The sequence below is a fragment of the Watersipora subatra genome, chromosome 9 (assembly GCF_963576615.1).
Source record: "Watersipora subatra chromosome 9, tzWatSuba1.1, whole genome shotgun sequence".
In the NCBI taxonomy this organism is placed as follows: Eukaryota; Metazoa; Bryozoa; class Gymnolaemata; order Cheilostomatida; family Watersiporidae; genus Watersipora; species Watersipora subatra.
Window position 1 is genome coordinate 39,777,117 of NC_088716.1, and position 60,948 is coordinate 39,838,064.

Below are 60,948 nucleotides of genomic sequence, written 5' to 3' on the forward strand. Positions count from 1 at the left end.
AATGATAAATATATGCTATATAATATATAATAATATAATATATAATTATGCTAAATATACATATATGCTTGCACAGAGTTTAGGAGAAAACAATGAAAAAGTTTCTAACCAACATTTTTGAACTTTGAAACATATATCGTCATGCATTTGAGGCTATATTTAAAGTTTTATTCCAACAATCATGAGCAAATACAAAATAAAATACATGTAAACAAAGAAGAGCAACACTGCAACTTGAATGTAAAAGCCGATGGTATATCAGGAAGAACAAACAGGAAGTGTGACTAAGAATTTTCATCTGAGAGTTTAAACAGCGTTTTGCGGTTAATTCAAGTTTTGGGAATGAAATCTTGAAACAAAAAATAAAATCTCAAAGGATAGAAAAATAACTACGTTTCTGAAATTTTTTTTAAAAATTAGATGAGAGTGACCCTTCATGACTGCAAGTATTTGTAGAAAAGCAGCGATAGTACACTCTATTTGCAGATGAATTCATTGCCGCAGACCTCAACTTATACTCAAACCCCTTGACAAGAGCTCTACGACTCAAGGCAGCTGAAGGATCCCAAGTAGAACAGGATAAGAAAAAGGGCTCTGATGGAAAAGCAACAAAGATGGCACCCAAAACGGATGAAGTTGAACACAAAACAGATGAGATGATAGCGGTAGACCTCAACAAGTATGACTCACCGATGAAGGAAGTAGAAGCAAAGCATGAATAGATGTTTCAAATAAGACATAGTTAAATTATGTTGTTTAGTTTTTGCCCTGTGGATGCGGTGAGAAGATAACTTCAATTTTACATAATTCTAGAGCCCTGAGATTTATTTTTGTAATTGTATTCAAATTGACAGTATCTTCTTCCTATCTACTACTTATAGATTTAAATTACGTTCCTCAATTAGAAATTCTTCAAGCTTTCTTCCCGAGAATGTTGTTTGCCTAAATTTTTAAATACATCTGTTGGTATTGTCATAATTTTGTTGCAACTGATCTAACAGTCCAAATTATGGATGCTCATTTGAATGTTCCTGAGCAGGAAACTGATATTAGTTTTCTCAAAAGGCTTCAGGTGCGTTTACGCTAGGACGATTAATTAAAGTTGCTTTCACGTCAAAAAAAATGGTTTGGTGTAAAAAAATTACTTGTAAGAATGGCTTTGCCCCGGAAACCAACACACGACTAGTAAAATATTGGACACAATGTTTGTTTGATTTTGTCGGCCTTCATTCACAAAATACAACAAGGATTTGTCCAATCATATGTCGCAATAGTTTTGGGAATACGATGTCGATATATTCTGTTCTCCCAAAGGATCAGTTAAAACAGCATTAATAGCAGCATTAATAGCACTAAGTGCATTTGCATCAGGTCAGTTTGAAATCAATACTAATAAGTAGTTACCAGTTACTAGCTTCTATAACTACTACACATACATGTACATAGTATGTAGCAACTGAGTGACTCTCTTTTGTGTTTTTGCTGATAAGCGGTCAAAACGCATTAAATATCGATGCTGCGGTTCATTGCTTAAAATGGTGACAAGTATTGTATAGTTGGAGTTTGAACTGCTTTGATGTAAAGTTTCTCTAAAACTTATTTCAAATCATAAACGGACTGGAAGCCTTTCCAACTTTCTCAGCGGAAACACAACTCCAAAAATTAGTCGTGATGTAAATGCATCTCTCATAGAAAAAGAGCAGATATTTACTATAGCTACATGTATATAGCGCAAGATACTGACCCTCGATACTAGAACCATTGTGGTTAATGTATCAGAGCTGTCAAAAGTTAGTGTTAAATAACTCATTTAAAAAACATTTGTGTGGGTTTGAAAATGTAGTCACACCATGATGTCACCATCCCAACAAGTACAAACAATATCTGCCAATGAACCAATATAAAAATCATTAGCCTTGAAACCTTGGTCAAGTATGAATGCAGCTACTCAGAACTCCGGATATAGTCTTGAACATGCGCTGCCAATCAATATGATTCCATAAAGCAGTTAATCCGCCAGTTTACATAATCCGCAAGATAAAAACAGCGAAGACCCACAAGTCAAGAGATTTTTGTTACTCACAAATTTTTACCGAATGTTTCCAGCTTGCAAAAAATAAACACGACACTTGCATATGGTATACTATTCAATTTTCAACATTACGCACAGTCAGTCGTTCTCATTTCGATTTGAGGAGTTCCGATTGAGCTGCTCATTCACAAAACACTAGCCTTCATCCACAACATGCAAATATCCATTGAAACACGTATCACACGGTAACTTAATGGGAGCACAACTCCGATCTGCACCATCCGCATCATAAAAATAGTGATTATTCTACAAAACTGCATCTGTTCCCCCCTGCACAGTTCCTCCACTGTTGTGTAGGCGAGGGACAGATGAACAAAACACATCACATTAATTGGTGCTCCTCACTCTCCAGCATCTAACAATGTTATGCTCCACCAATAACCGTCTCATCATAAAGAATTTAGTTTATGATCCGGCGGCTGCCTCTGTAGCCTGCTGGTGTTTCACATGCTGCGACTCTAAAGCTACAACACAAACGTCACATCTTGCAACTACATTTATTTACCACCTCTGGATTAGTCAGCATTCATCGCTCATGTGGTCCCCCTTCCCTATCCTCTGCCTCCTTTTACATCCACCACTTTTAACAACAACTTTTCGTTTATTTAATTACCCTTCCCATCCGCTTTTGCATCCTCTTCCTACACAATGTATCCTTTAACATCAACCACTCCGCTCCTATCCAACAACCCCTTCCTACACAATGTATCCTTTAACATCCACCACTCCTCTCCTACCCATCAACCCCTTCCTACATGATGTATCCTCTAACATCACCACTCTTCTCCAATTTAACAACCACTTCCTACAAAATGTATCCTTCAACATCCACCACCAGCAAGTTCAAAGTATAACGCTGCATTTAGCATGACCCTGTGCAATATGAGTACCTGAAACGCACACCTACCAACAAGTATGTTTTATAATGAAATCCAAAATGAAACTATAAAATGTTATTTTATTTATAAAACTCATTTTAAATAAATTGTGGTTTAGAATGAACTTTATTTTTCAAATGAAGCTATTAAAGCTGCTTTTGAAAATATGCATTTTCCATTATATTATTTAGTACCCTGGTAGTCTAGTATGCTGTCAGACATCCTCAGGTGGGCTGATAAAGCACAGTGGATAACCATCTGCACAATTATTCTGAAATAGCAGGCGGCGGTCAATTAGTGCAGATGTTGGTGTCTGTCCACCGAGCCAGATGTCACCAGTTCGAATCTGATCAAAATCAATGTTTTATTGCTAACTGTAACTGCGGCTTGAGGCAGACGAACATGGTTATTATAGTGAAGGCTAGTACACTGGCATTCTAGCGTGCAGTAAGTGATAGTCAACTGCAATAACTACGTGTATATTGTATGTACAATTATTTTAAAATGCTGGAAGGTGACTGACGAGCATTGTTGGAAGAGCGATGGGCTGCCTAGCAGAATGTCGTGAGTTTGAATCCTGCACAACACCACATTTTTTCCCAACCGCTAATCGTGATTTCTGATTTCACTATGGTAAAGACTAGCGGAATGCCCGGCCTTGCACGGGTATTAAAAACAGCTTATAAACAGTGGCAGATAATGTAGTTGCTATTGGCTAATTTGAGTGAGCTAGTATCTGTATTGCTAAACTTACTAATAAGAGCAAGCTTTAGTGACGTTGCGCGTAAACGCCGCTGACAGCATTAATGCCCAAAATGAAAACCCAAGTTTGCTTTTCAGAACATTTGTTGGAATGCTGACGCCAGTACAAGCATTTCGCAATGCCATTATTTTACCTGCAGTGTCCTTCATTTTTAACAAACATTGTTAACCTTCTCGACTAAGAAGGTTAGTACATTTATAATTAACATTAATCAACATACTGTAGCCCATTTGTACAAAACACTGTCCCTGCGAAACGTATAAGCATTGTGACATTAAGAGAAATATATTAGTAAAAACAATAAATAAATACAAAAGGAATGACAATGTTGGACGGAAAGATAATAGCTTTTAGATTTAATTTATACACACAAAGATTGACTATCGGTGAATGAATGCAAAATCATCGACCCTAGCAAGGTCAATAGTTCATTATAACTCGACAAGAAATGTTGTTTTGTAAAATATCACTTTTCCAATATTAGAAGCAAGACTAAGCTCACATAAACGAAGCAAGCGCAAAAATTCATATGTAAACATTTCTCTGAATACACGAGTGATTTGCATTAATAAGATACAGTCTCAGTTCACCAGTGTACAAATTATACATGTAAATGTATCCAGAAACATTAGCACCCTGGAAAAAGGCAGCCAAGAGTAACTCGATGAACTCATGGAGAACTATAGACAGCACAAAATTCCTTCACTCTAATGATATAGCTGTCTCATCGACAGGCTGCTTGCATTTCGGTTTCGTTTCAAGCTGCTTCTCAAACCTCTCAATGTCATCAAATGCTTCAAAAGCCTCTCGAAGCTCCTCTTCTGCAGGGTCGAGGTCATCATTATACTCTGAAGGTATTGGCGGAAGTACCTGCAGTGGCTCAGCTGCTATGATCGTCTGTTGCTTTGCGACGGACTGGACCTGAAAGAATAACAAACACAGCCGTCTTGAAGGGGAACCTTTTTAAACTAAAGTGACTGCTGTTTTAAAAAAAATAAAGTACATTACTGTAAATGGTGATACACCAGAAACCTTACTCAATGCCAAAAACAATAAGAATGCATCGCTGACTAGCTTATTCAACAAAATAGTTTGTAGTAGCCAATCAGTGTCCTTTCTCAATATAAAAAGCCTGTTGTAGCCAATCAGTAATCAGCCTGAATAAAGATTTAGCCTGTAATACTACAATAGCTAACCAGTGTCAACTATAGATAAGAAAATAGATCGTAGCAACAAATCAGTGTCCAGTTTAAATAACAAACTAGCCCGAGATAGCCAATCAATGTGCAGCATAAACAATAGCGAGTGTGAGCACTTTTGGGTATAGTAGAAACTCATCTAACGTAAATTCCAGATAACGTAAAAAAATTATCTGAAGTTATTGCTCCCTTCTACGTAAAAATTCCATATAACGTAAAGTGTTAAGTTGGGCGAGTTTTCAAGATCGATTTGAATGTTAGTTTATTTCGCCACATTTGCGGAAGAAAAGATGCCGTGCATGTAGCGGCATTTTTATATATACAGTGGTAGAACAGGTAGAACCGCTTTTTATAAAGATTTTGTTGTTTTACCTTATTGTAGACATACAAAATATTTGTTAATAGTTTGACTTTGCAGAATAGACTCCTGTTTAGAAAAATAAGCAAATCGTTGTAAATGAACGTTGAAAATGTGCAGTTCCTATCAACTTGTTGTAAATTTACTGCAATCATGGTCTATAAAACCAGTGATGATGATAATAAAGAGAAAAGTTGTTGATGCAAACCAATAATTCTGCAGTTACGATACAGCCCAAAAATTAAAAGAGTTGAGTTAAGTTTTTCCTTTTTGCATGGCCGAGGTGGTGAATTTGGAAAGATCATGGAACAGATTAGGCAATTTCCATGTATTTTACTGTTCTTATAATGTAAATTCCCTATAATGTAAACGTTCCTGGACCGGAATATTTACGTTATAAGAGCGTCTACTGAGCGCATAATATGTTAGCATACATGTATAACTTGTTTACTGTATATCACAACAGTAAAACTAATAGTTGCAAAGCATTTCATTCAAGTAACAAAAACAAAACGAGTTCTAAAATCTATTTCATTTTCATTTAATTTTAAATTTATTTCAAAATTAATTTTTCAAATGCTAAATGTAAAAGTTTAGTGAGAATAACTTGGCAATTTTTGTGAAGCAGTACAAATCAGTAGCAAGCCAAAAACTATTGCTAGCACGAACAGGTGTCTAGAATCCGAGCTCTACATTCACCATAGTGCCAGATGAGTGCCTGCTAGTATATAAGGTCTGGTCACTCATGTACCAGAGATGATTTTAAACATTTGAATGTCTACAGTGTTGCCTCTCTTATGTATCATAAATGTAACACGTCAACATTCCTACAAACTATTAAAATCATTAAATAATCAAAAAATTGTTGTTAATTGTTTGGTTTGTATCTATGAAACACGACAAACAGTAATCGACCAAGAATGATTTTTAGCAAGCATAGATAGCAGTTCAGTGAACGGGTCAAAATATATTGAGAACAACGGTAGATGATATGAAATGTCATTAAATAAAGAGGAAACCATGCCATGTGTTACCAGACTTCATCAAGCATATTTAAATGCTCGTTAAAAGAAATATTCTTTAAACAGATTACTAAGTTGCATATCATCAGTTGAGTCCATTAGGAAAATATGTTTGTGTGTATGCCAACCCAGATTCATTTCCAATGATCCATCTGAGATCATTGGAAATGCGAAGCATTTTGGAGTAAAGCGCTAACCACTACATCACACTGCCATATTATGGAATGATTGTGGACATGCTTATTACACATGCCAATCGTTGATGGCGGCGGACTGCCTGTACAAAAGAAGAAAAATCAGCGCTAAGACTTCCCAACAATGCTATAAATATACAGTGCGTCTTTGGCTTCAATGACCCTGTTATACGATTTTTTTCACTCTGCGACGTAGAACACGCAGATTTGTCGCCCTCTTTATACAACATATTTTTTGCCATGTAAAAGCAGCAAAAACTTTTCTCAATATTAAAATTTGGCAGTCGGTGTGCTGATTACATTGGAATAACCAATATGCATATGCATAACATATGCTGCGATATGTTATGCATATACATCTACATATTATGTATATACATACATACGCACATGCATATGTATACCTGTACATGTATGTATACATACATATAGCCTACATGTGTACATACATACATATATATATATATATATATATATATATATATATACACATGCAAACAGTATTTTGCAGTTTATGGAGTCGAGCAATTGCAATTTAGAGTTTGTGTAACCTAGACAGAGTTGAGTGAGCTATAAGAAGAATAAACAGACACCATTTCAGGGATTTCTACAGCTGGTCCATTCAAATCATAAAACAGACAGTTAGCCATTAAACAACATTAAAAACCTATGTTAGCAAGATTAGGGTGGCAGCTTGGTGAGTTGCTCACAAACATACTAGAGCAGTATTGGTAATGATACATAAAATCGAGAATCGTGTCCTCTTTTCTACAAGCTGATTAGAAAGAGAGCAGACAACTCCTTATACCAGTCTCTAGTAACTGATTAACATATGCCAGTACTTGTCTAAACAATATGTGACCCAGGCAGTCAGAATGTACAATTGTGCTGAAACCACATTTTTGAGTTATTTAAAGATTTAAAATCAGCAAATTCTGAGGACTTTAATAAATTTTAAATTTTTTAAATCGGATTATTTATGCCCAGGTTATGCAAGGTTTAGTAGAGAAAGTCTCGTGATGAACTAAAACTGTTGTTTTGAGTTTAAGCAAGATAAAGTTGGTGATTCATGAACTGTAAATCATGGTATTTGTTTACAAATCAAAATGCCATAGCAACCGACCACTTAATCTCGACCTATATTGATGAAACCTGGCATTCTCCACAATAAAACCTTGAAAAAGATGATCGTTGAATTTTTATTCCAATTCGATTGACGGTTGACCTCCGAAAGGTCATGGTAAGGCTAACAATATATGTGGCTAAAAGCTCACTGTCCTGAAGATTTCCATTAAAAGGGTATGCTTCAAACTGGGCACTTCTCATCAAGCTACATTGCTATGACTGCATATAATGACAGTCCAACAACTTAACAAAGTGTTGGAAGTGTATTCAGAATTGTCCACCTATACAGAAGGCCATGGTGAGGTCAACGAAAAGTGACAACAGAGGGCATCAGGATGCGGAAATATCAACCCAACTCATCAAGTGACCATTCAATCTAGAGCTCTTTTTATGTAGTTTAACACTCACACAGTGTAGCACGAGTACACTGCAGGGATTTATGGTAGCGCATTGGAGGGATTTGTTTGTTATGCTAGTGGCAATTTGTCCTAACACAACCATATCCAATGTTTCCTTCCGTAATCCTTGATACACAGTTGTAATGAGGCTCAATTGTTCAGATGACATAAAACTAGCATAATTCCATACATTTGCACCCACTTATTAGTTTCATGTCAACAGCTAGAATGGGAATGTTATCAGCAGTGATAGGCTGATCGTTATTCTCTGTAATTTGATTTAATTCATTAGGATGATCGTTATTACTTGCATTATCGTTAGCAGCCACATATTGCGTAAGCAGCTGTATTTCTAAGGTTGCCCTATTATCACAATCCTCATCATCACTTTCACTATGATCTGAGGCAGCTGACTCAGATTCTAAGTAGAAATACTCATCTAAATTAATAGCATCAACTAGCTAGCGGTCATTTTGTTCTAGCCTGAAACATTAAAACAGGAAATAGCCACATACATGCGTGCACCCGTAGTTAGAGCCTATATTTATGATTTTGGGTTATGAAAAATCCCATAGCAACCACCGATATGGGCAGGCCTGTATTCACAGGTTGCAAGTTGGGGCGGCTAATGTTAGGCGACTAGTTATGAACACCTGAGGATATTGAGGGGGCGGTGTAAGCCCCCAACAGGTTTCTCTTATGTAGGGCCTTAGCCGGGCCTCTCATGTGAAGTTTTAAAAAAATTTATCGGAAAGTATCAACATTTTTCTATTTTTTGAGATTTGTTTCGTTCTAGGTGATGTGACTGACAATACATTTTTAAATTAAAATTGGCAAAACTTGACCGCAGTTAAAACGCTCAGAAAAAAGACATCTTTTTCTTTTGAGCGTTTTAACAAAGATGAATTTTGCCGATTTTATTTTAAGTTCATACGGAGGTTTCCACGCTTTCGATGGGACATGGCCAAGCGGATGTTTGGTAAAACTTGATATTTTGCAAACCTTTTTAAAGGTAATTAACAAGAATATTTTGCCACTTATGATAATAATGACGCCTAAGAACTACTAAAAGTTGATGTTTGTCTCTATGGCTTCGAATAAAGTGATTTCTACAGTGATAAAAACCGTCTCCATGGCTGTTAGGCAAATAAGTTTTTGAATAAATGATGTTGAGGTCGAGTTATCTGAAGCAATTTATCATTGCGTGGGAACGGACCAAACAAATCCGTTCGAGTTAACTTTGTGTTTGAGATGAAATGTTACATTTTATCCGAGGATGAGTTATCCGAGTTTGAATGTACTTAGCCGCGGAAAGTTCCTAAAAAGTTGGGGCGGCTCAGCCGTTCAGCCGCCCCAGGGAATACGGGCCTGGATATGGGTATAGCTAAATGGCAATTCTGGCTTTATGATTGGTCAGACACAAAAATAAACAAGACCATGTGAAAGAGCAGGTTTGAATGCACTATAAACCACTGTTTACTGTGAACAATGCATTTACCGCATGATTGTACATTCTGACGCCGGGGTCACATATTTTAAGAACTACAGGTTCATCTCGGGTACTTTTGGATTCTGTTCCTGTACCACATGCCTTTTCATTGAAAGAAATGCATTGAGCCATACTCGTAATACAAAATTTGCATCGTTGGGTGAGGGTGCTATCCGAACGCTCATCATATAGATACTATTGTGGAGCCTGTAAGTTTTCCAAGCTTTGACATGATTATAATATTCACAATTCAATGCAAAAATATTCAATATATGTGGACCCTTGCCATATGATTTTAATTGGTCCCATTGTTGGCATCGTAGAGCGAAAACGTCGTAGAAAGGGTGATGGAAACCTGCAGTAATTATCTAATGCAAACAACCCCGAGTAGAAAGCATCAACATTTTATATACTTACCGTACACATTAAAAATTAGTAACGAAATAATATGTTAACCTTAGCAACTGTATAGTTACCTAAAGTAACTTTAGTGAACTTCGAGGTTATGTTTTGCAATAAAATGTAGTATTACAATGTACTGTGCGCAGTATGTACTGTAATGGGTAATGTTATAATGATTAATGTAATGTTATATCTAAGCATATAACATAGACGTTGAATTTAATTAAATAAATTTGACTAAAGACCTACTGAAAGCTAAGTTTTAGAACGTATTTTGCAACACTAAACTTCAAATTCTTTATCGGCTAAAATTTTATCCCCTGTCTGTTTCTGGTTTCATTTTCACAATAACTAATAACGAATAACCCCGAACTTAGAGCAAGCGAGTATCGTTTATCTGCCATGCGTTGTGGGAGGGATTTCGACAAATAGCATATTAGCGTTTTCAGATATATTCAGGCGTATTTGTATAGGTAGTTATTCCGACGAATTCAACACTGACTGCCAAACTTGAATTTCGAAAAAAATTTCTGTTAATGTCGTATGGCAAAACAAGTTGTATGGTGAGGTCAAAAAAACAACATTCCACATAGTGAGGCAGAAAAATCGTATAACAGGGTCATCATAACCCAAGAGAGGCCTATACTTGGAATTTCTTTCACCTCATGAAAAATTTAATATTTTAGAGAAGTTGTTTGTGATAATAATAAAACACGCAGCAGAGTTTGTGAACATTTGCAGGTAAACGGAAACTACATGTGATAAAATAGACATAATAAAATCATACCTGGCACAAGAGATGAATCTGTTAACATTTTGTTCATGTTTTTGTAGCATTTGACAAAACTACAATATTTGTAGCTGATCAGGGATTTCCTGTCTGTTGACATAATTCAAGAAATGATCAACCATGACAGTTTCCCTTGCATCCTTTTTCAGATTATTAAAATATTTGTAAATAAATAGTGTCTTTAATTTTTCAACAACGCAACATCAAAACAATATCGTTGACACTTATTTTTGAGATCATTTTTGGGGTATAGAATCCGAAAACACCTTAATAACAAGATAGCACATAATATTTCCTGAGCTGTTATATAACCAGTGAGTACCTTCTCTCTTTTATCCTTCCTCATCTTATGTCGACACATATCCTGTTCTCGCTTGTCCAGCTGCGCCATTCTCTTCTTGTGTTGGTCTTCCGACTCCAATTTAAACACATTCTTTGTAAAATCTGTCAGCTCTGACAAAGATAGATAATAATAATTAAGCGGAACAATTCATTTTGCATTCTTGCAAGCTGGCACACAGGAGTGTTTTAGAGTAGAAATAGTGAATAAAGATTTTGCCAACCCTTCCCATCACCATAATTAGGCTATATTTTTTATTAACATATGAATGTTTTTCTATGCTGAGTACATAATAGACAAAAACAGTCTTTATCATAGTACTGTGGTTTTACATAAATAAATCAATCAACGATACTTCATCAGGATGAATATGACACATTACTTATATTCTACAGGAAAGAAAATCACAACAATTTATGCAAAACTTAAGTGCAACATCTTACATTTATGCAACAGAATCACAAATCCGGGTGAACCTTGTCGTAAATTGCTTCATGTTGTTTATTTAACGAAATAAAAGTATCATCCCATTTTTTTTAAAAAACTTTACTCACACATACTTAAGGAGAAATGTGACGCGTCCTCGCTAGAATTTTAATCAGCCAATAGGAGCAAGGGTTCGCCACGAAATTTTGAGCAGGACCGAAATGGTTCGTTTCGGCCAGAAATGTCTTTGGCTGAACAGTGTACAACTGACAGCGACGTATTTTTGCGTCGTCTAGTTCGTTTCGGCGCTCGTGTGACCATGCCTTTAGAGTGCAAACTGCAGCTCTATCCTAGTAAGCAATTACAGCATAGTATACTTTATCCAGTGATATGATCTCAGTCTATAAAGGTCTTGTACTAGGACATACTGAAATGTGTATAAATGTATATTGGACCAATATGGTTGGATATGGTTGGACCATATGGTTGAATATATGGAATATGGTGATATGATCTCAGTCTATAAAGGTCTTGTACTAAGACATACTGAAATGTGTATTTATGAAAAAGCCAATCTAACTTGAATACAGGAATGTAACCAATTATCTGCAGTTTAATTCTGCAATTGATTTTGTGTTTCTCTCCAATTACAAACAACGCTATTGTTGATTGGATAGCATAAAGTTCTACTAGATACATTTGGTTGGCTAGAAAGCTATTTCCATAATGGCTAACATGTGCAGAACTCACAGATATGTTTCCGCACCGAAATTGGCTTACAGACTTTTTAACAGACTTTTGTATGATCTCTATTTATATTAGTATATTTTGCTATTTTTAAATATTTAATAGTTAAATAAGTCAATTGCAAATAGCTGACATAGGTATTTATTGAAAAATAATGACGTTTTTGGTTGTTTTCTGATCCCTATCTCACTCATGCGAAACTGCGCACCTCATTCGGAGATCATATAGCATTCACGAAAAGGATTCCCAGGGTTTTCCATGGCGTTACGGTGGTTTTGACTGAGTGAGATAGTGATCAGAAAACAACCAAAAACGTCATTGTTTTTTAATAAATACCTATCTCAGCTATTCACAATTGACTTATCTAATCATTAAATATTTAAAAAGAGCAAAATATACAAATATAAATTGAGATCATACAAAAGTCTGTTAAAAAGTCTGTTAACCATATTTGGTGCGTAAAAATACCTCGAACTCAAGAGGTTTACAATAGTCATTTAAGATGAACTCACACAAAATTTTAGTGCAATTTCTGTGCATTAAAAAGCATCAGTAATTTTCTAATATTATCGATTGTTTTTGTTGTTTGAGGTGCTTTGAATACAAGGTTGTATCAAAATTAAAATCAACAAAACTTAATCGTGGTTCAATCACTCAAAAGCAAAATTTTCGCCGAAATGACTGCCTATCTCTCTTGTTATTGATACCAGCTATTACATTCAAATTGCAGTGTTAAGCGTCTCGATTCTGTTAGTTTTCTTGTCAAAGCGCTAAGTACTAGAGACGCCATAATCCCTTTCATTTGAATCTGAGCATTTTACCTGTCATCAAGTTTTGTCGATTTTAATCTTGAAACATCCTGACAGTCACACCACCTCAAACATCAAAAACAATTGCAAACTTTAAACAATCACAAATACATTTTGATAGAATCAATTAAAATTTTGCGAAAGTTCATATTCTACATATTTTACTATTTTAAGTTCATATTTTACCTCCAATAACGTAAAATCCAGATAAGTTAAAAATACTTGCAAAATTTCTGCTTCGTACAACGTAAAAGGTTTGTATAACTTGAAGTGTCAAGTTGGGACAAGTTCTCAAATTCGATTTGAACGGTAACATTCATGTATCACGCCGGACATGTGAAAAAATGACAGGCGTATAGCGTTGTATCTATTATGCATACAACTTCCATGACGGGATGAGATCGTGAGATCATGGGATTGTCGTATGTGTCGACAAAACAGAGAACAGGTTGCTGCGCGATTATTCAACATAAAAAAGGCGATCGATTGGTGCAGGTGTTACAGCGTCGGTCTACCAATCTGAATGTAATGAGTTGGAGAATCGTCGGAAATTATCTTCTATCCTAACTTAGACTCCTGAATACAGATAATACAGATAGACAACGGACAGGGAGACACCGCTCTTTTTATAACAAAAAATATTTTCGTTTTGCTCTATAGAAGCATCAAATATTTGTCATTAGTTTCAATTTGCAGAATTGACTTTGTCTAGAAAAAATAATCAATGTGAATGGACGCCGAGATATGCGTTTCACATCAACTTATTGTAAACTTACTGCAATTATAGTCTATAAAACCAGTGAAATTGATCATAAAAAGGAGAAAAGTTGTCAATGCAAACTAATAGGCCTAATACTGCAGTTACAGTACATCCAACCAATTAAAAAGTTAAGTCTAGTTTCTCCTTTTTGCATGGTCAAAGGGGTGAGTTTAGAACTATTTTGGAACGGACTAGGCAATTGACATGTATTTTACTGTTCTTATAACGTAAAACCCCTATAGCGCAAATGTTCCTGTTTATTTTGTAGGAGCGTCCACTGTACTTGGTAACGGCGGTCAAGTGTGAACTCCAAGGCTAGACCTGAGTACAACGAAAAAATTTTGAGGCTTTACTTGATGCCATTGTTTTCCTAAGGGCCTGGCCAAAAAAGAAATCCCTTCGTAACAAAAATAGAAAACTTGATGCGCTGTTAAGTTGCCTTTCAAACAAAACTATTATTTAACCAGAATTCATGTATATTTGAGGAGCTACAGCAACATGTGTCATACCAAGTTGTTAGACCAAAACAAATCTTATATTCTTTTTGGTATTAGTTATGTTATATCAAAGACTTGTAAAACCAATATTTTAATAATTGTTTGGTTTGAGCTTCTGATGAATAAACCACATTTTCTCAACGATTTCATACTGTAAAACCTGGGCTGTGAGAAAAAACAGTAAGTCATTTCGATCTCCAAGGGTCATAATAAGGTGTCTGAGTGCAACAGCACTTATTTTGGTGACACATGCCAGCACGTGTGAGAATAGAGAGACTTAGAGGGTATTGCCATATCAGAATGGAATGCAATGTACATAAGGTCTCTAGTAAAATTATCCAATTCAGGCTCAAATAAATGGACAATTTAAAACTTTGTGCAAGATGCAACATTGCAGATTAGTTATAAAGTGTGTTTACAAGGCTGATGAAAAACCTATGACAATAGAAAAATAACCAAGTCTCAAGAGTAAAGTATCACAGAACCAGTGATATCAAAGATTATCAAAAATATAGCTAGCTCTGGCTGATGAATATAAATTACAAGACTACCAACAAATCCACGAATAACAGCGCATGGTTGATTACAATCTCTTAATTCACACGGCCATTACTGTTATTATTACTAATATTCTTATTAAGTCGATTACTATTATGCATGACTGTTTATTACAGCTGTGTACTCAGTGGTTGCAAACATCCTATTACATTTGCAAAACTAGATTTCCAAAACTTCTAACAAGTTTCATGAAAGGACAACCCCAATTTTTCTCGTGTGTTTATATTTTCGCGAAAGGAGTAAAACCAATAATTGGTTTTACTCCTTTCGCAAAAATATAAACATACGAGAACAAAAAAAGAACAAATATTGTTCTTTTTTCCAGATATATAGCTTCCACACAAAGGTATATCAACATACGATCTCAGAAAATGCTCCTATATAAAAATTCTTCATTTTAAATAACTATTTCTTCTAAGGAATAACTAGAATCCATTGCCACCCTCCCAAAATAATTCAAACCAACCCTAACTAGTACAAAAACACTTTTCCTTAAAGGTTGACTTGCAACAAAATTCTCATTACGGTTATTTAGTATCAAAACATTCACCATGTTTTACTCTGTTGTGTTTTAGGTGCCAAATATGTGGAAATGTGATTACAAGCTCTTAAAAGCCCAAAAACGAAAAGCCCCCGTAGATTGGAATCCGTTTATTTTTCTGATGTAGTCATGATAGTTTGGTTATTGTCTTGTCATGTGATGTTCTCACGTGAATTGAAAGGTCAATAAAAAGCTTGATATAAAACTTATCGTAGCACTAGTTTATGATAAACACTTCGGATTTTATTGAAGACCCGTATCAAATATAGATGCTTGCTACTTTACAGTTTGTTTCGGCTTGAACTAATCGTCAAGTCGTAATCTGATCATGTGACCCAATACTTCGAAACTAATTTTTGCAGCACTTTTCGATTATCACAGGTGACCAACAGACTCGTCATGATTATCAGACAATGATATGCACTCCTTCAAGCTAAAGTTAAAAAGTTTTACGAATTTTTACGGTAAGTTATGGGATATCAGTGCTAAAAGTGACAGCATTACAATGACGATAAGACAGACGCGTAAAAACAATAGACATGGTTTTATTGAATGCGTGAAGTATATTAGTGAAAATACATGTACTTCGACGAATAAGGTTGCATGAATGTGTAAACAGAAACCATCTACCACAACTACGTCACATTTGAACCGTTTTGGAAAGATAACCAAACTACGGTGGTCTTGTGTGGCTGCGATTAACTGTTCGTTTTTTAGCTTTTAAGAGATTTTAATCACATTCCCATATACAGTCAAACATGGATAACTCGAACTTCAAGGGACCGAGCAAAAGTGTTCGAATTATCAGAGCGTTCAAGTTATCAGAGCACTGTCACGTCCATATATTTACTTATTTATTAGTAGATACATGTACATATACAAACTATAATATAAATCAAAAGCACAAATGGCTTGTTTCAAATTAAATGCTTCTAATGTAAAGTTTAAAACGTTTTCATGAAAAAGTATAGAGATTTTTCAATCACTTGAGATTGGTTTGTTGTTTGAGGTGATGTTATTGCCAGGACGTTTTTTAGATTGACATTGGCAAAACTTGATCGTTGTTGAAATGCTCAAAAGAAAAGACATTTTTTTCTTTTGGGGTTTTACCCACGATCAATTTTGCCGTTTCTTCTTGAAGTTTATGCAGATTACCTTACTTTACCTGGGATTCGTTAAGAGCAACACTCCGAGGCAGTTCAATTAGAAGTTTTACGAGGTTTTACGGTACATTCTATATCACTCACGCTTTTTTAATAGATACTTATTGAATGTACACACGTATTCTGTGTTTAGGTCAAACGATGAATAGTTTTTTGTAGCTCAGACAACGTATACATTTAATTACACCAATTTTAAGACGTTTTAAACATTCAACATTCCGACGTTGATTTAACACGGAATCAACGTCGGAAAACTATTCGTCACGGGCTAGCCGGGTCACGCACTCAAGGATTTTCGCCACGCACATACAAAACAACATGCGATTTTTGTTTTGTATGTGCGTGGCGAAAATCCTTGCGCGCGTGACCCGGCTAGCCCGTGCTATTCATCGTATCGCAGTATAAATCAATTTTCACCAAACTTTTAGAAAAGTCGTTGACAAAAATATTTTGCCGATGGTGGTAATAACGACGCTTATGAATTACGAAAAGATGAAGTTTACCTCTATGGCTTTGAATAAAGTGATTTTCTAAAGCGATAACAACCGTTTCGGTAGCCGTTGGGCAAAAAAGCAGTGCGAATTAACAGTGTTGAGTTCGAGTTATCTATAGCAATTTATCATTACGTGGGAACGGACCAAAGGAAATGTTCGAATTAACCATGTGTTCGAGCTATCCATGGACGAGTTATCCATGTTTGACTGTATTTTGCACCTACAACACAACAGAGTAAGACATGAATCTTTTGATATCAAATAACTGTAATGTGAATTTTGTTGCAAGTCAACCTTTAAAACTGACTTTGCCTGGCGCCAAACGGTACAAGTAAAGGAATATACTGCATTAAAAAACTCAATGGAATAATAGTTACGATGTTGAAAATGTTCCACATGCAAACAACATCATTTGAGTTAATGAGCATGATGATACTGCAAAAGCAATAGCGGCTACCACCATATAGAACAAATGTGTCAAACTCAGACTCTGATAGCCTACCTTATAATCAGATCTGGCCCGGGCCCACCTTGTAATCAGATCTGGCCCGGGCCCACCTTGTAATCAGATCTGGCCCGGGCCCACCTTATAATCAGATCTGGCCCGGGCCCACCTTGTAATCAGATCTGGTCCGGGCCTACCTTGTAATCAGATCTGGCCCGGGCCCACCTTGTAATCAGATCTGGCCCGGGCCCACCTTGTAATCAGATCTGGCCCGGGCCCACCTTGTAATCAGATCTGGCCCGGGCCTACCTTATAATCAGATCTGGCCAGCAAGATCATTTAACATTATTGTTATTCGTGGCCCGTCGATATGAAGCGCTGATGACATAATACTGCACAAAACTACAGATCCCATAATGCAACGCTTCAGCTGCCTTGCTGCGTGCTTCTTAGGCCAATTTAACTGGAAGTTTGTTTCAAAATGATAGTTCTGTCTGTTTTAATACATATTTATGTTCCAAAAAACATTTACTTTTAGTGTGTTCAATAAATGTTTATCCTGTTCGCCCCAACCTAGATTTTGTTTTGAATTTTGACCACTTGTACAATTGAGTTTGACATCCCTGATATAGCATTAGTTGTTCACAAGGTCAACGACTGTACTAATCAAATGATTCATGAGATATAGACTATACTTACTGAGCGGGTCTTCTTCTCGAAATTTAAACTTTTGCTTTTCTACAAAGATAGAGATACAAAATGGTAAATAAATGAATGATAGACAATAACATGTAGGTATATTATTATTGATAAATGAAGGAAAACTCCCAACATCTTATTTATGGGTACTTTGTATTGCTTTTTATGGAATTAATTGAGCAACAAAAACAGATTCTCTGACTTTAAAATGTCTAAACTTTAGGAGAGAACCATAACGGCTTTAGGTGAAATTAAGAGATTTAAGATGCTTTAGGATATTCTATGTGTAAAGGATGCGCAATAGGGCAAGAAAATTGTTCAGATTCCAATGGGCTATCCCTCAGTATTTTAGAAGAAACTTTTTGCTTGGGGCATATTATGGCACGGACTACTGAATCGGATCCATTACCAGTGAATAACCACATGCATGACGATGACTCAGCCAAAGCTCCGAGTTGAATTCTTAATGTGAAATTGAATTTTTTAGGCAAAGACAACAGGACACTTGCCTTAAAACAAAAATATTCAGTGTTTGCTAAAATGTTTTATTGAATTTTTTCTGGGGTCTGATAAGGTAATTACCATGTCAGGCCCATATTGTTTAAACCAGCATGTAGAAGATAACTCCAACTTTATAAAAATGTTTTCGACTACAAACTTTCGCATACTACATTTTGTGATGGATATTTTTTAATATTTTGTCTTGTGTATCTCTAAGGTATGCGCAAGGAATCTTAAAATACCAATCATATTGTCTTGACCTATCATTGCTATCTTGAACCCCATTAAATTCTTACAGATGACAACATGTACTCGGTACACCAGTTGAACAAAATCTGATACAAGCGGAAAAAATAAAGCATTTAAAAAACATGCATGTTAAGATCAGGCAACTTCAAATCACTTACAACATGAACAGGAAATTTTAGTGTCACAACGACTAAATCCTTCCTAATCACTGTCACCAATCTGAGCTGGTTTGGAACGCTGTCAAAAACCAACGACCCGCAACAAACTGTTTTTTCAATTATATCTTTTGTTATTTCAAGAACATTCTATTTGTAAGCATTTGGGCTCACTACAAAATGGCTGTTACAAAATATACAAAAGGGAGAGCATTAATTGTTCACTAGAGGCATGATGCTGTATTGCAATCAATTGGCTTAAAACAAAGGTGAGCAAACCGCACATTACAGATGTCAAGAAATAGAGTATCGACTTGCATCCTGATGCGCTCTAAAGATTTAGAAATCGCAATGGCCAAAGACCTTGTGCAAATGCGACACCAGTTAGAAAAGCCTGAATACAACACAAACAAGAATACAGAAATAAAATCAAGAAGCACGTTATTCACGGTTTTTATCGGTAAGTTTTAAAATATATATCTATGCGAATAGTTGCACAAATGATTCAGAACTCTAGAACTGGATATTAAAACTCCATCGATATGCATGGTTTATTTTTTAGCATTCTTCACAAATCTAACATTTCAGAAGCTGCAAAACTATGAAGACTTCACATTGATGCACACCTGATGTGGTGATTTTATGACTAGCTGACAGGAATAGAAGTGTACCAGGTCTGCGAGAAGAGCAGTTGCCACGAGTTACCATTTAACACAGACTTAGCCATGGTTATCCAACTTGACGAGGAATAACATTTGAATGCTTCATTCTGTTGTTCTGCATGGCATCACTTAATGCCCTTAAGTGCACATATCTCCTCACATATGGCATTCATCAAAAATTAGCACTAAGATACAATAATAGACTGGCAACTGGACAACTAGCTTCTAAGACTATTCATCTCTAGACAACTTGTCTATAGCTTAGAAGGATTAGTTCAACATATTAGTGATCTGGGAACAAAGAACGTCCAACAGATGTAAAACTCGCCTGACAGTTGACAAATGGAAAGAGAACACAATTCCAAAATTTCCAACCCATATGAGTTTTGATAAAAATGTTAACATATAAACCCATTTTTGCTGATTTTAAGACAGATTTATTGAACTAAAAAGTTGCCTGTCTTGCACACAACTGAAACGCTCAGCCAAAATCAATGTTTCACCACAAAATTGTTTGCTAAGCTAGTTTAAAAGTTATTGTGATAAAACGGAGGCTTTTCTACAATAGAATTTCATTTTCTTACATGTTTTACATAAAACCAAATACAAATTAGCATTACTGCACGCCATCAGAATGTGGCCATGGAGCATTTCTAAAACTACCTGACCGTGCTTGTAAACAAGCCAACATAACTCTTAAGCGGACAAGTGTTTTCTTGGCAGCATTTGAGAAAAGACAAGATTTTGCGGAAAGAAAATTGTCTCCAGGAGAGGTTGTATTAGGAATTATTGATATTAAGTCATTATGGAGCAAACCGCTTAATATACAGTTCGTAATGAACCCTAGCTGCTTTAAAGAATAGTTGTTAAAAAGAAAAATTGTTTTTGGAGCATGTTATTTTGGAGCCAAGTGGTCTAAAATACAGTTGCATTAGAAACGAGCTGTCTTAAGGGCAAACTGTTCTAGTGACAAGTTGTCTAGTAGGTGGGCTATTTTGGATATAAGCTAAGGCGCATGATGCCTACAAACGAGGTGTCTCACAGATGAGATGTCTTAGAGCAGTGAGTTTTAGCATGGGTTCGATCGAAACCTAGGAGTTCGGTGAGTCACTCTCAGGGCTTAATTGGAAGTTTCTCAAAAGCAACAGCAAAAGTCACATTAAATTGCATAGTCATGCCTCTAAGAAAATAATTTGTTGTGAGTCCATGCAATGTGTCGTGTTCTTTGAACACAGTGATGGTAAGACACAGATCATTTTGTGCACTAGTAAAACATGCTTTGAATATGAACAAAATTATTTTTCCCCAATTTTCGATTAAGAAGGGTTCGGTGAAAACGCATATGAAACTGATGGGGTATGTCCAACAAGGTTAAAAACCGCTGTCTTGAAGACTGGCTGTAGTATTTACGACTTGACATAAAATATCTTTATCGACAAACAGTTACATAGACTAGTTGTCTGAGAGATGAGGTGACTCGAAACCTAGACCGTTAGGACATAAAAAGGCTACATACTAGAGGGCGATTAACAAGCGGCAGCAGTAGAAAAGCAAACACAAACAAAGAATTCTAGCTTTCTAACTCATGTACCATCATCAAGTGTTGACGCTGAGTTGTTCCCTGAAACAACAGCGAATGACTGTTATACTTTAATATCGAGTTCCAAGCATCAGTAGCAACTAACACTGAATTAACAGGTAAACATAACAGTGATGCAAGAGACAGAATAACATCTGTGAGAACTGACTGCCTGCTCTCGTGGCATACCTATTAGCTATTATGCTAAATCAAATTTGTAAGATGTTGTCACCATTTTTCCTCCATGAACAGCTCCTAGAACGACCAACCCCAGATGCCAAAATCTATTTCAGTAAAATCAGGTTTAAAACCTGATAAAAAGATTTGTGTTTTATAGCTTAAAGGGTATCGTGGTAATAGAGAAAATCGTACAGACAACCCCTAGATGCAAATGTGGGAGGCCTACTCTACGACCAACGATAACCTGCACAGAATTAATATTATTATTAGTACAATGATACCTTGGAATACGAGCTTAATGCATTGCGGGACCGAGCTCCTGTCTATTCACTTGCATCTCAAATAATTTTTATCCATAGGAAATACCTAAATACCAATTGATCCGTTTCCATCCTCTAAAAATGTCTAAACCAAGATATTCCAAAATACAGTTAAATAACATTTAATATAGCGCAAATAATCACACAATACTTTCAGAAACAGAGTCACTAGCCAATTCTTTGTGCTTGATCCATAATAATAGTAACCACTCCATTTCATTATGCACATTACTTCATATCTCCGAAATAGTGGTGAAACCTTTGGAAGGCTGTAGCTTCTTTATGGCCTCCTGCCTAATAATCGTCAATATTGTAGAAGGATTGCGGCAATATTTACTTGCCAATTTGATTACATGAACACCATGCTCATGCTTCGCTATAACTGCACACTTATCTTCCATCGTTATCACCTACGTAGGCTTTTTCTTTTCATCAACTTCGCCTTCAGACTTGCGACCCACGGTTGATAACATGATAAAGGTATATAATACAAAATAAAACAAAACACGTGTGAACGGAGTGGCAGCGAGAACTAAAAAGGCTTTAGCAAACGCTGTGCTTCCTTCCTACCGGCACTCACTGTGATCATCGATTCGTATCTAAAATTTTTTGTCGCATGTTAGAACAAAATTCTTAAATATTTCATGCTGTACCTCAAATAAATCATATGTCGAGGCAATCGTGTTTCAAGGTCCCACTGTATTTCGCTTGATGATATGTAAACAACCGAAAATCAGGGTTGGCAAAAATATTGAATTGAATATATTGAATTAAAAAAAATATCATATCACTGATACATATCATGATATTTATTGATACAGTGAAACATGGATAACTCGCCCTCGGATATAGCGAACACATGGTTAACTCGACTGGATTTGCTTGGTCCGTTCCCACGCAATAATAAATGGCTCTATATAACTCGAATTCAACACTGTTATAACGAACTGTTTTTTGCCCAACCGCTACCGAAACGGTTGCTATCGCTTTAGAAAATCACTTTATTCCAAGCCATAGAGGTAAACCTCAACTTTTTGTAATTCATAAGCGTCGTTATTACCTCCATCGGCAAAATATTTTTGTCAACGACTGTTCTAAAGGTTTGGTGAAATTTGATTTATACTTCTATACGATGAATAGCACGGGCTAGCCGGGTCACGGGCGCAAGGATTTTCGCCACGCACATACAAAACAAAAACAGCATGTTGTTTTTGTTTTGTATTTGCGTGGCGAAAATCCTTGAGTGCGTGACCCGGCTAGCCTGTGATGAATAGTTTTCCGACGTTGATTCCGTGTTGAATTAACGTCGGAATGTTGAATGTTTAAAACGTCTTAAAAAATGTTGTAATCAAACGTATACGTTGTCTTAGCTAAAAAAAACTATTCATTGTTTGACCTAAACACAAAATACGTGTGTACATTCAATAAGTATCCATTCAAAAAGCGTGAGTGATATAGAATGTACCGTAAAACCTCGTAAAACTTTTAATTGAACTGCCTCGGAGTGTTGCTCTTAACGAATCCCAGGTAAAGTAAGGTAATCTTTGCAAAAACTTCAAGAAAGATCGGCAAAATTGATCGTGGGTAAAACGCTCAAAAGAAAAAGATGTCTTTTCTTTGAGCATTTCAGCAACGATCAAGTTTTGCCAATGTCAATCTAAAAAACGTCCTGGCAATAACATCACCTCAAACAACAAACCAATCTCAAGTGATAGAAAAATCTCTATACTTTTTGATAAAAACGTTTCAAACTTTAAATTAGAAGCATTTAATTTGAAACAAGCCATTTGTGCTTTTGATTTATATTATAGTTTGTATATGTTCATGTATCTACTAATAAATAAGTAAATACATGGACTTGTGACAGTGCTCTGATAACTTGAACGCTCTGATAATTCGAACACTTTTGCTCGGTCCCTTGAAGTTTGAGTTATCCGAGTTTCACTGTATTTAAGAAAAAAAATTTGAAGCTAGGTTGAATTTGTATGGTGTTTACGTTGTGATTGATGTATTTTAAAGGTTGTATGGGACCAGTCAGCAATGTTTAATACCAAACTAACAAATACTTGATTTATTGTAAGCCTAGTATAATAATATTTATAAATATGAAAATGTTCATCAAACATTGGATTGGAAATCATGACATATATGCAAATTACAAACAAAATAGTGCAAATAGTAAATACACACTATGTTAGTCCAAGCATGTTTTAATGTCCTACTCTTGTCTAGTTTAGGTATTTGTAAACAAACACCAGCTTGACAGCCTTCACCACATCGGGACGATTTCTCAACTTGCTGTGAACCAGTCCACATGATGAAAACATTTTCAACACTAGCAGTCAGAGTTATATCATCATATTTATAGATTTTATACTGAGCCAGAATCCTTTGAAGTTACTCATTGAAAGATTTTTAAAGAAAATGATGAGCTGAGTTACTCTGTCATCTCAGTGAGTCAGTGTAATGCGCTTACAATTTTGTTTCTGGGTGTCAGATTGTTCAATTCAAAATCATGGATTATGAAGTTCAAAGGGTTTTCAGCAGGCTGGTCTTCCAATAAGGCAATAAAATATAACAGGTTAACATGAGATGAGATAATCAGGTTAGGGAGATAGTACTGGGATGAAGGAATACAATTTAGATCTGAAAAACTTTTCTGAACTCAAATACTAATTATTTGGTCTACCCAATGTCACCTCCTTGGTCTGGCTGTCTTTGTTTGTCTGTGTTGGGTAAGCCTAAAGGCATGGTTACACGAGCACCGAACCGAACTAAATGACGCAAAACGACGTCGCTCTCAGCTGTAAAAAGTTCAGCCAAAGACATTTCTGGCCGAAACGAACCATTTCGGTACTGCTCGAAACTTCGTGGCCGAACCCTTGCTCTTTATTGGCTGGTTAAAATTCTAGAATTCTAGCGAGCACGCGTCACATTTCTCCTTACGTGCGTTTGTGTAAAGTTGAAAAAGAAATGGGACGATACTTTTATTTCATTAAATAAACAACATGAAGCAATTTACGACAAAGTTCACCCAGACTTGTGATTGTGTTGCATAAATGTAAGATGTTGCACTTAAGTTTGTCATAAATGTAAGAGAATGGTTGTGACTTTCTTTCGTGTAGAATATAAGTAATGTGTCATTATTCATCCTGATGAAGTATCGTTGACTGATTTATTTATGTAAAACCACAGTACTATGATAAAAACTGTTTTTGTTTGTTATGTACTCAGCATAGAAAAACATTCATATGTTAATAAAAAATATAGCCTAATTATGTTGATGGGAAGGGTTGGCAAAATCTTTGTATCGAGTGATTTATTTTGAGCAGCTGAATGATCTTCTGATAAATCTGCTGTGTAATAATAATTTATAATTGTTCCTCAAAGTTTTTTGTTTACAATAGAAATATTTTACTCAAATACATAACAACTACTAATGAAACCGTGTCCTGTCTCTATACGTATGGTATCTAGGAAGCGAAGTGACTTCGGATGCCAAGTGACATGTGCCACGAACCGAACCAGCCTCCGAACCGATCCTACGTCGGCTCGGTGCTCGTGTGCCCGCGCCTTAATAGGCCCCTATGCAAGTATTTGATGATTTTAGGTGTTATTTAGCATTTTTAGACTGTTAACAATAGTTGTAAGGTGAAAACGGAGTGACAAAATGGATATTTTTAAAAACATCGATTTTTTGACCCAAAAATATCATATCTATCGGCGATATATATCGATGATATATATCAAACCAACCCTGCCGAAAATATTTAGGACTGACAAGTCATTCATGGACAGTGTTGCTGCTGATATCGGCGACACCTGACTGGTTTAGTTTACCATTAAGCGCGAATGTTTTATAAGCATACAATGATTTTAATTTTTAACAAACAATCTGGGTTGTTTGACTACTGTCACAAGTGAGAACTAGAGGTAATCAATACAAAAATGCAGCCCTGATCATTGGTATAACCAATAAATGTCACAAGGACTTAAAATATGAACTACTAAACAAAACTGGTACATGAATTGAGTGTTTTTTAACTTTGACTAAGCAACAAAAAGTCATAAATTGCAGAAAGGTTGTAAATTAAAAGGATTACCTTAAAATGTACCTTAAAATGTGTTGGAACTGGAAACCTCCTTTAATTTGTTGTCAAAAGAAGCAATAACATGTATAATTTTTCTAAGTTACTTGAGCTTGTTTGCATCATACAAACTTCATTTTTATATCAATAACAGAAAAAACTCAGTGGTTGTTTTGGTCTTTCCCGAATTACATACCAGAAGGCATTTTTCTAAACAAATCTCATGGGTTTGGTAAAAGTTGAAAGAGACTATCCTAGCTTGGAAACAAAATGGCAGGTTCGCATTAAATCCTAACAAAAACCGTATATTTAGGAAAACCATCCATCATAGCCAACAGTGCTCCGAGTAATGAGCTAACCACCACGCTAACTATAATCCTATTAACTAAAAAAGAAGTGAAGGAACCATAAAGCTTTGAACAATTATTTGCATTACCACAGGATGAAATAAAGATAGCTCATGAAAGATAAAAAAAAGTGATGTTGAATTCATAAAAACATGACAGCTTGAACATTTACAATTAAAAAAAGTTAACAGAAATCAGTGAGACAACAAAAGTATCGAAAAATCAAAAAAAGGAGAGGCAGCAAAGGAGACCAATATGGAGGTTGTACGAAAACTAGATAAAAATAGGTCATAGTCACTAACCTTGTCATCTTTAATAATTATTATTTATTTACACATGCTATCCACAAACCGCTACGAGAATAACTGGCTTAAATTATATATATTAGTTACATGTATGAGATAACTCGCTTCAGATTCTGGCCTGTATTACATAGGCCTACACCGGTACCTGTCAAACGCACATTATCATGCACAACTGCGTAGATGTGATCAATGTAACATAGGCCTATTTGCTACTTTAATGTATTTCATTTGCGTTGTCTGTTTATAAGTTGGTGTATTTATCAAAATTTTAGTTTAAAAGCAACAAATGTACCACATCATAAATATTCCAAAATCCTGCAGCAACGTAATACTACATACAAAGCTAGGTTACCCTCCTAATTGTAATCAATTTTCAGACAAGTAAATATCGATGAAAAGTTGCAGATATACCCAACGACACCATTCAGTGAACGCAGCCAAATTAGCAGCAATACACCTTTACGTTTGTTGTTTCGTTTTGTTTTCGTTTTTTGCTTCTCATACGTGTACCCGGTAATTATATTTCGCTTTATTAAAAAATCTTCTTTAACTATAGTGCATAAGGCAGATAAACAATGCCTAGGCGGCGCTGTAGAGACAAATTTTGGTTAAATTACCTATACACAAACGTACCATGCGTCTTGATTGGACAAGGAGCAATTCGCTGGCGCACATCGGACGAAACTAGACGAGACTCAATAGTAGGATTGAGATGTATAGATTTCCAAAACGTCTTTAGGTAAGCGGTATTTTCTTCTGAAGTCCCTGTAAACACAGTTTTGGCATCGCTAATTGGAAAGTCTGATACGATGTGCGCCGCCATGATGATCCATTAGCAACAAACATCGCATATTCACGTTATACGCGATGCGTCGGTTGCCCGCGTAAATAATTCAGTCGATAATTCACCAATTAGCGTTCCGTTTACAAAAGGATGCTGGTCCAATAGTTACTCGTTGTGCACCGGTGTAGCCGTTTCGCAGACATGTGCTGAGTGGAATTGTAATAATACATTCTTAGTAATAGTAATACATTCTTAAAATTGCATGTTTGCTTTCACTTTAAATTAAGTTCTCAAGGCCTGTATTGCTTTAAATCAATACAATGAGTACACACGATCGCGTTTATGCATCCACAAGTTAAAATTTTAGTTTAACAACTTGCACACGCATTATTTTCTTGTCGTCGTTTTTAATTGAAAATAATCCAGCTGATTTTGCGCTACGTATTTTAGATAGCAGTTGCAACAATGCTAATTTGCATGAGCACAGACAGCAAAATATGCTTTATTCAATACAAAAAGGGTATTTGTAAGAACGCATTCACAATACGTAAATAATGCAAATATCAAGTCAAGTAAAAATAAATTTTAATATTGCAATCTATACACTTTTGTTCCTAAATTTAGTCTAGTCACTCGCAAACAGTAAGTCAGCTAAAATATTGTAATTCTTGGACAACTTTTTATCATTAATTTTAAATAGTGTTGCGTGTGTCGGTGATATGAGAAAGTGATTGTTTATATGTTCATCAATGCTAGGGGTCCTACCACACAAAGTTGTCGTCGGAATAGTCACTTTTAAAATCACTGTCGTCACTTTTAAAGTCACTGTCACCTTTTTCAAGTTGGTAACCAAAACAACCTCTTTCTTCACATTCGTTATTTTAATACAAATATCCATTCTGGTGGCACTGGGTTGCATTAAAAACCTGAAACTCGCTCATTTTGAACTTCTGCTAACCAAAATCATGGCTCAATTAGCGACCTTCACAAACTTATTAGTGATGTTTGGGAGCGTTGCTGATTACTCCTCGAAGAGTGACAGCCCTCTTAGGTTTTTAGGGCTACATTTCTTGTACAGAAAATATACCGAGATTGTCTTTAATAATCGCTGTCAGTCACAGACTTGGAAACGGATTTGCTGTCAATGTCGTGGCATTTCATTGCTGTTTACTTTAACTGTTTGGCAGTCTATAAATGCTGAGCCAGATGCTTCTAACCAAAACTAGTGAAGTTTCGGTCGAATGTGTTGATTTATGGGCAAATAATAAGTTAGTAAAAGTACGGCTACACGTTAAAAAATTTTCATTGGTTCTAACCAAAATAACAAAATGATTTAAACATACAGAATTATTCTGCACTGCTAGAATGCGTGCTAGCGAGCACGATATTCTAGCAGCTTTTGCAATTAGTATAGTCCAAGAGACGTATAATGACACACAATAAAAGTATAGGTGCAATTCAACATAGTACACACAATGCAACTGCTTAGATTGCGTTATTGTATGTGTTTATTGTTTGAATGCTATAGCTACAAATTGTTTATTTTTTAATTATATTTCCTTTTTAGCAGCAAAAGTTTTGTGGTAGAAAATGTTGCCATCTTTAACGCAATCAAGTCGGTTGCATCGTATTTACTATGGTGAATTTCTGTAATATTTTTCTTGCGTGTCCCATTATGTTCTCAGACTACATATATCTTAAAGTTTACTACTCATGCTTGCTCACCAACAATAGCGCAACTTAAACAGTTACATCATGTGTTCTATGTTGAATTGCTTTCATACTTTTATTGTGTGTCACAATACATTTCTTGGGCTTTACTAATTGCTAAAGCTGCTAGAATCGTGCTCGCTAATAATTTGTTTAATCTGTTAAAAGCGTTTCGTCGACGAACTCGGTGGGTATGCACAGCTCAAATAATTCTGTGAATTTCGACCGATTAATTCTGCGTTTTTCGTGATTTCGGCCAGAACTCAGAACCAACGAAAAATTCGTTACGTGTTGCCGTACCTTTAGTAATCCTACTTACACAATCATCGTCACCTCGTCACCTACATTGATAAATGGTTGTCTCGTCTGTCACTTTTTAAATATCTCTGTCGTCGGGTCGCCAGAATCGTCACAAAACATGGGAGGACCCCCAATACTAAGTTTGATTGCATTTCACCCAAAGCTTTTAGCGGTTCTACATGCGAATAGTCTAATAGAACCATTAGTATTTAGTGTTGGCCGAGCCAATTATTTTAAACAAGCCATTGGCATGCTCATTTTTTAATGATTAGGCTCTGCTAATAGCAATTCTCACAAAACAGTTGGGAAATCGGTTGAACAAAATCATAGGGCAGTTTTAGAAACACTGATTCTTTGTATTTTGTGACATGATGAAAATTAACTATCTGCTGTATTAATTTCATGTGGATTACAATGGCTTTTTCTTAGAAATGTTGCTATCAATCACAAAAATAAGATATGGTATGTATTAACTTTTATTTAAAAGCCTAAGACGTTTTAGAACATAAGCATCTTTCGAGCTTTTGGAAAAATTTCCTTTTTAGCTCACATTGTTTTTCTAGAACAAAGCAATGCAATTCCCTAAATCATTACTTCTTTATATTAGGTAACTTTTAGGAGTTCTCTATAAGCCTATGTTCTTATTTGTAAGCAACTTACGATTGCTACCGTAGACATGTGTTCGGTAAACATGCTATTCATGTTTCTGTTCATATGTAAACCCAACATGTTTTCCATAATAATTTTGGTTGCCTAATTGTATTTGAGTGGTTTTAAATATTTTATAGCAGATTAAACTGCTTTTTAGGAGATTTCTGGTGTAGGCCTATTACAGCACATCTTTACATAGGAGAAATTTCGTCGGCTCTTAAAATTCATCATTGTTTGCCGTCATAATGCTATGCAGGTGTTGCTAAACAGCGCATCAAATAATACAATTACATTTGCTTGAATACCTGTCAGGCACAAAATTAATGTTGTCCGAGTTATTGTTTTTTGATGCAAAGTTTATTATCTCTTTGATGAAATGAGTCACACTTCGGCTGGCATGTCAAACCATAAAAACAGATCAAAATGTTTCTTCATCAAAGTTTTTTCAGAAGTGAAAAAAGATTTGTGGTATGTTATTTCCGCAAGAAAGACTGTTCTCGATTTAGCTGTAGCATTTGTAAAGGACTCGCTGTGACCCTTCACAAGCAATCAAACCAATTGAGTACAAGCAATAAATATATTTCACAAACATATATTCATTTAGCTGTATATGTCTGTACAGCTAAATATGTGCAACAATCAATTGCACACTATGAAACTTGCAGGCACTCTGCTTGACTGGGTTTATCCTTGCTCTTTTTTGTATGTATCCTTGTAATGACTTTTGCCCTCGACCGCAGAGGCCGACTCGGTAGCGAGTCGAACCTGTAAGGCCGAGTTGGTGTCCTACCTAGTTGGCCTACTGGGTATCAAACTTGCGGCTGAGCTGAGGGTTGGCTCGATCTCTCCTTCGCTCAGCTATAGTCCCTCTCAACCCTAAAGGGCCGAGCCAGTCTTTTAGGCTTGGCTCACTAGCTTGGCTGTAGAAGTCTCTCGGCTTTAGGCCCTAGTATCTCTCCCCACCATACAATAATAAAATTTGGGAGATAAGCATTAATTGGTTCCAACACCTATAAAGCAAGCTAGTTCTTTGTTATGTTATGCAGGTGAAACAAATACATATTTGGGATGTCAATCACCAGTTAAATCAACATTCTTTACTGCACATGAAAAAGTAATTTTATGTTGAGTGCTTTGTTCACGAGGGCCACTGCACAATGCCTTATATTGTAGTGGTATTTGTAATCAACGTGCACCTAAGTGTTGTATTGTTTAGCCAAAGTATTAAGCAAAATCTTTATTTCGATTTCTGACTGCATATAAAATCATTAGTTGATAGATTCCTAGACAATTGCACACCATGTTCATAATATAGTGTACCCTCGAGATACGATTACCCTGATATACGATTTTTCACCTTAAAAAATTGAATATCGTGAGATCTTCACCTCGCTATAGCAATTTTATTTCACCATAAAAATTCGAGAAAAGTTTTGCTCGAGTTAAAATTTGGCAGTCGGTGGGCTCATAACGCATGTCGAAATTACAAAGACGCCGAAATGCTGTTCGCCGAAAACATTTTTACAGCGTTTTGAAAAGACATGACTGATTTCTCTCAGGTCGGCATTCCGTGTGGGAAACTGAAAATTACTCAAGCGAGAGCGAATATTTATTTCTAACGTGATACTCATATTTATTGTAAACTTTTACTCAGCATATTTATAAAACTACATATACATACATATTTAATTCGTTAGCAATGGATTCGGCGACCAGTACAAACATTACAGGAAGAAGGAAGAAAACAATTTCCATGACAACGGAACTGGAGATAATAAGCAAATACGAAGGTGTCTGTATCGTTAGTATTGCTAAAGAGTATGGTCGCAACCAGTCAACGATTGCGACTATCATTGAAAACAGCCATCTATTAAAGCAAGCAAAGCTTCCAAAGGTATGACTATTTTTGCCAGTAATAAATGTTCAATCGACAACGAGATGGAGAGGCTGCTTCTATTATGGATTAAAGAAAAGGAAATACGTGGTGATACTATCACGCAGTCAGCAATTTTGCACAAGGCGACAGCCATGTTTGATGATCTCTTGAAAGCCCAAAAAGACGGTGAAGGCGAAGGAAAGTCGCATCAAACTCTTTCGGAGTTCAAGGTTTCTAACGGTTAGTTCGAACGGTTTAAGAGAACTGGGATCCACTCAGTCATTAGGCATAGAGAGGCGGCCAGTTCGCACAAGAAAGAAGCCGACAACTTCTTGAAGAAGTTTGAAGAATTAATTTCCAGTGAAGGCTACATTCCTCAGCAAGTTTTTAATTGCGATGAAACTGGCCTTTTTTGGAAAAAACTGCCTCGTTGCACATAATGTACATCACAGCGGAAGAAAAAAAACCTTCCGGGCCATAAACCGATGAAGGACAGACTCACTCTTGCACTTTGTGCAAATGCCAGTGGAGACTTGAAAATTAAGCCGATCCTAGTCTACCACTCGGAAAATCTTTGTGCGTTCTGTTTGCGTCTGTTTGTCTGCGTCCTCTGCGTTCGTTTCGGAAATCTAATAGCCAGGCCTGGGTTACGAGAGCCATATTTATTGAGTGGATAAATGTGTGCTTTAGTCCTGCTGTCAGGGAATATTTAAACATGAACAATCTCCCTCTGATGTCTTTTAGTACTTGACAATGCCCCTGCTCACCCTCCTGATCTCGAGGACAATTTACATTCATACTTTTCTTTTATCAAAGTTCTCTACCTGCCTCCAAACACCGCCCAACTCCTCCAGCCTATGCACCAGCAAGTAATCGCTAATTTCAAAAAATTTCTTTTATTTCATGCGTACATGTTTGCAGGTAGGCGGGCCTGACTTTTTACTACATAAATACAAATCCTTGTATGTATGTAACTCATTTACATCTAGCTACTCAAGATAGTTGACGCATCTACAATTACCTTCTTGAACTTGCTAAAACCATGCCCTGTAGGGTATAAATACATACAAACTTCCGTATGTATGTTTACATTGATTCTTGTGCACATTTCATGCAAGACAAACTACAAAGTTCTCTGGATCTTTTTATAAGTGTTAGCTAGCTAGAAACTGCCCGCATTGCACCAGCATTTACAATGCACCAGCAAGCATCATCCTCAGTAAGTGATCACATAGGCTGTCTTCTACATGGCACTAAGTTAGCTTGTTTTCTTCGAGCACTCTGTACCGGCAGGAAATGTGTTTTCCCGATGATTTCTGTTTTTCAAGACTCAAAAATAACAAACTTTTCGTTTGAAAACGAGTAAAAAATTTGGAGTTGTGATCTCTTGACAGGACTAGACAACTTTATTCAGCCTGCTAAAAATCTTCATTACTTATTTAATTTATTTTCAAATGGGCCTGTCCATAAATACAGTCAAACAAGACACATTTTTCATGTTTTCTGCACATACAGACCATGTCTGTTTTGCTTAAAACAATCTTAGGGCTCAGAAAACACATAACTCATCATTATGCGGGATATACTTTATTTGTACCCAACAGTTGAAGGTAAGGGTTTTCAAGTCGCCATCAAATCGTTTTTAGTGGTAATATTATATTTGCTAATATTAGGGGAATTAAAATTGTCAATTTACTGAATATCCTTTCATTCTGCTTGTTACACTGTAAAACACAATGGGAAATGATAAAACAGTCCAAAATGTGAAACCTCTGTCTTTATTACATGTTTACAACTACTAGCTTTAAAACTGTCACACAGCTAACCAAAAACATTGACAAGTTACTTTTACACCCACACTGTTTGAGCCTCAGTGGTTTTAGTTTAAGTTATCTTAGCATTCACTATGAACACACCTTAAAATGAATTTTGGGCTTCTAGGTTGAAAGGGATGGCTGTTGAATAGTTGGCTCGTGACAGGTTAGTCGCGAGACACCCCCATGTTGTTGTTTTGTTGCGTTCATAATCCGATTTAATCACATAAAGCAGACTTGTATGTGTTTGATTGGCAAACAGTACTAATCCTTTTGAGATTTTCGTTCAATTTATGGTACATAAAAGAAGTCTGTTGATAAACTTTCAAGATGTGAACATAAAGTATAATACCCTTTTGGCAGAGTGGCTAACCAGCGCATAATTGGTTTGCCTGGCCATTTGATGATCAAATGAGATGATACGCGTTGTGTACAATGTTACGTCACTACATAGGACACAGTGGATGGGCTAAAAATCAGTATAACCTTGTTCATCATGAGACACAGTTGACCCATGACCAATGCCAAAAAATGAGAGCTTACATGGTGCGAACAAAGGAGGATGATGTTAAGTATGGAGAGTTTAAAAGAAAGAAAGCAGAACAATCAAGGATTTCAAGGGAAAAGCCAATATGACAGAGAAAAACCTAGAGCTAGCAACAGAGAATGAAAGTAAAAGCAGAGGGACCTGAAGCGTAAAAATATGACACTTAAACTAACACTAGGTATGTAGTGATGGTTACAGCATAAATAGAGAGCAAGGCGAGTCAAGTATTGTTAGTAATATAGCATGAAGACTTTTTGGAGGGTTGCTTACTAGAGCTGACAGTTCTTTGGTGGTTGGTGTACTCTTTTGTTATTATAGAATTGTTTTTGTTGCAGACCCTTCTCCTTTTGGCTCTGCACAGTCTGTTGGAAACCTTTGAGGAAAGCTAAAGCAGCTCTGCCAAGAAGTCCCAAGAAATCAGCGCATGTACTTAAACATCTCATTGATCAGTATGTTCTAGATGAGCCAAGCACAAGTGATTCGGCCTCAAGAGGATCGAAAAGGCTGAATGATAATATCATCAAAAGAATCAATGACTTGTATGGGAATGATGACATCAGCAGGATGGCCCAAGGAAAAAAATGATTCAATTAAGGTCAAAGGTGAGCTGGTCCAGAAACGCCATCTGTACAACAATATCCGTGAGACATATGAACTGTACAGAGCTGACAACGTAATGATGTCATAAGTCAGAGTATGTTTGCAGCTCTTAGACCCACACATGTGCTGTCATTCAATGAGCTGCCACACACTGTTTGTGCCTGTGCCATCCATGAAAACTTCCAATTTCTGGTCGAGGTGCTTAAAAGAACAGAAAATGACTTGCCAAGCACCGGAAGAGAGCTGGTTGACTTGTGTCTTCAGCAGAGAGAACCCCATTTGTATGATGATTGAAGGCACTTCATGTTTTGGATGCAAGGGACCAGAAAAATTGTACCAAACCCTTAGCTTTTCAGAGGTGACACAACTTCAATGGTACAGATGATCAACTGTTGAGGGAAGAAGTTTGTAAACAAAACAGTATGACACAGCAGGAGAAGCAATGGTTGCACTTCAAAAGTGATGGAAGGCCTATCTCAACCACTGCTTCTACAAAGATCACCAGTCAAAGTACTTTGACCAGAAAAGAGCCAGCTTGTCTGATAATGAGTGCATCATTCAAGTTGATTTCTCAGAGAATTATCAGACCAGCTACCAGGATGAAATTCAGTCTGCTCACTTCACTTACAAACAAATTACTATTTTCAATTGCTGTGCATGGTTCAAAAGAATTGTCAAATCCTATCTTGTTGTTTTCAACTGACTTCAGCATGACAAATACGCCGGGTTTACCTTCCTACAGGCACTGATCGCCCAATTAAAACAGCGAAGTCCTAGAGTTTCATCGTTTTATTTATTCTCTGATGGTGCTGCTTCCCAGTTCAAGCAAAGATTCATCTTATCAAGCCTCAACCCCATTAAGCAGTCGAATGGCCTAAATCATCTTGAGTGGAACTTCTTAGCTACTTCACATGGCAAAGGGGCAGTCAATGGAGTTGGTGGGAGTCTGATGAGGCAGGTGTGAAGATTGGTGAAGGCTCAAAGGGAGACTTGAAGATGCAGCATCATTTTGCAAGGTTGCTAAAGCTCACTCCAACATAGAGATTTTGGACATTAATACAACCGCAATCAACAGCAATAAAGAATTATTTGACAAGCGCTGGGAGAATGTGAAGGGCATACCAGCACTGCAGAAGATCCATTATGTTGTTGCCAGTAGAAACGAATATGTAAAGTATTCAACCATCGATGGAATGGAAACTAAGCGTCACCAGTTCAAAGCAGTCAGCAGACAGAGAGGCTACATTATTGATGATGACCTTTTTGGGGATCTTTGATTTTGAATGTAGCACCGGTGTAGTCACCTTTATTTCTATTATGTTTTAATATAACCAAAGCATCGTGCCTTTTTTCTCAATATTTTATATGTAGGATCACACAAGTCACACGACTATTTTTAGATGTCAGTCAACTGTTTTTCATTGAATTAGTTGGGGAATTAAAATTGTTTAATCAAAATCAAAAGTGTTAATCTCTTTGAACACCTAGTTGATGCTAAATTCGCAGTAATTACTGTAGGTCATCTCAATTCACAGAAATAATAAACCAAACATAATGCCTCCTATCAAGCAGAATTCTCCGAATCATGCAACAAACCTCTAATTACACATGGCATTTTGATGATTTTACATTTTGTCTAAATCCAACTTATCAAGGCTCAAGCATGCCTCAAACACTATGTAGTGTAGTCTAAAAATGATAAATTCAGAATATTTTGAATCATATGTGTCATGATCACAGAAACCATGGTTAAGTAGAAATTATAAGATTCAGAGTTATCTAATTTAGCAGAAAGAGAAAATTCTCAGTTATTTTGCGAAAAAATTTTGATTCTAGCTTAATTACAGCAGATTTTATAGTCAAAAAACTGAATGCACGTTTACCATTAGTGCGAAAACATAGTTCCGAGAAAACTGGCGTTAAAGTTTGAGAAACGAAAACCAATGCACAATTTTGTTTACATTTCAAAACGTCATAACAACCAATATCAAGAAGTTGTGACATTTATCTAGATTTCTGTATTATTATCAAAAAATTATGCTGAATTTAAAAATCTAAACAGATTTTAGCTGGTTGTCATAGAAATAACTGTATATTTATTAGTAAATGTATTACTTAATTTTGCAGATTTTAAAAACGGCTTGGCAGTACCGCGATATCGGGCACAGCCAAATCTTCAACAAAATCTTTAGAAAAATAACAACAGAAACATTGCACACCATCGGTCACTATATGCTTTGATCTTGTAAAATCGAACAATTATTCTTACAATTAAATATTGTAATCTTGAAGATTCGTTTGGAAAATAGCATCGTAATTCCCTTCACTTTCACTGCTTTTGACATCAGTTGGAATACCAAAGTACTCATATAAGTGTCAAAAATGTCAGTCATCTTTAAAATCGGCAAAAAAGAAACGATTATATTTATCGAACGCCATTTTTCAGTACTTCCTGTTTAGCATAGCAACGGTTTTAAGGAAATTTTTCCGAGTGTTAAATACTTCTATTGGCTAAACTGACTTCAGATTCAGAAAGATCACTCTTTGATTGGTCCGTATGCACGTGTTACAAAAATCGTTACCAATATTATAAATTCAGTTGGTGCAACTTTAATGTCGGATAACTCAACTTCGTGATTTGCGACTTAACCATGGTTTCTGTGACCGCGACCCATATAGCTAGGGAACCTTCACAAAATTCACACGACTAATTATGGACAAGCCCAAGTGTAGTCACATAATTAGCGTTGATACGCTTTTGCTTTCTCTCTGCTCGTCACATGTAGCAGCTCAAGTCACCTTATTCCAAAAGTATGTACGTGCACTACATGCACTGTATAGTACGTAAATACAATTTTATCTTTTGATGGCCATTAAATGGTCAAGTGTAAAAGAGGCTGCTTTCGAGAATTGCAACGCACGGCTTTTCTGGTCAAATTCTGTTAAAACAGGGTTTAACCCGACTCGCTAAGGTTTATAGTAAAAGCAAGGACAAGCTGAGAAGCGGTAAGATTTTTATTGATGAAAAGTTGAATTTTAGTGAAATGGTTAAAATTACATACTCAAACTCCACTTTTTTCAGCTTCAAACGTGTGTTTAGTAGCTAAACTTATTTGAAGTGAATTGAAAGCTTATGTTGTGCGTAGGTCTTGAAGGTAAGAACTCCTTACCGTGTGTACTGCATTTCTTACACATTATGATGTTGCATTTTGCAGTATTGCAGATCATAATCACTAGGTGCACTTGAAACAATGCAGCTGTTGTATATAAGTATAGTTACTAAAGTTAACATATTATTTTGTTACTAATTTTCAATTTTTATAAAATTTTGGACGATTTTTACCAATATATTACTACAATGGTTTCTATATCTCTATATGCGATTTTTTCACCATGCGATGCCAGCCTTAGAACAAATCAACATCGTATCTCGAAGGTACACTATATTCCAACATTTCGGTTGACTTGTAAAGTTTAAACACGATAGCTGACAGGAGGTTGTGTTTAGCATTTTTGTTGGAGATTAATTCAATTTTTTATGCGTCTTTGTGCTGCTGGACAGCAAAAAGTGACAATGTAAGAGATAGACAGGATTGAATAGATTTTTTTTCTTGGTTTTTTTGGCGTAAACAGTAGTATTTTATAGGATTTAAAAAAAGTGCTTCTGGGTCATTTTTACGTCGAGGTCATTGCTTATCCTGGTATCGTATCTGAATCGTCATTAAGCTATGCATACGCTTAAACTTCTAACTTGGCTAACCATAAATTATTAGATACGAAGTATTACATGTAGGTTCATACACAATTGGCCTAGATTAGTCTTTTCTGTATCATGTTGCTTATCATGGGTGCTTAAATTGACTTATAAACTGTATTCTAGCCAATTCCTTAATTAACATTTTCGCTTACACTTATTCAAACAAATAAACTGATTCTATAAGCCAAATCTTTTTTACCAAACTAAGGACTCCGGTTTATACATGTGTAATGCTGAATGAAAGCAATTGAAATGACATGGTAACTTAATTTCAACAACTACAACTCGAACCATGCTGAGCATGTCGCTGCTAGCTTTTTACTTACAGTTTGCGTTATACAGTAGCGATGGCTTGCACTTGAAAAAAGTTGTATGTGAAGATTCATTAAAAAACAAATGCGATGAAATCGGTGAACTCAGCTTTTTTTCTGTCCAGCTTTTGTTCACATGGTAAAAGCATGCACCTCCATGGAAAGCGGATATTATTTCATAATAGTAAGCTATGACGACAATAACAGTCTGTGGTGGGTCATACACATGATCGCTTGTGTTTTACGCTTGTCACATGCAATAGCATTAATTTTATTACTAATAATGTTAAAAATTTTTTACTGAAATAATTTATCTTTTTACCCATATAAGGAAATGAATGTCATACACTGCTCCTTCTAAACTAAAAGCAATGGGGCAGCAAATAAAACCAACAAATAATGATGAAGCAACAAACAAGTTTGGAGTGGATGAGAACAATGTTAAAATTTTTTACCGAAACAAATATTCGGCACAACCAAATATTTTACATTGGCGCATGTAAGTTGTCCTATCATTTGACTATTTGTATCTTCGGATGCCGTAAAAAGGCAACAAATGGGGTATAGAATGAGTAAAACACTTGTTCTCTTTTATACTACCCTAGTTGACAAGTTGAGCATGTTACAAGTCAGAAGAGTTACCACTAATACTATAGCTACAGAACTATTATTACTGTTAAAAATAAATACTCATTTTTATACTACTATTCCCCAATGATCATCAGAAGTCCCTTGATTTACAATTTGTGAAACTTATATAGCTGTAATGCATCTGATCATCACTAAGAACAAATTGCTATAAAAAGTGCTTTTATATAGCGAAACTAAGCTCAGTGTGAAATGCAAACAAGTTATCTATTTGCTAAACACAAACATATGATTGTTTCCTTGTGGAAGCATGATAGGCTAATTATACAACTACTCATCAATCAGAAACCTTTTGTAGTAAGCATACAAAATGCGTTCCATTTTTGCAACATTCTGTTTTGATAGGTATTCACAGCGTGTTACTACTTCTAGGTCCGGTTTATGTGAATTCTTTTGAATTTTTTGATATAAGGGCTGTTTTCTAGGATTGGTTTATATGGGTGATAGGCTTATATGCAGGGATATCCGGTAATAAATCAAACTCCATAGTTTTTTTGTAATCTTTGTGTTGTCTTACATATTTAATCAAATTTGAACAGATATTTGGTTGATATAAGTATATCATAGTCATGAGCTGGAGGGAGACTGCTCTGATTAAAATTGATTGGTTCTTTGCTCACTCCATTTGTTTTTCAATTAGCAGCAATGCGCGTATAATTCCTTAGCATCATCTTGGCTAGTGCAATTTCACTAAAGCTTCATTTTTTTATGGAATAGGTTCAGGATGAGAATTCTTGTTGTGATTCCTATAACACTCCTTTTGAGGATGGCTTGCATTGGAGTCTCAGTTTCCGAGGTAACATTTTTTTATATGTTGCTTCATTACATTCAGAATATTTTTCCTTTTACAACTATAACGTGATTCCATTTGATTTCTATTTTCCCATGAAGCTTGATTTTATTTGTAGAGTACATTGTCTGAGGGCATTTCCAAAAACTCAACTACAACTAATTTGACTTCTCTCTCAGCTGCTACGACTAGTTCATTTCCCAGCAATAAAGTAATTTCTACGAGTAGTAGCTTCGACATGAATTTGACACGATCGTATAAAACAAAGGTGTCTGGTACTTCAATGGAATACTCGAGCAGTCTGGATGCTTTAAAGCTGATCACCAATGGCAGCTATGCATTCGTTAGCAGTCTCTCCACGTCTCCTTCAAACTTGGCCCTTTCCATATCGAAAAAATTTTCTCTTGAAACACACAGCTCACATTTGACTACATTAGCCGTGAATGCCACAGATGATATGCTGATTAAACCTACTACACGGACTAACAAATCCACTAGCGATGCAAAGACAAGTCATGAGACATCCTCCTTCAATCTGACAACTGAGAATACGTCTTACATCAGTGACAAGACTCTAATAAACACACATGGACTATCTCATAACACTGCTGTTGACCTTTTGCGTCCTCAGGCTGTGAAAGACAGTGGAACCATTTTGCTTACTAGTACACCTTCTGACACAATCCATCTCGAGAAAACCTTCGTTCCGATTATCAACTCTACCACTAATCAAAGTCTTCCAGCCTCTACTTATCACTTGAACCCGTCAATATCGGAAAAACCTTTTACTGATATACACAGCTCACATATGACTACATTAACTATGAAGGCCAAAGAAGATATGCAGACTAAACCTACTACAGGGGATAACCAATCCACTAGTGACGCAAAGCTAAGTCATGAGACATCCTCCCTCAGTTTGACAACTGATAATATATCTTACATCAGTGACAAGGCTGTAATAAATGCAAATGCAACTCCTGCTAAAACTCCTGTTGAGCTTGTGCATAGTCCAACAGTCAAAGACAGTGAAACCATCTCCCTTACCGGTACACACAAGTCAAGCTCTCTCTTAATTGCTGAAACTACATCCATGCACCTAGCTCCAATTACATTTACTGCTAGGGCCACCACAATTGAGCCAATATTGCCTAATGCAATGACCAGTCACGACACTCGCAGCAAAATGTCTCACCAGTCAGTTTTTCATAATATGGCCACTGAAAACCGTGTTCTGCATAACGACAACAATGTTTCGAGAGACACATCTTTTTCTGATATGATGGATGACATTTCTGCTGAACCATCTCTTGATCATACAACAAATGTTCAAATCACCTCTCCTGAAGTTGATACAATTCATATGTTAGCAACAACTAACATTTCCCAAAAATTTCAGTCTTCTCTGCTTGATATTATATCTATTGAAACTGTTAACATGAATCGTGTAAATGCTTCCATCCTTTCAACAACGAGGGACACTCATGATTTGATGGATTTGACTTTCACTGGTAGTGAAGAGACTTTAAAAGATTCTGTAATTTTGACTGGACCAATAGCAAATATAACAACTACTAAGTATGAGGCAACAAAAAGTGCCAAATGTTGGAGCTGGTCTTGGCCTTTGTGGCAAAGCTGTAAAAATGATATTGAATCCACCAAGACAACAGATAGTGATACAACCAAGCCAACCAGGAAGCAACAGTTTATAGTTGATACTACAACTAATTCTTCTGAAATTGTCCATTTCGATACTGTAGCCGAACAATCAAGTAAGTTTCCAATAACATCTCCATCTTTAGCTAAAAATTATTTGATACAGAATTCAAGCAGCAGTTCTCCAAAGTATTATGTGAAACCATCTTCACAAACCAGACCGTTATCGTATAACATATCCTCTTCCAAAACTGATATCCCAACCATTAGAGAGATGCCAATTACAAAGCAACCAGTCACATTGTCCGGTGTCAAGTCAACTACCATATCAAGCAAAAGTAGTGACTTATCCGGCTTTGGTATTACAGTTACCGTTGAGCAAGATTCCACTAAAGTAACTTTAAAACCTTCGCCTCTTTTGCTTTCTACCAACTCAACTGATGATGTATCTGCAGCAACCTTGGATAGTGTTTCCGGCAATCTGTCCCGCCAAACTACAGAAGCAGGGCATGATATTGTAGATATCTTATTGACCAGTCACCCACCAAACTCACGTAATAACTCTCCTAAATCTGGTAGCACAATTTCTAATCTCTCTCAGTCTGCGAAGGCAAGCTTGAATTACACCACCATGTCTGATACCACTGATGAAACGATTGAGAAGACACAGGATGCTTACAAGTTTAAAACAACCCCAATGTCTTCTAGTCCACCATCAACATTAAGGAAACAGAAGTCTACTACTAATTTATCAGTGGCCATTGCTGTTACATCAAGTTCCAATAACAATGCCAGCAGTATGTCTTCAAGTAAATTTTCTATTTCTACAAGGACAACTTACACAGCAAGAAAAGACTTGGCGAGAACTACAATATGGTTGATTCCGACCAAATCTACAAAGTCAAGCTTGAATTACACCACTACGTTTGATGCTACTGATAAAATAATTCAGACAAGAAATGTCGATAAGTTTGAGACAATATATCCTAAGTCTCCTAGTTCACCATCAACATTAAGGAAGCAAAAGTCTACTGCTAATTTATCAGTGGACATTGCTATTACGTCAATTTCCAATAACATTACCAGCACCTCTAGCGAATTTCCCATCACTAAAAGTGCAACTTACACAGCAAAAACAGACCTGTCTAGAACTACACTATTATTGAACACAACAAAGTTGCTTCCCATTTCTATAGTAAAATCTGAAACAACTGAAGTAAAGAAGCAAGCACCAACTGTTTCAGTTCCTGCTGCTCAGCGGCCACTCAAGGTCAAGTCATCGGAATCCAATTGCTGTGCAGTATCATCAACTTGCACTGCGCTATTGTGGGCTCTTATTGTCGTACTTGGGGTGAGTTGTTAGTGAATGTTGTTAGAATTGTTATCAATCGTATTACATTGAGAATTTGATTTATTACACGATAATTGGTCAATGTGTATAAGAACAAATGCAGCCGTCTATTTATTTAGCCATCGTATTTTGGTGCAGTTATGATTGATATTTTATTATCTAACTTTGTGAAGGATGCCATGTCATCTTCTGCTGTTTAACAAACTAACGTCCAAGGTACATGAAATGGCACAGTGCTGGTAATAGTAAAGTGGCCTGTCTCTAAACCTTTGACCCTCATGCCAATAATCATGTAAATTTATCCTGTTGCTTTAAACATCATCATGCTATTGCAATGATGATGTAATATCCACTGGTACATGTGAACTATCAATTAAGAAAACATCAGTCACCAAAATCTGCAAAAACAGCACTGCCCAATTAGAGCTGCAAACAGTATTCAACAGCCAAAAGTAAAAAGCTGCAAGTTCAGTTGATATAATGTATCATGAATATGCAAAAAAGATATATTGTAAAACCTCTATTTGAACGCCGCGGCGCTCTATTTCCAACCCTTTCTCTATATTGGCAGTCAAATGGAGGTGTTTTTCTATTGTGGACTGTAACACCTCTATTTGAACGCCAAGCCACTCTATTTTCAACCCTTTCTCTATAGTGGCAGTCAAATGAAGGTGTTTTTCAATGAGGGGTTGGCGTTGTATTCATCAAATAGCTGTCGGAATTTTGGGAAGATAAAATTGAAAATTTTACTGGCGACGCGAATGTCGCCTATATTCTGCCCTCTCTTTTTGGTAGAGCGACATAAACCCTTTTGGATGCAATAAATCTGCTAACATGTCTTGATGTGTCAAAGTTCCCTAAGTAAATAAGCGTAGAGAAACTGAAAAATATCTTTACCGGTTGATCTATTGCTAGCAATTAACCTGGGATGAGATTATAGCCTGTGTCCTGCTTAGCAATTTGCTGGGCTTTCAATTTTTATTTCATTCTAAATTTTAAGTCGCATATTTTATTTTGTATCTATATTTGACTATGTTGAATAAAAGCTCATTGCACTCCTCAATACCTTTACTAAAGTCTGCAGCCAAAACTAGTGTTTTATGTGCAGTAGAAGAGGAGTTATCAACGTTGATCCATTGTAAGGTCAGATTACCGCAATGATGCTATCAAGTAGTATGCTAGAGATCTGCAAATTTGTAAGTTATATAGCAATAATCTAGTAAATGCTAAAAATATATATTCATGAACAAGTGACATGAACGAACAACACTTATAATACATGCAGAAACAAAGATTAACACTTGAAGCAAAAATATTTGTATCATTTGGTCGGCCAGCTGTGTTCTGATTGTTGCTTTCGATGGAACAAATGTCTTCTGATTCTTCAATATCTTCCACAAGTTCTTCTGACCTCAACTCTTCTGCACTGCTGAACTACTGGATATTGGCGTCCAAACAATTTTTGGAAAATTGTAAAACTTACGCGTTTCATTTCACACAAATAGTGACAAACTTCTAGCTGCATGCACTTTAAGCGTAACTTACAGGCTAAAACTAGTCATTCACATATTATTGTAGATGTAAACCGTTTTCACATACGTCAAAGTATCTAGACGGCATTAAACAAGGAGCTATTATTAACCTGATACAGTTGATAATTATTTCCATGGTGTTACTTCCCAAGTTGTAACAAAAAAAAAACAAACGAAAAGCCTTGGAGTTGGACACCTTAAAAATTAATTGTTATTGATGTAACTAAGTCATTATTAGTACGATTTTGTACACTTTTCTATTGATCACTTGCTATTATGAGTTCTTAAAGATCAATGTCAAAACGGCTGTCAAATGGAGGTGGCGTTCAATTAAAAGGTGGCACTTTATTTTTCAACCCTTGTATAGTAGCGGTCTAATAGAGGAGGTGTTCAATAAGAGGTGGCATTCAATTAGAGGTTTTATGATATCTCCACAACACTCGCAGTTATTTAGAGGAAAATACAGTAGCTTACTTTTGAATTGTGGTAAGGAATTGGCTTATGTGGTTGTGAATGTAATTGAAAACGACCTGCCATTAGTAAACATGATGGAATTTCACACATTGGTAAGCCTGCAAAATACTTTTGTATGTGTAAGTACGTTTTGCAATATTTTGAATGCTTTTGAATTGCATTTGCAACTCACAGGCGTGCACATAAATCCTTTCATATCCTCTTAAAATTACCATTTGCTCCAACATTGAGAACTTTTCATTTTCATTATCATCTTTAGTTGCATTAGTAGTAATGACAGTTTTTTTTATGAACAAAGGTGAAGGACTTTTTAAAACCTGCATTCAGTCCAACCTTGGTTTTCAAATGTCTCTGATATTTGAACAAATCAGAATAAGGCACTTTTATGGTTAGGATGTTGAAAAAATTTGGAGTTCAAACTTCAGATGTTTTTACTTTGGATGCCAAACAAAAGTTTAGAACTTCATTGCATTCAAAAGCGCCAAGAAAAACTTGCATACAAATCGACACATTTTCATTCTCTCGATATCCTTAGTATTTAACCCTGTATGCAGACACATTGCGTTTTGCAAAATACCTAAAATTACATGTGTTTTGTGTAGTTAATTATCATATTTTGTTATTTGGATCCTTCAGCAGGATAAAATTCACCAGCGATTTTTACACATTTTTATTTTGTGCTAAGATCTGTGGAAGTAAAGCTGGTGTACAACCAGTTACAGATGGTGGTCTGGTGATAGCAACTGCATATCTTCTGCCTGTCCATTTGTCCAATACTGATTATCCAGTTTAAGTGACTTCCATGCACATTAACTCGTCAATTGATTTGTAATAAAAGTTTTATGTGGTCAAATTCCCTCATCCTTGTTGGTTTCTTATTGTATTTAGTGCGAGCATAAATAACAAAAATTAAAATAAATGTTAAAGGTTGACTTGCAACAAAGTTTACATTACATTAAAAGCTTGTAATCACATTCCCATATATTTTGCACCTACAACACCACAGAGTAAGACATGAGGAATCTTATGATATCAATTAACTGTAATGTGATTTTTGTTGCTAGTCAACCTTTAAAGTAATGTAACTGGAAGTGCATTGTGGTTTTGTATTTTTGCATGATTTGCATTTCCATTTTTTGGGACCATATGCGAGAAAACAAAACTTGAGCAAATCTTTAAAAAATTGCTGTTTGTGTTGCGGCTGTTAGTTTTTGGTTTTCCTGAAATGCTGCTACCCTTTTACAGTACTAAATATTTATGTATGTATATACTAAATTATTTTGTAATATGTAATTTAACATATCAAATGCTTTTACTTTTAGCTTTTTGCGTAAGAAGATGCAAGCGTTAATAGAAGAGTTAGATACATGAAGCTAACTCACATTGAAGGAGAGAAAAACATGATGGTGTTTTTGACTTGCCGTTGACTTATGTTAACCAGGAACTTCTGACAATTAAAGTTAATAATGGAAGCTGGATACAAAAGTAATGCTTCACTTATTAAATGCTTGCTGTTCTGTTATAAAAGTTTACTTTTTTCTCATTGAGGTTTTAAATTCATTTTCATTTGGTTTTTGAAGTTCAAAGATTCTTGTACATTTTATCATATAGTTTGCACTTTTTTTGTTTTGCAAAAATAAACCTGTTCTTAGCAATTGAAATTACCAAGTCATTCCGATAGTTAGAATCAGTTAGTAATTCCAAGATAGTTCTTTCATCGGTTCGTGTAACTTGAGCAAACATTGTTAGTTTATTGTAAACATTCATCACATTTTAAATTAAAAAAAAAACATGTGTAGCATCTTCCCAGTCACATGTCGTCATTCTAGCAACTTAGCATAGTCCTAGTCATGTGACATCATCAAGAACACGTGTCTTAAAATTTTTAACATTACATTATTCACGTGGCAGCATTATCCTTGGGGTAGAGTGCCACTCATCGTTATTAATCAATTGCTTTTTGATTCATTTCAAATATTGATAAAGCCGTAATCTTGTCCAATGGATCTTTTAATCCATGCATGTAACATAATTTTATGAAGTTTTCAGCAGTAGTTCGCAATCATTTGAAAGCCCCAATAATTTACGGTATTAACATATTTGGGTGATTACGTTTAGATCTGCTTTTTATTTGTAGTATTAAGTTTTCAATTAGTGCATCATGCATGTCATACTTTGCGAAGGTTAGCAATTAAAAACCTGCCTCAGCATTTCACAGCTAGCATCAACAGCTCGACCCATGACTAAAGTGTAGTGGACGTAGTTAGAACTTAGGTGCAAGAATGTCACACCTTGACTTATGATTATCTCTACGTACATGTATATGCAAATGTTTTGCTATACAACACAAGTATAAAACTGTTTTGATTTTTTGAGAAATTACAGTTTCATAAGCAAAAAACTAGTCTAACTTCAAATGTAAAAATAATAATGTACAAATTAAATTAATCTAAACTAGTGTAAATCGGAGTAAGTTGCGCTGCGTATTTCTATCTCTCTGCCCCAAAATCAAGGCATCGCTAACGCTGCAATTTGATTTACGCTTTTACAGTGAGAAACAAAAATCCTTTATTTACCTGTTATCGCTATATTGAATTTTAGTATTACATTATTTCTATATAGTTTTACATTTTTTAATTAATATTTTATTGTTTCTGCATCACAAATGAATCAAACGAAATAACGCAATTGTATAAAAGTATTTGCTCCAAGTCATTACAGTTTTAACACACGAATAAAGTATGCGAAATAATTAAATTTTAAAGTCAAAGTTTGACCGTGGATAGTTTGAGATTAACCTTTCCCGCTAGCGTCCTCACTGCAAGTGCCATCTTCTAGCTGGTTGTTGGTTGATCTTTTTCCTAGTAGATTACTTCGGGGCATTCTTAACACCAATTTTAGCACTATGAAAATGTCTATCTTTAAATGTCTATTTATATGTATGTAATGGTAAAATTATTTAATGTTGAGTTTGTGCCTATAGTGACTAAAAAACCCTCATCTATGAATTTCAAGTCATCCTCTGCTCTCTCATCAACATATGGTATGTAATTTATTGATTAGAGAGTGGCTTACAGAAGACTCCAATAAAAAACTTTTTTCAATTCTTGTCGAACACATTTGTAAACTGCAAAGTTTTAGTTGTAGCGTAGCCTACAAACCTTAACTGTTTACGAAGATGGCATTCTGTGATCGTCGTTGATACACCGGCGAGCCTAGGCCTTCCCGCCGTCAGTATTGACAATAGGTGCCAAAGCTATCACCTGCAACGGTGTACACTATTCATTGCGCATCAATTTTGTAATGGTTCAACAATTGTATGGAACTAATATTGGTATTCACACGCTTGACCCTTATGGGTAGAAATGCTAGAGCTCCCTAGAAAAGATACCTTTCTAAAGATGAAGATGTTACAACTCCCATAGCATTGCCGCGACGTAAACAGTAAAAATCAATTTTTCATGCAGTGATGTAGAACCATTGTATTGTCAACAACAGCGAGTATGCACATGTATGCTGTTAAAGTCCCCCAAGGGCAGGTCCAGTTATGGATAGCAGATAACCTTTGAGACCAAACTTCCATACATTGATCCAGACTCAGCGCTCAAGGCCGCCTCAGCTTTGTAAACCCTCTCTGAGTTCTCACTAGACTCGTTACAGCAACTGTCACCCGTGATCACAGGGACCAGATCGCAAATCAAAAGCCCGAGCTACTTTTCGAGTCTAGTAGAGCCAACTGCAGAGATTGGTGTGAGAGCCGTAAGTAGTGTACATATTTGTAATCTGGACATGCAATTGTTTAAGAATATCAATTGTGTAAGGTACTATGCTCAAAGATTTTGTGATATGTAGAAGTCCAGTTTACCACACTTAAACTCATCATATCAAAAATCTTTGAACATATTGCCTTATCCCAAACTTTCAACATTTGTGTTATAGATTACAACATTCTGTGCAAACAATCTCCAGAATATTTATGTTTATCCTTTCATACATGACAAACACCGGTTTCTATTTCGTGACACCAACGTGCTACACCCGCCATCGTATATTTCAGTTTATGAACTTTCTGTTACCACAATTTTCAATTCACTATCCCGACTCTACAATACTGCTCGATTATCATCGTTTAAAACACATCTATTCAACTCACTCAATAAATCCTTATTTGTGTCTTTTCATTTTTTCTTTGGTTGGCATGTAAGAAAAGCATTATTTTTTGGTGATTACTAATTCCAATACAAAGTTATACATGTACATACAGTGACTCCAGTCCTAATTGAAAAGGGTAGTGTCAGTAGTTTGCAGTTCAAATCCTCGTGGTTGCAGTTAAACATGTTATAACCATTTTTTAATTTTGTTAGACATTTACATAATATGAACAATTGCTACCCAAACCTTTATAATGGTAGCACTATAGTAAGACAGCTAGTTACGGTAACTAAGTCAATGCCAATTTACATCATAAAACAGCTTATGTTAAAAGAGCTTTATTTCAGTACACATAGTTGACTGCTGTTTCTTTGTCTCTTGGTCTAATTTGCTTTTATCAAAGGCTGGTTAGCTAATCCATTCATATCATGATATACAATATATTTCACTTATGGTATGATTTCTATTACACTGATTGTTGGCACATTTTGAGGCTACATACACGGGAAGTACTTCTATAATCTTGTTGCTTTGCCGTATTCTGCATTTAAGCCGTCAGAAGTTGTAGTTTGTTTTGGTAACCGGGGAGTGTTAGCTGTCTTTTACTGATTAGAGAGGACAACTTTATATCACTCAAGTATTTTAGAACAAAAAAGTCAATGCTGTTTTGCTTCTTAACAGCACAAATGTTTACCCTACAGTAGAACCTCGTTTCCCGAATGCTTCGGTTCGCGACCAATTTGGTTTTTGACCAAAATGTTTTAGATTTGTTCGTCTCGGATCTCGAACATAAATTCGGTTCTCGACCAAACATGAGCATCCGCATTGAAATTAAACGTTTGGAACAGTTCCGAAAACATCGTGGAAACATTTGATAACAGAGGGAGAAGCAAGTTACGCTTCATAAACCTTTTACATAAAGGAAGGAGCCATTTGGGGCGACGTCTCCTCTGCTGAAGAGATTTGCTAGGGAGACAACTTCTCCAGTCAAGTTACCCTAAATTGTTTTGAAGGAGGATTTTCTTTTAAAGATGTGAAGTAAACTGCTGTGTATATTTTCTTTTTTACTCGATTTCTGATGTAACTGATCTGTTGCATTTTTTGCCGTTTCATTATCAATTTCTGCAATTTTTGGTGTTGCATCTTAACCTAGAATGATTTTTATGTTTTAAAAGCAAAATATACAAAATGTTCACTTTTTGTTTTCTTTTTTCATCGTCATTGATAGAAAATCTTTTATTAAAATTAAACACTTTTATGTGTTTAGTAAAATATCAATATAATAACACGATCTATATCTACCCGTTTTTATTTATAGTATGTAGTATACAGTACATTTTATGGTGTAAAATGTTAAAAAATAATTTACCGAAGTTGTTTCCTCGACTTGGAACAAATTAAAATTCACATACAATAATTTTAATGGGACTACTTGTTTTGTATCTTGAATAACTCGGTTTTTGAACAAACTTCTGAAATGGATAATGTTTGAGAACCGAGGTTCCACTGTACTGGTAAAATCTTTGTTGACCTTTTTGAATTGTTCTATTTCAAGAAACTAACTTATTGTGTTCGCTACACCATCTATAATTCGCTATAGTAAATATTGGATGACAAAAAATCAGTTCATGCAATATTCTCAATGGTGCACCTCTGACTAACTGTTGTGTTTATTATATTTTAGGTTTTCGTTGATCACATAACACTGAACTTCCCACCAAGATGAGTAATAGACAAACTTTCGGTGAGTTAGATCTACTTGATAGAAATTCAAGCTCATATTCTTTCGGTGCATTCTTACCACTTGATGTTTAGCTAATCGCAACTTGTTGCACAAATTCATGGACCTTTTTGATCTTTTAGAATTTGTCTAATCTTGCTCTCTGCAAATAGAAACAAGTAGCTATTGTATCGTGTCAAATATAGTATTACCTTAGTTCACATTTTTTTAAGCTATCGAATGGTGTACACCATTCACCAGAGTTATTGCTTGTTATCTTGCTCACTATGCTTTGTCCTAATGAGCACAGACCTAGCCTAGACGGTTATCTTATTTGCCATTATTCCATAGAAATTTCAATAGTATTTTAAAATGCTTTTTGACTACATATTATCTGAGTCGCTGATGGATATGATTAGGCTTAGTTTAATCAAAGCTACATTGTGGTTAGTAATTAGGAATGCCAGTTGACAGGCATAGGTAGGGGTGCATGAATGTTGGTGGGGTGTCAGCGCAGGCTGGCTCTGCAGTCATCAACCAGTATAAGTAAACCTTTCTCCCTGACATTTTTGATGTTTACCGTAAGTCCTCATGCTCAAGCCACACGGCTTGTCGTTGGGCGCAGCTTCTGGTTCAAGTTCATAGACCGCGGCTAAATGCCATTCTTTTAAAACTTACTTGGGGCTCTGGGCGGCTTCTCGATAAATGCGGTCTATGCTTACGGGGGTTTTGGCGACCTACTCATTTATTTTCAAGGTCATGTTTATGGAATACTTTAGACTAAAGAAGAATTTATCGCTTTAAGTCGAGATGAATTCGTGACACACGAGTGAGAGACAAGTGGTTAGGAGCGTGTTAATACCTGCTGACATCGAAGCAGAAACTATGGACCAAACTGAGTGCAAAACTTTTTTTAAAGATAAATTTAAATACCAAATGAAGCTTCTATCTACGAAGATGATGAGGTATGTTTAACTCACCACAGTCATAGGTTATTAACACCTTTTCATTCTTGACCGGCATCTTTCCATAAAAATGAAGCCCTCTAACAGCGCAATAAAAATCTAGCTGAGACATGGCAAGTAAGTTCTTGATGCAAGGATTCATGAATTTTAATTCGAACTTGAAAATAAAAGAAAATTCTTTTCATGTGTACTGATGTAGCCTGTTTTCTTATTCAAGAGGACGGGGTATAGTGAAACCCATCTCAACACTCTCGCTCCCGAAGGGGTCAAGGACGACAAAACGTCAGTCGTTAGCTGCGGTCTGTGGGCATATGCGGCTTGTTGGTAAGGGCAGCCAGATGCCACAGACGGCTTGTTGAAGGGTTATTTTCTCCTTCGTGAGTCATCTGTTTGTGAACACAAGCTGCGTGGCTTGAGCATGAGGACTTACGGTACTGATTGAACTTTGTTAAACAATCATAATCATATACAATCATTTTTGTTGCACAAAAGATTAGTGTCTGTGATTATAATAATTTTATTTAAAGTTAAGGGAGTGACATATTTAATGTTAATTTAATTGATCTTTTTACTTTTTTTAGACAGCAAAGTCTATTCTGCAAAAATGACAAATTGTGCATGTCTGAAATAAAGTAAAACGAATATATAGCTATATTGTATTAATAGGGTAGGAGATAAGGATAATGAGTTTTTTGCCATCATGAGTTTTTGCCAGAATTCTATTATCAGTTTATTTTGTGCCATATTATTTATGGTATACACATTTATTATAATCTAGCACTAAAATATGTCACAAAAGATTTATTTTTGTTGCAAAAAAGAGCATTTTGACTAATTGCAAATCTACATCATATTCCAACATATCTTATTCCAATAAATGATCTTTGCATCTTCTTACTCTGCCTATGCTAAATGTTTATTTTACTTTAATTCAAGGTTTTAAGATCTTTCATAGTCTGTGTCCTCGTTTTTACATGACTAATTCAGGTTTTCAACTCACGTGATACGAACAAATTGCGTATGACATCTAACAATTATTTTGCAAATATACTTGTTAGCTGCTTTAACGATCATTCACCTAATATCTGTTCTCTGGGCAGAGAAAGGTATTTTAAACACTGTACATTAGACCATTTATTTGCTTTTACTGGCTAACTGTTGCCCTTTTTTCTTTTTTGCTTTTGCTTTATGTTTATTTTCAATAAAGTAATATTTAAATACAGTCAAACTCGGATAACTTGCCCTCGGGTAGCTTGAACGCATGCATGCTTAACTCAAATTTGTTTGGTTCGTTTCCGCGCAATGATAAATGGCTTTAGATAACTCGACCTCAACATTAATAACTCAAACAGTTTTTTGCTGAACAGCTACCGAGACAGTTTTTATCACTTTAGATGATCACTTTATTCCAAGCCATAAAAATAAACATCAACTTTTAGTAGTTCTTAGGCATCGTTATTACATTCATCGTCAAAATATTTCGTTAGTGACTCGTCTAAAGGTTTGCAAAAAATAAAATTTTACCAAACATCTGCTTTCCGATGGCCCTTTGATAGTAAAAAAGTAAGATCGGCGAAATTGATCTTGGGTAAAACGCTCAAGAGAAAAAGATGTCTTTTTTCTGAGCGTTTTAACTGTGTCGAGTTTTGCCATTTTCAACTTGAGAATGTCCTGGCAGCGATATCCCCTAAAACAAACAAATCTCAAGTGATTAAAAAATATCTATACTTTCTGATAAAATTTTTTAAAACTTCACATGAGAGGCCCTTTAACTTGCAACAAGCAATCTATGCTTTTGATTTACATATAGCTTGTATATGTACACGTAACTACTGATAATTACATGCACTTGTGACAGTGCTCTGATAACTTGAACGCTCTGATAACTCAAACACTTGCGCTCTGTCCCGTGAAGTACGAGTTATCACGAGCTAAATACGAGCTTCACTATATGTACAAAGTACATTTGTTCTAATATATTTGTAAGTAAAATTTTTTGTATGTCGGAGAGAATATTCTTATATAGTGCATTAAGTTTTCTCATGTTTGTGGTAGAGGCCAATGAACAACAACAAATGTGTGAAATAATTGCATGTAGCAATACAACAAATGCAACGTATATGTAACTACGAAAACAAACTGAATGTAGAAGCCTAAATTTTACATTGAAAGCAATTTAATAAAGTAAAAGGTTTCTATTATAACTCTGCCTTACATACATATGAATGGAAGCTTGATCTAGGTAATGTGTAGGCTAAGGGGTAAAGTTAATAAAATATACAGAAGCTATTGCTTTAACTGGAGGCCTGGTAGACATAAGATTGCAAATAAAGATAAAAAAGTACTGCTTAATTCTTTTACGTCGTTGTTTGAGTAGTGTTTTACATTGTGAAATTTCTTCCACATTCATGTTGCAAAAATAATTTTATTATCGAATTAACCTCGTGAGTTTAAATTTTTCTGGTGCTTGTATCGTTCATTAGCGTCCGATTGTTTTTGCTAATTGCAAATTACTTTTATTCTAAATCATTGAGACGCATCGGCAAGAAATTTCTATGAATTCTATTGTTATTTCTACATGTCACACCCAAACTACTACATATATTGCCATGTCTACATGTCACACCCAGACTACGACATATATTGCCATGTCTACATGTCACATCCAGACTACTACATATAAGAAACAAGAATAATAAAAGCCAACAGCTTGAATAATAATTTTAAATGATTGGCCACCTAGGATTTTAGCTCGTCTTTCAGAAAATATTACATATTATATTAATACAGGCAAATTCTACCTTTTCCAGAACCTATGCAAAACAATCTATGACAGTGGCAGTGTAAAACATGAGTCTTTCTTTTAATGATATGATTTCCAGCTGAACAAAGTTACGAAAAATTGCTAGCGCTGATGTAAAATGGGCGCTAGTGTTTGGGCAATATTTTAGCGTATGAATTTATGCTATATCATGATTACGCAATGATAAATATGGCAAAAGCATTTTTTCCTAACCGTAAACAGTGTTGATGCGTATCCATACCGTTATTTAAACATAAATCAGGCACTGGATTAGCATGAAGGACTTTTTCATTTTTCTTTAATTTGAAGCACTGCGTGTCTTTGCGTCGAATGGGTTCGCAGTTGCTTCCTCTTATTTCTCAACCCTTTTATAATATCATTTTATTAGAGGTGGCGTTCAAATAAAAGTTTTACGGTTTATGCCCAGAGTAGATTATTTGGATTAAACATGAACCTCTCTGAGCAATTATTTTCTTCAATATGTCTCTTCACTTAGTTTTTCACATTTAAATTTCTGTTTAACATGAAAATATGTAAAAAATCTTGTCACCTTTTTAGTTTAGATCGCGACATTTAAAGTTAGAAGAAATAATCTATACAGTAGCAGTTCTTATGTTATCCTTGTTTGAAGCATTGTTTCATCATCGATAAGCTGTATATACAGGTATGTCACCTAATAGACTACAGGTTTAGACAAGCATTAGATCTAAACATTTACATTTTTATGCTTTTAGTGGATAATATGAAGGCGCTGCTACACCAGTATGTCTGGCCGCTACTTGTGTGGGGTATGTATGACCAGCACATATCTACGGAATATTAGCTTGTGCATTCTATAGTACTCTGGCAGTCTGACGGTACGGCCACACATGCCGATTTTATCGTTGGTTCTGACCGAAATCACGAAATGAACGAAAAACAGAATTATTAGGCTGAAATTCACCGAATTGTCCGAGCTGTGCATGCACACCGAAATCCTTGACGAAATGCTTTTAATTGGCTAAACAAATTATTAGTGAGCACCATTCTAGCAGCTTTCGCAATTTATTTACTCCAAGACACATGCATAGCACGACAGGCAAAAAATACTAATGCGATTTGCCATCGTAAATACGATGCAACTGACTTGATTGCGCTAAAGATGGCAACTCTTTTTACAAAGGAACTTTTGCTGCTTAAAATAAATTGTTATTATTAAAAAAGAAGTGATTTTTGGCCATGCTGTCTCGAGGATAGAGAACCAACAATAGTGCTATTTAAGCAGTTGCATCATATGTACTACGTTGAATTGCCCTGATGCTTTTATTGTGTGTCGTAATACGTGTCATGGACTATATTACCAATAGCAAAAGCTGCTAAAACCGCGATCGCTAATAATTTGTTCAACCAATTAAAAGCGTCATTGATTTCGTCATTGATTTCACTGCTAATGCACAGTTTTGACAACTCTGTGAATTTTGGCCTAATATTTCTGTGCTTTTCGCTCATTTCATGATTTTGGTCAGAACCAACGAAAAAATCGTCACGTGTGGCTGTACCTTCATGTGTCGTGAGAGATCATCATGTGCAGGTTAATTACTATGTGTGCAATTATTCTAAAATGCTGCAAGGTAGTTGATCAGTGCAGATGTTGTTGTATGATGGATATGATGTTCATAAAGTATTTTTCTTGTCAGACCATTGCTAAACGATCCTTTTAAACGTATTGGTCATAATCCTGATCAGCCGCTGAATCAGAAAATTGTTTTTAATAATCTCAGGTCTTCCCGCGTGACAGGCACATGTTTTGTGTACCGCCCTGTAATAGCGCACTCAAAGAAAAGAACAAAGAGTATTTTTTAGTTTTTTATGAGATTTCTCAACTCTTTGGCTACTGTAAGCCGATGTATCGGCTATCGCGGTAATAGAAGTACAGACCATTAGCCGATGTATCGGCTTATGAATAGGGGTTCACTTTTTTTTATTACGAAGCCTACACATTAGCTAGACCAATCAAATTTTATCTCTAACAAAACATCCTTGTCAATCACATGCAACCAATCGAGAATATTTTTGCTAAGCAATTCCATTTCTAATCATTTTTCAAAACGGAAAAACCAGATCGCTATCGTCATGGCAATAAGAAATTCACCGTGTTCGTTCAATGCAAAGGAAGCGTCAGAAATTTTGCGAGAATAAGATTCACTAAACAATTTTATACGTTTCTTTTAGAGAATTTTGTTCTGAATAAGATGTATTTTACAGTAAAAACATATCTGCATTGATTCTCGAGATACTGCATAACTACTCAAAAATCCGTTTGAATTAATTTTATCAGAATAGCGATTTTAGTGCAGTAACAAAAGAGTTAACAATCACAGCATCTATACAGTGAGTGAGCCCAATCATTTCAATATTGTCAACCATATAAATATTGTATTATATGTGAGGAGAAGGAAACAAGTTAAATGTTACCCCTTTACCCTTAACCCTTTAGTTTTTTGACACTTGAAAGACTTGCTTCTAAAACTGGCCTCCAATTATTTGTGATGAAAAAATAGTTTTTATAGCAACCATGTGTAATGCATAGAGCTTTGAGATGCTATAGGGCCTATAGCATCTTAAAGCTCTATGCATTACACATGGTTGTTATATTATATTGCCTATTAAGTATAATAGACCCTAGCAATTTTATAGCGAATCCAGTTTCAGCTGGATTACTTTTTCTACTTTCATTGCATGAGAGTCTGGTGAAGATCAAAGTTATAAACCAATGGGTAACTTTTATCAAACTGCTCCCTAGGGCTATAGTTCTTGTTTATGATTATGATTAAGAAAATTTGTTTTAGTATACAGGTATTATCAGCGATGCTACTCATGGAACATTTGAATATTCAAAACACATGTGCACACAACTCTCAATCCCTTTTCTAGTGTTAACTTTGTTTTAACCCAGTTTTCCAGTGACTGGCGCCATCACTAGTGAAAGCAGTAAAATGTGAGCTACCGTCTTCAACAGTAGGCTATGTAAACTTGTCAATGTCAACAAGTCAAAAGCTAGTGAGAGATGTCAATTTGTTTTAGCTACTCATGGATGTACGTTATTTACTCTGCTCTTGTAACTCACAATCTAATTGGCTAATGAGCACAAGACATACGGATTAGACACGAGAGAAAATGTGTATAATAGTAAGATGACTCTGCCTTCTAATACCACTCGTGTTTGCTCAGCATCAATATTGTGTGCATGCAGTGCTATAATCAACAAACATTCCTTTCTTGCCTTGCAGCTAGTTGACACCACTGTGTTGCTGTGTATGTTCATTTATGAAAACTAAATCCGTATTGCTGGTAACTAACCCGCTGTACCAGTGCCCCGAGTCTAGTGTCAGTTTGGTTTGGCTAGTAACTAATCTTATCCTGACACGGCAAAAATTCATGTCCAGCTACCTGCGACTGATCCTCTTGTATCATATCATTATGACCGAATGTGAATTTCAGTCAGATCTTTCATGCAATAAGCACTATAAGGACGCATGTAGGTTTATGTACTCATACCTTATATTTTTAAGGCAGTTGTGAGCAATGTGTGAGCAATTCCCGAAGAATGTGTATATGTTTTCATAGCTTCCTGCAAGCAGAGGCTGTCTGCATTTTTAAGAGCTGTTGTTGGACAAACAATGGCTCTGCGATCTTGCCTGGGCATGTCTGATTCTAGTGGCAATGGAACCTCGACAGCCGGAGACGTTCCCAGTTGCAAAAGCAATTTAAGGGTGGATATCATTCCTGTCCCCACTATTGGCTTTTTGTGACAATTGGCTCCCAGCCTGCTATTTGCAGGTCAGGTATTCTAGACTACTAGGCCACAGCTGCTGTTAGTCATAAAATGTTTGAAGATTTTATAGTACATTCAGTTTCCATTCGAAATGATCATAAATTCTTTTGGTGTGATGTTGTCCAAAATTGTGTTTATCAATGGATGGGTGATTTTAACTCAAAGAGTGACTCACTGACACTGCGGGTTCCCAACTAAGACGCCTCGGCAAACTCGGTTGATCGACACATCGCTATGCCGCATGTATGTAAACACCCTATAGGTGGATACTCCATCACAGCCACTTCGCTGATGTGACATCATCTCAAGAGATGCCAAATAAACACCGCTAATACACTCTGCAATTTAGAACTTTGACATATTAATTAGTTATAACGGAGTGCAAACTTTTGCCTTTTTTATGCATTTTTACGATGTAAAAAAGTGATAGTTACTTAATTGTGGTCATTCACCATGTAACTTTCCAATCTGTGGAAGTTTCAAACAAGAAATCCAATCAAAAAAGCATCGTTTATTTGAAATGACTGATTTAGTATGGCACCACGCTTATCTGCTTTGCTACCAAGTTGAATGAATTAGCCAATATATAGATGCGCATGGTGATAGCATCTGTATTATAAAGCCCGATGATTTTACCAATGGCGTGAGGCATAGCAACCATTAAGCTTTCACGAGGGGATAGTGCATCAAAAATTCGGTTGTGCGTCACTACATAAACCAGCGATGAGTTTTCAAACCCAGGCCTTTGTAAATGTACTGTCGACGTGTGTAACATGTGGCTTTAGAGTCGATGTTTGGTTGCCAAGTTTGCAATATTTCATGAAATAAATTTTAATATTTCTCGTGTGACATAATTTGCGTCTCACTGTGCCACTGTCCTTGGTTCAAATTTGATCAAATAAAGCTCAATAAATGCGATGTTAGATAAAAATTTAGCATTGAACCGACATCGCGCAGACATAAACTAGCTCGACACTGACCAATACAATTTGAAAAGTCGATCCTGTTGAAAAGATATTCTTCAAGAAAAAAAACCAATCTTGAAAGATTTCCGATATCATGCTAAAAGTAGAACTACTATCACACAAAAAGTGCGGCCTAATACAACATGTGAAGCAGCCAGACGAAGTTGTCTGTTGCCTCAACCGACCTTGACATACTATTTGCATGACCACTACAGTAAACACTCCAATCCACTAACTCACAAAGTAGTATGTGATGGATTTGACTAAAATATGTTGATTCTATGTGTCAGAGACCAACTGATAAATAACCCACTTAACATTTCACTTTAGATGCTCTTTTAAAGCATCGAACTAATTTAGATCTTGGAAATTGGTCGCCTGATTAGTAGGATTTTGCTGAAGATCACAAGTGGATATATTTTAAGTACACTGTGGCGATAACATATCAACCAACCCAATTATGCGTTGCCCTCAGTCTGTGGCCTTTTCTACTACATCCGAAAGCCAGTCATAAGCAATGCTCATTTCTTGATTGTCGTTACAGAATCGCCAATCACACATGCAGAATTTCTGTGTGATTGGCGTATGATGACTTGCTTCATATGCATATTAAATATTCTGGCTCATAAACATCATTGTATGTTAAATCTCCACTGAAAAGAAACTGGATGAAAATCCTACATGAAAATTTTGGAAAAAAATTGAGGCCTTTGACTGCAAGTACAGTCATACCTTGACATACGAGTGCCCAAACCCGCACGAAATTTGTGATAAAATTCTGAGCACATTTTTGCTTTGATACTAGAGAATTTGAAATAAGAATATGCAAGACGGTTCTCTGAGGGCCGCTCGGTGGATAAGTATGCGTAAGCCCACTTACAAGAACAGCTTCATTTGGTCCTTCTCGTCGGATCAGTTTGAAAAAGTAATTAGTTAGAGTAATTTACTTAAGTTAAATTTAAAGTTTATGTGATGTGGCATCACAAAAGTGTGGCGTACCGAACGTGTGGCATCACAAAAGTGTGGCGTACCGAACGTTTCGCTGCAGTTTCTCTCACACTGCTGTTATACTGTCTGTCTTGAAGGTAAAAACTCCAAGCAGTTCTGTATTTAATAATATTGCATTTTATTGAAGACCAACCACTATTTGTTA

The 60,948-nt window shown here is 35.9% G+C and overlaps 2 protein-coding genes across 2 annotated transcripts; one reads left to right on the top strand and one right to left on the bottom strand.

Annotated features, from left to right (window-relative positions):
• Positions 1–3,999: 3,999 nt before the first annotated feature.
• Positions 4,000–27,407, bottom strand: LOC137404379 (cilia- and flagella-associated protein HOATZ-like). The gene is made up of 4 exons (XM_068090578.1): positions 27,209–27,407; positions 18,190–18,228; positions 11,033–11,163; positions 4,000–4,654 (listed from the first exon to the last, which is right to left on the bottom strand). Exons 1-4 carry the CDS (start codon positions 27,396–27,398, stop codon positions 4,436–4,438), a joined length of 579 nt encoding a protein of 192 aa, XP_067946679.1. The 5' UTR covers positions 27,399–27,407; the 3' UTR covers positions 4,000–4,435.
• Positions 27,408–34,838: 7,431 nt separating this feature from the next.
• On the top strand, positions 34,839–47,037 carry LOC137405066 (serine-rich adhesin for platelets-like). The gene is made up of 4 exons (XM_068091292.1): positions 34,839–34,859; positions 35,567–35,815; positions 40,482–43,370; positions 46,699–47,037. The coding sequence occupies exons 1-4, from the start codon at positions 34,839–34,841 to the stop codon at positions 46,708–46,710; spliced, it is 3,171 nt and encodes a 1,056-aa protein (XP_067947393.1). The 3' UTR covers positions 46,711–47,037.
• The last annotated feature ends 13,911 nt before the right edge of the window (positions 47,038–60,948 follow it).

Bases quoted from the DNA above. Each gene is read 5' to 3' on its own strand.
- LOC137404379 (XM_068090578.1), bottom strand. From the start codon at position 27,398: ATGGCGGCGCACATCGTATCAGACTTTCCAATTAGCGATGCCAAAACT. The intron at 11,164-18,189 runs GTAAGTATAGTC...TATCTTTGTCAG, and splicing joins TCGAGAAGAAGACCCGCTCA to AGCTGACAGATTTTACAAAG. The intron at 4,655-11,032 runs GTACTCACTGGT...TTATTCTTTCAG, and splicing joins GGAAGGATAAAAGAGAGAAG to GTCCAGTCCGTCGCAAAGCA.
- LOC137405066 (XM_068091292.1), top strand. From the start codon at position 34,839: ATGATTCAATTAAGGTCAAAG. The intron at 34,860-35,566 runs GTGAGCTGGTCC...AACTGACTTCAG, and splicing joins TGATTCAATTAAGGTCAAAG to CATGACAAATACGCCGGGTT. The intron at 35,816-40,481 runs GTGTGAAGATTG...TTTTATTTGTAG, and splicing joins GTGGGAGTCTGATGAGGCAG to AGTACATTGTCTGAGGGCAT.